Here is a 66,242-nt window from a genome sequence, read left to right as displayed (position 1 = left end):
GACTGGCATTTTATTTCCTTAACATTTACAGAAACTTCCAACACGTTTAGTTGCCCTATACATATGTATGTACATGAACAGCATTCAGGTCTCCCATTTTGTGTTTTTCCACAGTGTTTTCTCCATGTTTCTGGTAACAAAGACAATAAATATTTCAAACATTTCCGACTTGTTTATAGTTTATTTATCAGTTGACTGCAAAGAACAAACTACATCTCCTCAAAGAAGGAAACAGCAAAGGGGACACCAGGACTAGGACAGGTTTTAAGACAGTGTTTTTATATAAAATATGTATATATATATATAAAAAACCCTGTACTTTTCAATCATCTTTGGGCAAAAATCTGTGCTACCACTCATTCTGCAATAATACTTTTCTTGACAAAGGTGAGAAGAAAGTGATGAAAATAGAGGGAGAGGGAGAAACAAAACATTACAAAATGAGAATTTTGAGACAACACTAATATGCTGTGTGTCCTGTAGAGAAGTCCCACATACCACACATGTACGGCCTACAGTTGCCACGTTTTGCTGACAGCACAATTTGGCAAGGTAAAGATTATGTAAGGCTTCATACTGCACTGAGGGTAGTCTAAAGAAAGGACTATTTAACTTTCAGTGTTGCTGTTGGTGATGTTCTCATTTGAACAGTGATAACAGCAAGTAGGGAACATAACAGTATTTCAAATTATTCTTGCTGCAGGTTATCTGTCCAGCGGTCTCATATTTGCATGTGTTCTTTGACGTTACTGTCCTTTACTGCATAAAAGGTCCATTGTCAGATGTTATGCTTCCTCATAAGGAGCTCCTCACAGTGTAGACATAGTTGTGCGTCAGGCAGTTGCTCAGCACACCGCTGTGCGTACAGTTAACATGACCTTCACATTTGGCTGGAGAGGAACCTATGAGTAAAGATGACTTGCTGCGATAGAGAGGCAGACAGAAGCAGCAGGGGTCGTACAAGGAAAGAGATTTCAAGGAAAGAAACCAGATTTTACGGAAGGAAGTGCTTAATTTGATGTGATTGGTGTAATGAGTGAGCAAGCCTGCTCAGGACCCCTGTGGTGGCCTCACAGGGTACTTACACACAGACAAAGGCACATGCACACAGACATTTGTGGAAAGTGTTTCCCTGTGTCCAGTGACCCACAATGGCAACCCATACCAAGATCAGGTACAGTGTATGGTATGAGGGTCCTCTCAGTATGTGGCACAGGCTGGATTAAGGAGAAAAAAAACTGTGGCTCTACAAACTCTCTAAATCGATCATATTGGCTAGCCCTGATTTAAAAAGATCTCTAAAGTGGTTTAGTTATTCAATTTTGTCTCCTTGTGCAATCAGGAATCATTAATTGGATTCTTGTAACACTTTATAATACAGCTCAAAATTTATGATAAAATTTCATTTTATGAATCAGGCATCAATAAAATACTAACTAATTTTAGCTGGTACTTAAATGTAGGGACAATGGAAGAAAACAGAACTGTAGGGAACAAGGGGGTTCTGCTTTCATTTAAAATTTCTGTCTATGTGCCTCAGAAAACAATTATCAAGAGTGCAAGTGTCACCGCCCGGTGTTAGTTGGCGCATACAAATAACCGAATGAACATCAGAAAACCTGAATCTGTTTAATTCCTTTATCTTGACACCAGTGAGCACATATTTGTGTCTGTTTATGCAAGTGTGCCCAGGTGCAAGAATTCAAAGCAAAGGTGTTTTCCAATAAACACTGTCCCACATCAAACTTCTACAGCGCCACGCCAGAATCAAGATATCAAACACCATGACAGGAAGAATCAGAGGGATAGAAGCGGAATTGAGATGTCAAACCACAGAGGTGTATCTCGTTCTATATTACAGGGTATTTACAGCTGTGCAGATGTGTGTGTTTGTCAGGCATTGACAGTGAACTTCTGGGCCCGGGCGGAGACAGCAAAAAGTGTATGGGAGCTGTCGGGCTGGGTGGTATTGATGGCCGCCTGGGGGTAATGGAGGGCTAGAGGTATGTGTGTATGAGCTAGAAACAGTTGTTCCCTCAAAGTAATGACTACCTGTGCTCCCTCTGCCTGATTTATGGATGTTCACGATCTCTCCTCACTTCAGGATTTGTGGCAGGACAGGCAGGATGCAGTGAAAATTCTAAACACAGCCTGTAATAGATGTTTTCATTTGTTGTGCAAAGAGCTGCTTTGAAGATCCATCTAAATGAATCTGTTCTGAATGCCCCCTGTCCTGTCATTCCCCCTTACTGTGGAAAATGCTTTATACATGTGGCATGGGACTGTATAAAGATTCAAGTCCTCCTGCATTGACTTTAGGGTTGTCATTGCTGATATCAGGTGTCATTCAGTGTGGCGCATCAATGCACATCTGTTTTCACAGAGGTTTTGATCAGGCTCATGTTCTTCTCATTTGAGGTCAGTGGGTCACAAGAGAGGCTGAAAGGCTTAGAGGTCTCTGGTATCAAAGAGTTTAAGAAATACTCCTTTAGAGTTGATCAAAAGTACCCACAAGTTCAAAAATCCATGCAAGAGGCATACTGACTATACTTACAAGTGCCTTGAGTATAATCATATATAATGCAAATGAACATCTCAGTGACAGGTTAATGTAGTTTGTCTGGCCTGTGGTTGTAGAATTCAGTGTAGCCTTTTCCTACTGGGAAAAAGTTTATTATTTCATGCGGCATGGAAATGCCAGTCACACAAACCTTGTGAGACACTTCCAAACACAAGGAAAACTTTCTCATTACATAACCAGAAAGTTTTCTGTGGTCTGTAAATGCATTCATTGTCATAATACCACAACGGCTGCTTATGTGACTGTGTTGGTTACAGCTGTCTGTCTCAGTGAGACAATTCCTAATTACCTCAAGGATCAAGGCTCAAGGTTCACCCTCTAAACTATTTTATTATCTGTGATAGAATTAACATGATGATTGTTTTCTCTCCTAAAATCTGTAACCTGGTAGTGACACAGCTAGCCTACAGAAATGTTTAACTTGGGAGTGTTTGTGATATTTTATGCGTAGACTACAGAACTGTAAAGTGAAAGATATTGCTGTTACATCCAAAATATTTGGTTATGTGTTCATTTTGAAGGAAAACTATTCAACTATTTATAATTTCACCCCAGTTTTTTGTTTTTTTTGTTTTTTTGATGAAGCAAAACATGTGAAAATGATTATACAGGAGCATATGTCCACATGTAGTGATCAGATTTCCAGTAGATTTAATTAATCATAATAGAATTATGATTATAGAATGAAAGAGAGTTTGTAGAGCTGTATTTTTTGGCTTGTTTTACCTTTCAAGGGTAAAACAAGAGGTTAATTAAAAATGGGCTGCTATGTAACATCCAATCTCACATTATTGAATGTGGGAATGTGGTTTCTTTCCTTGTATCTGTTCATACTCAGCTTTATTCAATACTGTTGCAACGGGATTCTGAACAAACACTGGTCTCCAACAGTACCTCCACAAATCTAAATGGTCAAAGAAAGTATCATCTCACAGCACCTGGGTTTTGCTGAAAGGAGGTTCAACCTCTCAATAACATTCTTCTGGGATAGTGAGCTATGATACACAACAAAGATTTGACTGATAGGTGGGCAACGCTACTTTCATGCAAGGAGGAGCAAGTAGTCTTACACTTTGTTGCCTTGTAGTACCAGGTGGTCTGGTTTATACAAGGTCTGCTGGCTACCAATGTTCCACAGATGAACTTTGAACTTTCCTCAATAACCCTTTATGGCCTTCTCCTCTCCGCCTCTCTCCTCTCTTAGGTTTCTTGACTCCACAGTAACTTTGGTGTTTTACATGTGCCAGTATAGGGTGAACTCTCAGGAAAAGGAGTGTCATAAATGCTGTGGTTTTCCTAGGGAAGGGGCAAAGCCTAATGAGAGTTAAAAGAAAGTGAAATAGTAGAAAAGGGTAGCGAGAGAGGGTGGATAGAGTGCTGTGCATGACTGGCAACAACCTCACACCCACAACAACATGGCTGTCCTGTGTCTGCCCTTTATTGTGGAAACCCAAACCCACAAGAGAGTACCTTCAGCTATGAAGGTTAATGAGGTAAGTAAACATGGAAATCTTCCAGAACACTGTGGGACAGGGAGGATTTTCAGCTATTTTCCATGCCCGTGTGTGAAGAAAGCACTCAAATTTCAAGTTTGATTTTGTAGATTAACATACAAATGGCTCCTGTTATTTTCTCAAAATGTCCCGTTCAAATAGCTTCAGGTTAGCTCAGCTTCCAGGCAGGTTGTCAGTGTAATGAATTCAGCTCTGTTAAAATATAGACAGCGTGTGTTTATACAGCCTCAGATTCTTGGCAAATTTCACAGTAAGTACATTAACACATTCCTGCATTATGTTCAAGTGTACTTTAATGCTGTGTTGGCTTATCTTTGACCCGCAGTGTTCACGCTAAAGTGTGAAAATACTGAGGAATGAATAAGACTGAACGGTCATTTCATGCACCAACCTCCAAAATGTTGTTGGAATTTCATGGATCTTGGAGTGGATGAAGTATCATGTGGAGAAATCATTCCTCAGAGTGAGTGTTTTGTTTATTCAAGTATTAGTTTTCAGTTGTTTTTAAATACTTGAGGACATACTTGATCAAATATATACATATATATTGCCACAGCTAAGTAAAAAAATACCGCTGAATACAAGTTGAACAAATCTTTTGTCGACAAACCACTAAATATGTAAATCTTGTCACTGTATCACAGTTATTTGAAAGTGATTTCAATGATTGCTTGTTAAACTTTCCCCAATAAAGAAGAGTCTCTTCTGCCTCAACACACAGAATCTAAAATTTGCATCCTATTCTTACACAATGTGTATATTTTTGTACAATAGAATTTACATAATATATAATTAAAGACATGGAGTTCAGTCATTAACCCTTAAATGAATAGATTAGAAATCTCTTCAAAACTCATGATTGTATGCCAAACCTCAGTCAGACACTTAAAATTCCAATAAATACCATAAAGAATGATAAAACAATGATAGAACAAAGCGAACATGAATAATTAAGAAAATGCAAAGTAAAAACGTGGCGGACAGTTTATAATTTTCTTTTCACAGATTTATCAGTACAGGTTAATAGTTTGATTTCAAAGGTAAGACGCCTAAGTATCTCATTACACAATTAACTGACTAACTTTATTCGTACAAGTATGAGGACAGGGTTATATTTATTTAACACTTAACACAAATTAACATCATTTTGCGCTCTCTATCTCTTCACCTGCATCATACAATCAAACTCCCATGACAGTCACACACTTTAATTACAGTAATAAAGTAGTACTAAGAGTAATAATAGTTTTTATAAACTGTTGTGATTTACAGGTTGAGGGTTCACAGAGCTGAAATCTGCAGCTTACTATGCCACAACTATTAAATTTAAAAATAATAATGTGTACAGATCAGTATCAGAGGATCCAGTTTGGAGACTTTTGGGAAACATTGGAACAGGCTGATGGGGAGATTTTACTGTTGTTTCACATTTTAGATTCACCCTTTAAATGGAGCAGAACTGTAGGTAGAGCAACTGACTGATTCATGCTGTAGAGCTGCAGACAACACAGTTAATTTAATTGGAACATGAAGTTGAATGTGTGTGTCAGCATGAATATTATTGCATTAGGGATTACAGTGTGTTGATATAGTTCTGTGTGTGTGTGTGTGTGTGTGCGGGTGTATGCAGCACCAGAACAGACCACATTCCTAACTGAATGTGTTTCTGTATGTGTGTGTGTATTTGCATGTCTGTGTGCTTCTCATATTGCTGCTGGCATCCACAGATCCCACAGGCGAACACAGTGTGCATATCCATGAAATGGATACGGCTTTCAGCACAGTTTGATGCCACACCTCATTGACCTTTAGCCTTTCAATCGGTTTTTCCAATTGGTCACATATCTTTACGTTATCCTCGCTTTGCTCTGCAGCCACATGGACTACACTAATCTCATTTGGAAAATATTTCTCTGATTCATGTGATAGACATCAGCTGTAAGGAAAGGAGGTACAGACTGGCACTACTAGACATTGTTAGAAGCCCTGACACAGTTCAGCAACCGTAGAGAGATTAAACCGTCAGAGCATCCATCTGTCCCCCTATTTCTTAGCCCCCACTCCAATCAAATGGATAGTGATTTATAATGATAAATTCATTTTTAGGCAGCTGTCTGGCAGATGTAGGGACAAATAACAGTACAGTAGGACACCAAGATAGGGGGGCAGAAAAGGATGCGGAAATAAAGAGTGAAAGGCTTTCATCATATTGATCTTAGAGACTTGAGTAAGATACCCAGCACGCAGTCAGGGCTATCAGATGTTAGGGCAAGGAGAGGGAGAGGAAACAGGCAGACGTGCAGGACAGAGTGGTTACTATATACTTGAATGGGATCAGTATCCATCTACAGCCTGATGGCATGCTATGGCATCTCCTTCTTCAGTCATTCCACATCATACCACTGAGGATTCAGCAGCTGAAACCAAACACCCTGCAACGCTACCCTTAATTTTGACTCTCTCTGCTTGACTCCAAGGTGAGAAAAATTCATTGTCCTTTTGAAAACCATAACCAACAACAAGAAATATTGCTGTTTCCTGCCATGGACAGACCATCACCTGTTGAGATCACTAATGCAATTGCTCATTTAGGGACACTGACAGGAGGGACAGTGCACATGAGTGCTGAAGTCTGGCTTAGACCATGCAGTCTACCTTACTTGTGGGAGGATTTTCTCTTTCAGTGCAGCTTTTATTGTAATTCCTTCACTTCCTACACATGTTTTAATGTCACTATCTTTTAATGTCATGTTAAGCCACTCCTGTGCTTATCTGCAATACCAGTTTCCCTTTAAACAGCCTCAGATAAATCTGTTTTGTTTAACCTCCAGTTGTGGAGGTATCTCATTACCACTGTCATTACTGCACTTTATAGTTGTATAGTGCAGTAATGACAGTGGTAATGAGATAAAGAGATCTTTACATTTCTTCTTTCACAAGATGTAACAGAGCTCAAATGTTGGTGGCTGGCTCACAGAACAGGGACTTTAGCTCTTTAGCTCTGTAACCCAGGAAAGGTATCATAGTCCTGTTTGACACATTAACAAACAAGGTGATGTGGAGACTCATATGAGTGCTTTTAAGACTGTATGTGTGTAACCGTGTGTGTGCACGCTCGGCATGTTCTAAGTATTTTCCAAAGGTGTGAATGATGATTAGCTGCCAGCGTCGGGAGATCAAAAGCTTAGATGAAATGTTTCTCACTATAACAGCTGCAGAGCTGTGGATTTTCACTCGATACTGTTGAGAACAGCCATGACTGCAGACACCTTTACTCTTATGTCTGTGTTGAATGAAGAAGCATTTGCAGAGTCTGTTTCCTTTAACTCAAAACATTTGCAGGAGAAGTCGTTGAGGCATTTCTGCATGTTTACTGTGGTTCGTCACTTCCATTTTACAAGGTCCACACCGGCTGTTTCGAAAACAATCTGTTGTTATTTTGCAATAACACACACAATGTTCCTCTCTGTTTTACTGTGGATACGTTCCAATCAGAACAGTTTTACTGAGACCAAGGGGCATTCAATTTAAGTCCCCAGGTGCTTAGCCAAATTCACAACAACATTGCATAAGACAAAATCTGGATAAAGTTTAAGAGGAAGCAATGAGTGAAGTGAACTGAAGTCAGTTTTATTTATATAGGACCAAGTCATAACAGAGGTTATCTGTGGGCACTTTTCATATAGAGCAGGTTTACACTGTACTCTTTACAATATTATTTAAAGAGACCCAACATTCCCAAATGAGGAAGCACTTAGCGACAGTGAGAAGGAAAAAGCCCCTTTTAAGGTGAACCCCATGCTGGAAGGTGGTTTCACAGGAGAGGAGCCTGATAGCTGGAGACTCTGCATCCCACTCTACTTTTGTAGACTCTAGGAACCACAAGTAAGCCTGCATTCTGCAAGTGCATTGTTCTAGTGGGGTAATGGGGTACTATGAGCTCTTTAAGGTATGATGGTGCCTGACCATTGAGCGCTTTGTAGTTGAGAAGCAGGATTTTAAATTATATTCTGGATTTTACAGAGATGCAGAGAAGCTAACACAGGACAAACAGCTAATTTTGAATGAACTGGAGGCTTTTCACAGAGTTATTGGGAACTCCTAATAATAAGAAGTTTAGCAGCTGATTGGCTACATCTGACTGTTTCCTAATAACATTACCCAAAGGGAGCCTATAAGAGGTAAATGAAATTGATCCAAGCACAGAACTTTGCAGAACTCCATGTCTAACTTTTGCATATACGGAGAATTCATTGTTAACTTGTCCAAACTGAAATCAATCTGATCAATAGGACTCAAACCAGCTTAGTGCAGTTCCATTTAAATGTTCCAGTCTCTGAAATAGTGTGTGATGGTCCGTGGTATTAAATACAGCTCTAAGATCCAACAAGTGCAAAGACAAGTTCTTAATCCGATGCAATTAGAAGGTCAATAAAAGGGGAAACTACAGTAACAGGCTGAATAATAACAGAACTGAAACTATTAAACTCTGAAAGCAGATTTGTACTGACCTTAAGTGCTGCTAACCCCACTGCATGGAAAGTATCATCACCAGACTAAGATATATATAGACATCCTCTTGCCGTGTCACCTTTCTATTTACAATTGCTAACAAGATTCAGTGTTGGCACCTCAGCAACAACCGGAGGAGAAAGAGTCCAGTTTGCAAGGCCTGTTGTGTACAGTTGGAAATGAAAAATGACATCCATGATTCTACATCACATACATTGCTTCATCTTTCATAACACGGATGTGATGGCCCAGTGATCACAGCAGGTCTTCATATAACTTTGTTATATTTTGAACAGATTTGTATGACGGATGATTCAGTGCTTTTAATAAAGGAGAAGCTGCCTGACTTCAGCCGTCTGTGATAAGCGCCTGTCTCCTAGCATTTGGCTTAATGAGCTCATTCTACATTCATTGCTAGCTAATTACTTTCCTTAATCGTCACCAGACACATGGTGGGCTATTATGATGATTATTTATGGTAGACTGTATATGGCCTGTGTTTTTTTTAATATTTATGTAGTGCATTTCTTTCTTTCTTTCTTTCTTTCTTTCTTTCTTTCTTTATTCTTTCTTTCTCTTTCTTTCTTTCTTCCTTCCTTCCTTCCTTCCTTCCTCCCTCCCCGTGGTTTTGGTAACCTTACCCATATGGCTTGGTCTTTGATGTCTTTCCCAAATCCACCTGCATGTTGATTGTCATGTTGCTTCATGGCAGGCACATGTCTGTCTTCCAGTGTGAGGGTCTCCCCACACGCAAATGCACTCAACCAAGCTGAGAGTCTGAAATCAAAATGGAAATATTCTTTGGCAAATGTCACTTACACATGGTGCACTATCATGTCTTCATAAGATGAGTGACATTTGCAAAAAAATATGACATCCTACTATGTATATTAAAGTTACAGCTATCTCAGTCCAGCGCCAGTTACTGTGTTTTCACTCCTCATGATGAAATCAGACAGCAGCGTCTAACTCCCATCTTATTGCTTATCCTGATGCTAACCTCATTTTCACAACTGTATTTAATGAAATGCAGGATTGCAGGAGAAGTGCTTGCATAGCGAGAGGTACAAAGGCACCAGTTTTGGCAAGCATGAAGGGCACCGCGATCGTCAGGGCAGAGGATGTTCGGTAGCCTTCTGCGAGTGACAGATGACTGCACTGGCTGCCATTTTATGGCTCCTTCAGCCATGCTTAAAGTTGAAATATGTGAAAGAGTAAGCAGAGAATATATTTCACACCAGACATGGAGGTCACATCCAACCTGCTATGAATTTTATGGAGGCTCAGATTCCTACTCACTAGATATGTGTGCGTGTGTGCCTGTGTGTGTGTGTGTGTGCCTGTGTGTCTATGTGTATGTGTTTTACCTCGAGAGAAAGGGAGAGAGTGTGAGTTGAAATAAAAGTCACAATCAACTTGATAAATGGTATAACATTCTCAGTGGAAAGTGTCATTTCATAAGATTCATGAGTCTCAGTCCTTCCAGCTGTTCAAGTCTGCTCACTGGATTCAAGGCTCAACTATTGCTGTCAGTGCTGTCTTATGTCTATCTAGGGAGTCCTAGACTGTTTAAAAGACTATGAACTTGAACTTCATTCAACTGTACTTTTTTGCCTCGTTAACAGCATAGCATTTACAACTGTTTGCGCATCACTGTAGACACTTGTGAATTCTCAACGATTTTGCCTTGTTCAACAACGAAATCCAAATGCTGTGGGCTTTTGTCATCGACAGTGTAAGATAAATGCCAGTGACATTAACATGTTACATGAAAGACAAACTATTTAATGGTGGAGGGATAATTTTTAACAACTACTAATTTGGCATTTACATGCACAAATGTCCTCAGTACCCCTTTTTGCTTGCTTCATTTATGCAAAGTGTATGCTAACGGTCATTTGTTCTTGTGTGAGATTGTGAGTTTGTGAATGTGTGTGTGTGTGTGTGTGTGTGTGTATGAAAAACTGCAAGAGAGAGATAAAGAGAGGGAGATTGATCACAGAGAGGTATTACTCCCTTGTGGGTGTTGTGAGGGAAGCTCTATTATGCAGATGAGCAGGTTAAATGTAGTTGGACACCACCCAGCACGTCATTAAATCTATAATGGCAGTGGGACCTTAATGTTAGGCTGCTTTTGTAATGCGCTCCGTCTTTCCCCCTGTTGTACACTGAACAACTCTGAACCACCATTAACCACCTGGCAGAGCCTCTTAGTTGCTGTCAGTTATTTATTTATTTTTGTATCTCTCATTCTGCTTTTTGTGTTGAGCTCTTTTTATTTTTTGCTTTTTTTCTCCATAATCTGGTTTTGTCTTTGTCTGACTTAGGGTGCTTTCTCTTTGTCTTACATTCTAACCCAAAATAAAAAATACAACCAGCAGCCAATTACCTGAGGCTCATCCTATTATGCTATTGGACAGCTAGCGTAGATGGCATAAATATAGCAATCCATACCTGTTTGTAATGATGAGCTCAGAGGACCACAGTGAAACCCATTAGCCCAATTACCCAATTATCTCAAATGATGGATGATTATCAGACATCGTCACCAATACTGCTGTAGAACCACCTCCAGAGTAGCTGTTTTGCTGGTCTGAATATAGCTATTCATGTCTCCATTTTCTTAGTGTCAACAGTGGCACACATGCAACACACACACACACACACACACACACACACACACACACACACACACACACACACACACACACGCACACACACACACATGCATTTAGTCCTTGGCCTTCTGTCATTTGCCTATTTTGACAGGTCATTCAGTGCAGTGTTTCCTTTTCTGAGCCATTCAGGGATCCTGGATGAAGCTCTCATATTCAGTGCCAAAGGAAACAGAGCTGTTGGTAGAGGGTCGCAACCTCTCACCTGTCATGTGAGAAGACTGTTTGTGTGTATGTGTGACATATGAGTAGCACATGCCATGCTGTTCAACATCCACTGATATGTTGTTTTTGTAGCTCCCGTGTCTCTCTCTGTCTATCCATCTGTCCTCAAATCCAGGCTCTACAAAACCCAGTAAATAGAGCTCTGTTAGGCTGTCACAGAAATAAAAATCCTTTTGAAATGACAGCAGTAACCAAACAGTAATACAGATTGCATCTGTCTCCTTTAATCAGTGATAATAGCCCTAGGTCTTCATGAATCTAAAGTCAAGAATGTGCCTAAGCGCTCTGGCAATCCTACTTCCTGATGATTATCCATCTCCTCCTCCTCCTCCTGTTCCCTCCTCCTGCCGTCTGCTCTTCCCCTCCTCCTGCTCTTCATCTTCTCCTCCCATCTCCTACAATTCATGGCATCACACCCAGCGATGATGGACATCTCAAGCACAGACCACTGTTTACTCAGTCTAAAAATAAGAGGTTAGGCTCCAAACGCCATTGCCTGTGAATGCCTGACATGTAAGATGCAGCAGTGGTGTGTGTGTGCGCATGCTTTGCCTTGAGAGGGTGGAGGGGTCATTGGTAAGGTCATGTGTATATATCTATGCCAGGTAAAAGAGATGTCCAATGAAGGACGAAGGCTCCTGTGTCTACTCGTTATCTCCCATGTGGCATGGTGTCACTTGCTCCCCCCCTTCTTGCTTTTTCACCCCACTCACCCCCTCTTTCCCCCCAACTGGTGGTAATACAGCCAGGGCTATTCTTAGCTTCTGTGTCAAGCCTGTCTCTGGGGAGCAGTCAAGGGGTCTCTGTTACACACACACACAGACACACACTCATGCACACAGGTGTCTTGAGACATCTCTATTTGATCTTTATTAAGCACTGTAACTCTGAAACCAATTTGAAGAACAGCCCTCTAAGTACCAGATCAAGTGAAAACTCAATTAACTGAGTGGTATGCAGATTGGGTTGCTGCAGCAGGCCTCCTGCAGTTGGCATGTTACTGGTGACAGCCTAATCCCTGTCAAGAGAAGCAGTATTTACTCACTGTATTTTAAATATCATAGGTGTGATTTTCTATGAAGGACGCTGACAATCATGATCAACTACAGTCAGATTTTATTAGCATTATCTTTATCATTTAATAAATCCTGAAAACTGCTCTGTAGTGTTGAGAGGAGGTAACTGTCCCTGAGTTACTCTGACTCATTAACATAAAACTTATGTGACTGCTCTTGTTTTCAACCCTGGTAATTTTAGCCTTGATATCTTGCTGCTTGTAATTCAATCGTTCTTTCAGACAGGATATGTGTGGCTCTAATCTACTTTACAAAAGACAAATTTATTACTCCCATCACAAACTACGTGAGAATAAGCCTGCCTGTGTTGGTTAGTCAGACAGTTGGCGGTTGTGGTGGCAGTTGTGAGAGTGTGTGTGCGGGTACGCATGTCTGGATCAGGAGAACAGTTGAGACTTCCCTCTCATGTAAATCCTGAGGTAAGCGTCTCGAGCACGTAGCACTTCATAACAAGGGCATTGCCTTACAGACCACACGCAAGATCGGCACCCAGCTAAAGCCTCGCAGAGGGTAGAAAATCCCGTCAATGTGTCTCTGTGTGTGGCAGAGGAAGGGACATGAGGGGGAAGTTCTGGTTTAGTTCTCAGTGCAGTTGTCCTCACTGGGGTGAGGGCCGAGCAGTTCTGTATTCATCCAGGCAACTTCACACACCCTGACACAAATACAGGACTTTCTGTAAAATACTGGATGTTTTGTTATTCAACTTCTGTATTTCACTGTCTGGTTACAAAAATGCAAAATTTGTGAAAATTTCACCCTTAAAATTGTAATTTCCATTTATGGGTTTGCTATTAACTTTCCAGCAGAACTGCAGATGGAGCAATTTGGCCTCATTGCCAAATTGGATTTACCAAAGATAATGACCTTTTGCTGATGATTTTATCTCTTAAAATTCCTAGTGATGATTTATTTGACTTTCTCTGGCCTTGAGGAATTTGTTAATTACCTAAGCTTTTGGCAATAAATCTGTGCAACAGACTCACATTTGCGGTAATCCAGTGGTATGCTTTAAAGCTCTTAATTCAAAGTTTATGTCACAGCACCAAAAAAGGCCATGCTTACGCAGTTCCCTGGGTGTTTAGTAATGTAGGATGTCCTGGATCACAAGATCAGGAGCTGTGATTGTCTGCCTATCTGCAGTACTGTAATCAGTACTGTAGTGTATTTGATCAGTTGCTGACCACTGTTCACAGTGTATAGCTGCAGGGCCAGAAGTCCCATTTGTTGCACACTGCTGCTCTACCATACTTGGTTCAGCGCATGTGCAGTCTGCAGTCGTTTGCTCTGCAGCAGAGCTCTAATGCCACGTTTCTGGTGGTTAATGGCCTCCCATGAGCCCGCTCCTGTTTTACTGCCCAGCCTGTGGGAGGCAGGGAGGGAAAGAGTGATGGCGCCTGGAGGGAAAAAGAAGTACAGGAGCCCAGAGAGAGAGAGAAAGATAAAACAGAAGTTAGGAAAGGGAAAGTGTTAGCAGGTTGAAAGGAGGGAGGAATGATGCATTGGTCAAAGATGGAGAAGGAATAAGTTGACAAGGGTAAAAAGGTAGAGAGGTGCAGGGATTGTGGTCTGGGACATGGTGTAAGGTGACCCAGAGCGCTGCAGCCAGTCTGACTCCTGCTGATGGATGGGCTGTTCAACAGAAGATGTCTGACTATTGGACATTTATCCACACAACATGTAGTAATGTGAAAACTACACAGGAATTGCCCCAAATACCAAAACTAAACTGAATAGGTGATAAGTAATGTTCTAGCAATATGGTCCTCAGTTCTTCCAACACAGCCTGTAAACACTCACCACCATCACACATGAGCTATTCATTTCAGACTGTGTTTTTTTTATATGTGGTGTGTGTGCTTTACTGGTTTCTGTATGTGGCCTCCAGTGTATAAAGGTCCACCATCAAGTTCAGGGTCACATTCACACCCATTCATCACAGACAAGGCTTCAGATTGAAGTACTGCCTCAGCTTCTCTTCCACTAACCCTCATTCGGTTGAGCTGAGGTTGCGTTTCAACCTTCAAGGTTCAAAATCTATTTCTAATCACCTACTCTGACTGGTGATCACTAAAGCACAGGCATAAAATATATTTGTAAAATGATGCACGACGCACAAGAAGTTTCAATTTAATGTAAAAGTGCAGAAGTATTACATAACGTTTGGACTTGAATGTTTTACGCCATATGATGGACTTTTACTGTAGTGCTGGATGTCATACATTTGAGCAGATTGGAAAAAACAGAATTTTAGGTATCTATTTTTTTTTTTTTTGAATGAGTCGGAAAAGAGACTGAAGCTTTCTTTCTCTGTTTAGGTTAGCCTTTAATGAAAGCTAACGGGAAGCTGTGGCTGTACTTTAGTGCCTCTGTCGTCGATAGAGTTGGAGTCAGTTATAGGGCAGGGAGATGAGTAGCCACACCAAAGCACCCTCACTGCAGTTATATATAGAGCCTGTTCACCCCCGCCCTGCTCTGGAGGTGAATGGGCTGTATGCAAACACGTTCTACAGCTAACATGACCTGTTTTCACACCCACCTCCTCAGTTCTGCTTTTCTTTCCCCTGCCCATTTTCACAGCTCGTACATCGATTGTTTTTAGTTTGTGGTTTGGCAGAGTAGAGCAGTATGTGGTTCAAGATAAAACAAAAAGCACAAAGCAGTCTGGTGGGATAGCTATTAGTGTAACATATCAGTCCACTCCCTGTCATGTTTGTTGCCTCAGTTTGTATTTATGTATGCACAAATATACAATTTCCTTTGCACTGTTTCAGCAGAAACTTCCAAATGCACACCCTGGCTGCATTTGAAATTGTTCCCTCACATATGTGCTACAGGGACATTCTGTGGTATGTAAGCAGAAATTGTGATGTTGACAGTTTAAAAAAAAAGAGTCTGCAATAGTACAGAGGTTGTAGTGCGTTTAGTATATATCTCTGAATCCATAAAGCAAGATCTGCCGTGGTGGACAAAGACGGATACTTGGGATTAATTTTTCCTGGGATGTTTTTTTTTTTTTTGTGCTGACTTGTTCGTGATGGTGGGTTAAGTAATTGTAGGTTCAGGGAGAAAGAAAAAGATAAACACTGGGAAAAAATAGATTGAGGGTGAGAGAGACAGAGAGAGAGACAACAACAGGATGCATGGACAGTGTCACAGAGGCCAGTGTACTGTGCAACTGGTTGAGGCCCATGGCGTTGTGGGTGTTCTCTGTGTTCTGGCTGAGTGTGTGAGAGGTCAGAGCTAGATGGTCACTGTGGCCATTGCCCTGAGATGGCTGACAGCTTATTTCCTCTTACCCACCAGGTGCTGAGGCTGGACAAATGACCTGAGAGGAGGAGGAGGAGTCAGCGTGACCTGCAATGAGTCTGTTTGAGTGAGATTCTCACTGAGTGCCCCACCAAGTCCTGGGAAAATGTTTACATTATTTAACTTTCCATCTTTATTGAGTTCATGCCCTTCCCCTTCTCTTCCTCTCACTTTCTCTACAGAGCAAACTCACAAGATGTTTTTATTGCTCTTTCTTGGTTGGTCCAGGTTACCATGTGGAGCTTCTGTTGTGTGTGTAAATCAACACCTTGTCACAGTTAGACCATTGCCACCTGTGACAAAATGCCTAGAGAAAAGAAGTTGGTGGAGCAGATTGAAAATTGTAAAGACAGCAAGAGACAGAGAAAGAAAGGCAGAGAGAGACCGTAGAGGTCTGTGAATGTCCCCTGTTGTTGTTCAGTCATCAAGTGACTCATCAGTGACTGAATTACAAGAGCAGCACCACGAGACACTCACCAGTCACACACTTTCCATATGTCTGAGATCTACTGACAAATGCACACTTGCAGACACTAGTTTCCCGTGTCACAAACAGCTGCTTCACCATCACCCTCAACTTGAAACAAAACAAGGGGAAGAAGGTTTAAAAAACTTAAGGGTGGGAAAGATGGAAGACCAGCGTTCTCAGATTATGCACCCTGGAAGGTTTTAGAGAAGCTCAGGTTTGGGGTTCAGTGTGACTGGAAGAGCTAAACAAGGAGAGAATTTTTTTGGCCAGATTTGACAGGCTTGGTGTGGATATGACCTTGGTATCACTGTGACAAATCAAAGACACACTCTCTCTCACACTCTTTCTGTGGTCCAGCTGCTTTTTCCATCATGTCCATCATTTCAACCAGCCACACACACTCACCTGATCAATCACCTCTAGCCTTTTGGGATCACAAACATGACACGTCAGCTACCCTCTCTACACAAAATGACACCAACCTGTACACTAAATGGGGGGAAAACCCTTTTTGATTCAGGGGATCCTGATTAATTTTAGCCCTGCATGAAAAAACACTGCCACTCTGTTGATGCAGCAGGGGTTGCTAAAGCAGACGGCTCTGGTGAGAAAATGAAGGTTGGTCCACATTCCTTCAATATTACTTTGATTAAATAAACGCCATAATTTCCACTGCAATAACTATCCAGTGTTGTAAGAGAGTGACACTTTACAATGTTTTGGCCTTTGATGAGCGTTCAAACTCATGGATCAGTTTCTCACATTTCATTTCTCACCAGTAGCTGAACCAACATGCCCCTATCATCACAGAGCTGGTTTTGGTCTGAATGTCTACTCAGGGTCCAAAATTTGCCATTTTCAAGGGATTCTTGATTGCTAGCAGTGTTTCTGGACACACCTACCTAAAGCTCCTCATCGTCTACAGTCAGCCACACAGTCCATCTAGCCATCAGTCCAGTGCAGATCCAGTTACCAAACATTTCCGTCTCAGGTTGAAATAATAAATAGTCAGAGCTGGGCAGGTCAGATTAGAGAGACCGGTGTGTATTTTCATACAGCTGAAGACAAGGGCTGCATGCTAAAGCTCTAATGCCCTACAGATGGTTCCACTCACTTTAGTCAACTACAGGACATGCCCTCTCTCCATCCTGGCTATTTGATATGCTAAAGCTTGACCAGACCTCTGATATGTCTGTGTAGACTTGGTGGGAGTAGATAGGGAGAAGATAGTTTCTATATAGGAATTCGTCAGGGATTTACCATGTCAGATAATAATCTGCCTGTCATACTCTATAGCGTGCAATCTACATTTCTCACTGATTCAGGCTGTTGAGAAAAATACAGGAATTATTGAACAGTGACCCTTGTTGGGGTAGATTCAAGGAAATGCTGAGAGTAAAGCAAACCCTCTTAAAAAAAAGGTATTAAGATGCTTCCAGCCAACAAAACCCTCACAGGAGAAAACAATCGTTATTACGAGCGAATGTCACAAGAAAATGATTTTCTTTCCAGACTGACTGTTGACACTCAACAGTCACAGAGACAGAAATCCATCCAGAATAAACATCCTCTCTTTCCATGAGTACAACCTGCGCTCTCTTGCTTCTGTAAAGCCAACAGCTGCAACCAGTCTGGGCAGGTTTCTTGTGGGATTTATCCAAAAAAAACTTTTGAAAATGTTGAAGATCATTAGGTGACATAAAGCAGAAGTGAATAAGGGAGGCTGATTGTTCAGCACTACACATATGGATACAAAGGACACAGCAAACAGATAACTCATAAAATGGCTAAAATGATTATATGAGGATAGACTGATCTCAGAATATAGTGAAGTATTGTTTGAAGCCCAGCCTTTTTGCAGCTGGTTTTCCATTTAAACAGGATGGCCTGGGATTGTGCGCACCCCAATCGCCAGCCTCTTTCTATCTTGGCTATCTGATATGCTTAAACCTGACCAGACTTCTGGTATTGGTCAGGTAGACATTCTTGGAGGAGATACTTTATACATCAATTCGTCAGGGATTTACTGTGTCAGATAATAACCTGCCTGTCATAGTCTACAATGTGCACAAAAGAAATCTCACTAGCTCAAGCTACTGGGAAGAAATCATCACTGAGTTTGATTGAACTGCCACCCACCTTGACAGAAGGTCTGCAGGTCAACTTAAAGGAAAAATCCACCCTAAAACATCTAAATACTGTTCTTAAAAAGCTGTTTCTTACAGTTTGTAGTGGTGTATATTGTATTTCTAACACCTATATCTAACATCCAGCCACGTGAGAAACCAAATGAAAACACTGACTTGGTTAGCAAGCAGAGCCAGGTTGAGAGCACAGGTTGAAGCACAGTTTGTCTCTATTCATATAATATTTTGCAGGTGTACCATGCCTTTTGAGTGCAGCTGGTGATTGAAAACATTTGACTTTCAGGAAATGAATAGAAAATGTCCAAAACCTATCCAAGTATTCCAGCTACAACTGTCAGTCATCTCTCCAAAACAGTATACAATGAAACCCAAGTATAAGGAACAGGATTCAGTTCAATTCAATTTTATTTATACAGCACCTTCCACAATCAAAACTGTCTCAAAGTGCTTTACAGAGACCCAGAGCCTGACCCCAGAGCAAGCACTTAAGGCGACAGTGGCAAGAAAAAAACTCCCTTTTAACAGGAAGAAATCTTGAGCAGAACCTGGCTCATATGGGGGGACCCTCCTGCCGATGGCCAGGCTGGGTGAAAGGAGAAAGATAGGACAGCTGGAAATAGAGGAGAGGGGGAGAAGGACATGCAGCATGTAAAACATGATACAAACAGGGTTGGAAGTGTTCAATGTTCCACTATTAAAAAGTTCAATAAAGGTTCTAAAAGATTCTAAAACTTCTTAGATATATATCACCAACAAACTTGGTAGTAAAGGTAAATTAAGAGCAGCTTCCTATAGATATAAGTTAGAAAAAAAGATAATATTTCTTTGGCCAAAGGGCCACATTTGAATAAAATCAGCTGAATTTACTCTAAATATATGCAAAACATCTACTTTAGCAATTAAGTTTAAACTTAGTGGTTCACTGCAGCGAAATGTAAAGGTCGATTAGGGTGGTGGATGGATGTAGACGAATTTTAATCCCATTATCCCATTCTAAATGTTGATTTACATTTTTACATGTTTTACATTTCTTCGTTTCTTTCTTTTTCTTTGTTTATTTTTTCTTTCCTTATTCCGCTTTGTTTAAATCTAGGACAAGGCTGGAGGTTTTGTCATCAGACTTTTATTCCCTCTTTTTTAATATCTGTCTGGTCACATTCATTTCTATCTTCACTTCTGCATTACCATGGTGCAGCTAGGTAAAGGGCATCTGGAGCGTCTTCATTGCGCAGACCTCTATACAATGGAGGTCAGAGAAATGTCACGTATCTGAAATGGCTGAACGCTTGATTACTGGTGAAAGGTCTGTCATGGTCCAAGAATGTGGATACCACAGAGTACATCAAAGTTCACATTTACATGTACATCGTCTCTTCTTGTATTGAACAGAACACTCTATTCGTTTAGTCAAATCTGACTTTCTAAAAGTTTTAGTTCTTTAGTCTGGCTTCAATGAGTTTTAATGAAAAACTGTCCTTATAACTTTGATTGCTCAACAGTATCCAATTTAGGCTATTAAGTTTAATTTCAAGCTTGTAAATAGTGCAACTTGGTCTACTGCTCTTCTGTTGTTAAGCCACTAATCACACTGGGGCCATGAATAACTGTTGTTTACCAAGTTCACCAACAGTATGTTAATCTGTACAGACACATAATTATCTCTAAAGACTTCTTACTGTCTCTTGGCTCTTCTGTTATTTGAATTTCATTAGACTCACAACTTTTTGGTCAGGCTAAATTGTCTTGTCATTTGGACTAATTTAATTTAAATGAGATTTTGCTGATGGAACGGGTCATGCCTCAGTTGAACCATTCATCATGTACTTTATTCTATTATAATAAAAAAAAAAATCACTTTCATAACAGACAAATTATTCATCCATTTTGTTTTATGTAATGCTATTAAATTGGGCCAGTCTGTCTGGCTCCTTCCCCATAGGAAGACAGGTCAGAGAGACAGTAGAACACATTGTAAAGGTAACCAGGAACACACGTGCACACATGCATGCATCCATGTGCATACACACACATGCTTTCTAGCATCACGGCGGCAGGCAGTCCCACTCCATTAGGGGTAAAAACACAGAAATTAAACACTGCGTGCTTGTGGTTTTTAATTTAGCGTGCTGACAGCCATCCAATAGTCCTGTGGTGACACTGGATAACTTTACGACCCTGGTGAGCACAGCCTGGGACAGGGACCAGGACAGACACCCACTTCAGCTTCACCCCCCTCTACACACACACACACACACACACACACACACACACACACACACACACACACACACACTTTAATCTGTTTTAAATCTTTTAGATTTAATCTGAAAGAAGTGAATTACTACTACAGATGTTCGCCATGTTTGATCAGTCATTTCACACAGTTATTGTGGGGATATAATAGAGCTATTGATCGTGTAGTAAAAACATTTCTGTGGTGAAATAATAATAATATTGTCAAAAATAAAAATTAAAACAGTTACTCAGACAAAATATGCCAAGTCTATATGGGTGCTGTGGTTTCTGTAATTGCCTATTTTAGAACCAAAAACCAACTTCCCTGTACAATTTTAATGCCAGCCACACTCAAGCATGTTGTGTGTGTATGTGTGGTTGTGTGTGGGACTTCACCATTGTACTGCCAGTTAAGTAATGCTGACTGCATAGTAATTGAAATGTGTACGCTGCAATTGTTAGCTTGTTGTTATCCATTTCCATTTTCCAAATGTGATGAAAGGAAGATGTGTTTGTGAAGTATTTATGGTTAAGAAAGCATCTCATGTATCAGATTACCACAGTTCCATTACAGCTGTTGAGTGATGAAAAGAGATCTGACTCTGTCTTTGCTCAGTGGAAGCTTGTGGCTGGGTGTCTTTACTATTGATTGGCTAAACCTTGTCCTTAGTTGACGTTATTGACATGCTGTCAAGCATCTGACTGCCATTTGGCTGTACTCAGTATGACCTTGGTAGTGTGAGCTAAACAACATGGCTCCCGACAAAAGTTGGATGAGCCAGCTTGCTCAATGTTCAGGTCTACACAAAACAAATCTGGGAGGTTTGTGCATCGACGCCTTGGTGGGCCTTTGAGACCTATGACACCCTTCTCCGCATAGAGATATTCTGTATCTTCGCAGGATCATGATTCCAGTTTAAGGCTATGTTAAGAGTGACATTGGCAGAGCTTAAAAAAAATCCAGCCTCCTCATTCATATCAATTATACCACTTAATGAGCACAACAGAGGTGTCAACACGGGGGCCCTGCCAAAAAATGTAGGGCCATCCACCTGTTGAATGTGACTGTGTACCCTGATAGCAACAATCATATGGCCCAGATTGAGCCTGGAGCTTCCATAAATTCTGGCCCAGATCTGTAAAATGGACCCAGGCCAGTGTAATTTGGCACAACGGGCTAATACAAGTGCAGTTTTGGATGTGGAAATGGATGTGGACTATATTGTAGTTGTTCCCATGAGCTTGGCCCACATTTATTTTGATTCTGCTGGCTAACTGTGAGGTTCAAAATGACACTGCACAGCCTGTACCCATGTCTGCAAAATGAATGCAACACGAATCTGCCAATGTGGAGGTGGATCTGGGCCAGAGTCAGCTGCTATCGGGGTTGGGTCACATTAAGGTAATGTGAGCAGCATATTTCTACTTAGGTTGCTACTGTCGGGACCAAGGAGAAAACAATCCCTGTTGTGATAGCTTTCCAGAGTTATGAAATCCCATCTCTAAGTAATATAAACTGCTGTGCGGAATTTTTGCATCTGATTAGTCTATAGAATAACAGCTGTTTTATTTAAACTGAGCGCTTTACCTTTATGGCCTGAAAGAAATCAAAAACAGTATGTTGAGTCAATCTTGAATGATAAGATCAGCTTTTATTGCAACTCATCTCGAGTTGATGAAGCCACATGTATCTGTACTTCCTTTTCTACAAATAACAATTTTGGTTTTTGCATGTATTGCAGTCTGCACATAGAGCTGCTAACAGAGGCCCAGATGCATTAACAGTCAGGCACACACAAATACACACCGAGGCACAGAAACGTACACATGCAAAAATTGCATACGGGTTGACAGAAACTCCACACACACAGTGTGGTCCACGTGTTTTGCTTTATGACTCCGAATATGCATGTGAAAATAAATGAATGGGAGGAAACATGGCTTCAGAGGTGGCCTTGTGGGGACATGTATGTAATTTTGAAAGTGCTTGCTCTGTAGGTGCTGGATATGTGGCTGTTCCATTGCCGCATAGTGGTGACAGTGTGTGTTGATGAAAACCACATGCAATGCCATGACTGTATGTGGCTCCATTTCACAGTGTGTGCCTGTGTGTGTGTGAGACTATTTTTATTGAAGCTAAGTGGATTGTGGTGTGGACTGTGGTCAGTGGCTATCACATTAATAGGCTCTGACAGTGAACTGCATTAATTTGACATGGTGACACGTGTCTCCAAATTAATAATCGCTGATATGTTTGTATCTGTGTGTGAATGAGGACATACATAGAACGGATCATATGAAGTCATGTGTTGGACTGTGGTAAAGGAAAGATTTGCTGCTCCTCTGGAATATCCTGAATGGTTACCAGGCAGGCTGTTCTACTGTACTGTACTTTGGAGAGTTGTAAATCTTTGTCATTTGGGACCCATAGGCTGTGCATACTGTTGCCTTTTTATGTGTCTGTGGCATCTGGAACACACAGTCAGTCACACAGTCTCCATGAATGAGTCATGGATGAGTCTTTCTTCATTAGCTGGATCTCTGAGGTATGATATTTGTATCCCGGCACATCCTTTCTCCACTGGGAGACATTCATAGCTGTGATTCTCCACCTTCACTCTTCATTCATTCTGTATACTGGCCTACCTGACTCTCTCTCTCTCTCTCTCTCTCTCTCTCTCTCTCTCTCTCTCGTGCTCACTTCACTCTTTTCCAAATACTGTGCACTCCCAGGTTCCCCACAGAGGCAGGCATCAGGCGGGCATGCCCATTGCCAGCCCCCGTCCTCCTCTGAGGACGACTGACATCACCGCTCTTGTCCCAGGTGATTCTGTTCAGACACATCAACACTTTCACACACCAGTATGGTTTTTTCACATCAGACCAGTTACTAAGGAAGGAACTATGTGTTTACGGATGCACACACAAACACAACTGTGTTTATGTTTGAAAGACAGACGGAGAAAGAGATACAGAAAGAGAGATGCTAATGATCAGTAGTTGGCAGATGGTAGAGGGATGTAAAGAGGACTGTTATTACTGCCCACTTAAACTCATCTGCTGTTACTCCAACCCCCAACACTACTCCAAGGCTGGACTCAACGCACACTCATCCACATGCTCTCTCACTCTCACGCACCCAAAGGCGCTCACTCTCATACACACTCTTTCAGATACACAGGTCTCTGAACAAACATCGATCTGGATTAATAACTGTAAGTGTACACCCTTTTGTTTGTTTCAACAGCATTCTTCCAGGGTTATTACAGGAGATTTGATATGTCTGTGTTGGGTAAGAGACAGGAGAGTTTTTGTTAGTTATCCATAGAGAGGTCTATTGTCTTGTCATCGCTGATATCACGCTGTCAGGGTAAGCAGTTCAGTGATCGCATCTTTCGTCATGGCAATAAAATGAGTCTCATTTACAGTTTGTTGGTGTTGTTGGGATGAATAACAGATACGGAGACTCAACCTGAAAATTCACCCTGGGGGAAGCAAACATGCCATGTGATCCCATAACGCAACCTGGTGTTTTGTATGTGTGTACATCACATCGGTGTAGTAACCAGGAGAGCGACCCGGTGTGTGTGCTTGTGTGTGATTTATGATGGCAACCCAATTTATAGAATCATGAAGTCTTCAGTGTTCAACAATAAACTCAAGGCTTTTATGGAGTCTGTAGAGTCTCATAATTGGCATATTGGTCTGGAGTTAGAGAAAGATTTTCAGCAGATGAAAATGCTCCCAGCTCTTGTATTTCATTTGGGTGTGAAGCTTGAGGAAATCTCTTCAGTATGGCAGTTTTTTTTACACACGTCATATGTCATTTGCTCAACTTTGCAGAATTTATTTTGGAACTTTAAGCAATAATAATGCCATCAGATATTACGTGATAGATTATGCTATTGTATACTATAGAAGGCACAGGTCATGACTAACACACTCCCCACCTACTGTATCTCTTCAGTGGCTGAGGGTCTTTGATCAGATATCCTGCTTCTGTAACCTGATGATGCATTAAGAATACCTCCAGCATGACTCAGTGCAGTTTATCTTCACACAGCCATCAGCCCCCAGGGAACAGGTTACCCAGGCTCCTAAATATTTTCTTCTATTAAGCACAGAAATTATGATATGCAATTACAAAACTACTTAAAATCAGCCCTTAGGGTGCAATGTTGATGATGTAAACTGTCAAAAGTTAGTCACGGGAATTAAATGTACCACAGAAAGCTACAAATAATTTGTGCAAAGCGTTGTAATTCCTCATGTCGGTATGTGTTTACACTGATCTTTTAAGTCTCTAATTAAATGCTATGTACAGGGATGTGTTCTCCTAAGTGAGTGGCTGAAAGGCACGAAGGCTTATTTACTGCCATACTGCACTGTGGGGACTAGTTAAAGGTGCTGACAGTGGCTCATGCTGGTCCAAATACTGTAACACATACACACACACCGATGCATAAACCATTAGGGAGGGATAGATCGTGCACAGCTGCCCTGTCTCAGGAGAGAGAGAGAGAGGGGGGGGGGGGGGGGGGGTAAGACTCTACTCTCTACAACAGGACCACTCCCTACCTACCTTACACACAATCACAAACTAACAGCAAGAATGAAAGAAAAAATGAAAAGAGGAATTGACAGATTTTGCTGTTACATCATTAAATCAAAGTCCTGTGCATTCACAAACTGAAATGTCACTATCAGTGTCCCAGCTCCTGCAAAGTTGCAGCCTGCTTTCTGGGATACGCAAAGTGCTGAATCTCTGTTGAGGCATTATATTTGGGCCAGCTTGAACTGAAAATGCATTGTCTCCTGGCATTTAGTCTAAATTTTCCCCCTCACATGGTCAGCTGTTGGAAAGCCAGAACCATGCGCATGGTTTTTGTTTCTCTGGGCACAATTCAACAGAATACCTCTCATTAAGTGTAGCTGACCGTTACCACATGGAGGAGAGGTTAAGAGGGGTTAGCATAACTCTTCTGCTACTGCTCAACCAGATCCCGTAAAATCTCTATGGTTTCTAGGAAAAAGGAGCTGAATGTTTCAATATGAAATATGCAAAAACACAACTGTGGCAAGACAAAACAGCTCATGCTTTTACAAGCTCAGAAGGAACTGAGAGAAATTAGTTCAGTCAAGGAAGTTATGTTGTGCTTTCTCTGGCCACACTGTGAAATGGTTATTAGAAGTTTAAAGAGCACAGTCTGAATGACTCCAACTGCTAACAACACCTCAGTTGAAAACAAGGGCTCCCCCAGTGTCTGTTGTCATCGCATAGAGTGGCAGAAAGCATGGACTCACTTATGCTATTTCCTCTCATTACACCCTCTTCACACAGTGTTAGGGTCAGTGAGCAGAGGACTAATTGAGCCTTAAGATAGCTCAGACAAAATGTGTTAGTAGTTTACTCCCACCACAGTCTGTCACTGGCATGAACAGTAAATCTTAAGTGGTTGTTATGGTTTCATTGTGAAACAGGAATTCCTGTTGAATGTTAAATATTTCTCTCACCAGAGACACTTTGTTAAGAATGAGTTCCCTGTCAATAGTTTTTATAAAAGAAGTAAACAGAGGAATTCCAAAAGAGTGCTTTGGGGTTTTCCTATTCTGTAAATACAATATCTTAAGCTCTGAATAGCTGAAGGTTTTCTTTGGCATGAGTAGTGTTGCCATTGATAATTTCCAGAGTTTGGAAAATGACCCAGATATGATTAAATTACCACGGCAATGAAATGCTTTCTGCATTTCATTATTGTGGATTTTAGCACGTGTCATAGCCAGGGGATAGTAGGAGGGAGTCAGCATCGTTCATAATTAAAAAGTCATAAGGATCCTATTCCAGCAGGAATAGGATTAGGATCAAATACAGTTTTAATATTGATGCTTTTTGTACCAGTCTGTCAAACAAGAAGCGCGGACACCACACATGTATTCTATGTCTTTGTGTCATTTAATGTTGATTATAGCCTTTATTCAAATACAACACAGGTGTTTTGTTGTGATAGCTGACTGATAGATCTCATAGTCATAGTTGAAACAGGATCCTCCGTTTAGCTGACATCAAAGTGATAATGTATGCTAACTGTGTCTAAATCTCTGACCCACTGTCACTTACTATCTCCAAGGTTATCTTGGAAAAACTACCCCCTTCACAACAGCTCAGATTTCCTCCATTCCCCAACTAATGCATTAGCATTCCCCAGCTAATGGATCTGCTTTAAATTGTAGCCGACATAATAATTCTTTTTTACAACAGCCTTTCATCTTGAAAATAAGAGAAGTTTGATTTAGTGCAAACACGTGCCTGTGCAACTGTATTAACTAAACTGGAGTTTGCTCAGAGCTCCTACTGTGCATTTTTTCCCCCTTTACTTCCATCTATTCATTTCCGCCATCTATCCACCTCCCCTCCGGTTTTTTTATTATTATTTGCCCCCTGTTTCTATCCAGACACTCTTTTCTAAATTCCTCCATCAAACCTCCCTCTCTTGTTCCAGCACTCAACTCCTTTCATCTCAGCCACATACAATCATCCCCACCCGAAGCCCTCCTGGTGCTGACACAGATGGGTGCTCCGCCAGTTCATGGCAGCTGACCCATTAGGTGAACCCCTGTGCTCCACCGGACGCTTCTGTTTGCAAACTGTGACAAAGTATCAGATTTACCCTTTTCTGTAGGTGCAGGCAGCGTGGAGGAACAGGGGATCTGGGCATGTTCCTCCATATTACCTATCACACCCCCACCCCACCCCCACTGGTGCACACATTCACTGACACATGTAGACATGCCTGCGCGTGCTCTCACACACACCAGGCACACATGCCAAACACACATTCCAGGAAAACCGGGTGAGTGAAACCCTTTGTGGTTAGATTGCTGTTCTGAATAAAAGTCAGTCTATGTCATTGAAGGACAAAGCCTTATTAAATTAACTTAAGTGATTATTTGGCATTTGCTTAAGTTGCTCCAAGGCACAGAATTATAAAACAAAGTCTGTTCTAGTCACACACAGATATCCTAATTAGCTAAATGAGTCATTAATTTTAGCGGAGCGTTATTAAGATAAAGTTAATGAAGGTAAGACTAATTAAGACATGATGAATCGACATGTCTGTAACACCCATTAACGCATTATCTACTGTTTCTCTGTTATCACACTTATCTGCCTTTACTGCAGAATGCTGCCTGGAAATTACAGACATTAAAGTGTCATCCAACCGGTTTATCTCTGAGATTGACATTAGCAGGGACTTAGAGAGAAGTTAGTTTACTTTAGCTTACCTCAGTACTTTTATAGATTATCATCCTTATTTTTTCACTGTAACTATGTCTTACAGGCCTGCAGAAATAATAGTGTGCAGCTTGTTGCTTTCACAGCATAATGTGCCTAAAAAGATATGAAGTGGATGCCTGGAACTACTTTTGCCAGAGCAAACAATGAGATACACTGAGGACTCCTATTTCAGTCACACTTTTACAACTTATACTTACTAAGCAGCGTATATAGCTGCAATGGGTACAGCACAAGACCGTGTTCAAACCAAACAACACTGAAAAACACAAGCCTTCTCGTTCATTTCATTGAGAATATGATATGGTCAAATGCTAAAATTTATGGGCCTGTGTGACATTGTCAAGATGCCTTATGTAAAGGTATCTGCAGATACCAGAGCCTTAGGGATGTTTCTCTTCCCTCTATCTTGTTTAGGAAGGGGGCGTGACAGACTTCGTTGAGCAGAGTGTTATAATGACCCTGATATCCTGAGGTGAGTTTCACTTTGTTTTGAGAAGACTCTTTAAGTGTGTCATTAATTCTTGCACCTCCCCCTTCTGGTGCTGACCTTCCTCTCTGTGGAGTGCAGGGTGAAGATGATGATAAGTCTGTCCATGCAGGTGTGAGAGACAGCAGTCAAAAGGTCACTCATGTCTCCAAAAAGTCTGTGATACTTCAGTGTCAGGAAAGATAAAAGGAATAGAAATCTTATGGGAAGGCTGTGGGAAAATATTGCAAATCATAAATATAAACCATAAATTAGCTTGTGCTTTGAGTTTGTTCATAATGTTATTATTGTTCTGTGGTATGATATGGTCTTATGTATCCCATGAGAAGGACTTCAGATATAATACTGAGTTGATGTTGAGTCACTTTTTTTCCTTTACTGCTAACTCCAGCACAACACAATATATTATGCAGAAGCATGGCAGACCACATACCAGAGAGAGAGAGGGAGCCAAACATGATAAAACAGTGCTGTCGGCTTGGTTAATTACTTAATTTAACTATGTAGCTAACATTATGTTCTCAATTATGCTTTGTTACATATTTAGAATGGGGAAGTTCAGTGTGTCCACTCAATTTGATTGCTTTCAACAAACAAGGGAAAATATTCACTTCATGATAGGAGGTGTCATACTGGGCTACTTCTTAATACTGCTCCAAAAGAAGACATATTATATTATTATTGTTTTATTAAGTTTGTTGGTGAGTGGTTATTCACATGCACAAGGCTTTATAGCTACAGTATGTAGCAGAAATGTGAGACAGTGAATGCTGTATGGAACTAGATTAGGAAACTAATCCCTCATTAACAACCATTTAAACCCATGTTTACAACACTCATACTGAATGGATCCGCCATAATGATGAAAACAAAATGAAAACATTCATTTTCCCAAAAGGGTGAATGCATGAAAGATGCAGGGCATGGTGGTATGATTGGGGATGACAGGTTGGGCTCTCCAACCCTCGGTGATCACAGGCAGCGGGGCAGAGCCATTGAACACAGAGGCCAAAGGGGCGCAGGCAGAAATAGAATGACTGTGCATGTTGGGATGGCTTGCTAAGTCCCTTTGTTTGTGTTTGTATGAAATCAGCAGCATTACCAGAATGTGCCCTGCTGACTGTAACAGTGGTTGCCTTCATCTTCATTCACCCATAGGTCACTTAAGAGTATACATCCATGATGAGGCACCCAAGAAGAACAGGAGGGTTGGATGAGAATGAAATAAAGGGATTAGGGACAGGAAGGGTGGAAAAATGAGATTTTTAAGACTTGGAGAGTAGTGGCAGTGCTGTGTTTGATGCCTTGGCAGAGGCTGGTGTCTGACTAATGTGACGTGATACATCGGGTACTGAAAGCAGGGCCAAGGGTTGGAGCTTCTGTGTAATTGGACAGCTGGACTCTTTTCCTCTCATATTTTTCACAAAAGACCATGCTGTAATCGTCTCTTCTCTTCTCTTCTCTAATGATTCCCGCACTCCTCTTCACCCTTTTCCCAGTCTGTTTGGCAGAGTAGTGAGAGTGCTTGCTATCAGCGCTGTAATCAGAGATTGAGAGATGGATATGTGTTGTTTCTCTCTTCCCTCGGGTAACAGTCTTTCTCACTCAACCATGACAAACCCAGCAGTTATTGATACTTTAGCTAAGGGGGTCACACAATAATACCCCCTTCTCTTTCTGTAGGTTGTAGGGGTTCTTCCTACCTAATTTGGAGCAGAAACTCTGGGTTGTCAGTGAGTGCCCTGTATTACCTTACAGGAATGCAGGCTTTCTACTTAGAAGTGAAACTAAACACACTATCCTTTCATGATGACTTGTTTTTGTCTGCAGGGTACTCATTCTGATAAATGCTTTTTTTATCTGACATGAAATTTTATCTGTTAAAAAAATGTTTGTATGTAGTGTTTACATCAGTTAAATATTAGGGTCATTGATTAGGGTGGCGAGCCATTATACAAATGGAACATTAAACCTAAATGCTTCTTGCCACATCATAAATATTATTTATGAGTGGGATGTTAAAAATCTTGTTAAAATTATATAGCTGCACCTGGCAGACAGCAGCAGAAGTTCAGGCATGTGCGCATAAAACCATACCTGTGGATGAGAGTAAATATAGGAAGGTAGAGGAGAAATGAAGGGTGGGGCTGTAAAAGAAAAACAAATCAATTGTAGGGACAAATACTAATTTTTGTTTGTTCTAAACAACAAAAAAATATATGGGAGACTGCATCATGCTAGATTTAGAGTCAACACCTGGGTTGATGGCAGGATGAAAGACATGCTGTGTCACATTTCTGCTACGTGTCCAGCAATAAGCTAAAATGAGGTGCAATTTCCTCTGACTAATTAGTGTGGAATTGCTGCTGTTTTATCAACCTCCCCAGGGCCACAGCAAAGTGAGCTTCTGTACAGAACACTGGAAGTTGTCTGGATGAGTATAGGCAGACAGAGACAAGACAGGAGCAGAGACGTGTGAACAAGAGAGGGAGGAGTGACAGAAGACATCAGCCAGAGGTTTCTGTTGGTCTTATGTGGGGTAATGTGGGCAGAATCACCAACCCCCCTTTTTTTTTTGGTCTCATCTCTGTCAAAGCAGCCGCTCAAAAATGGCTTGATACGGATGCTTCTCACTTCAGGAGAGTCTTCAAGCCGTGCAGCAGGGACATAATGACCCCTCTCTGAGATGTTTTTTGCGCCATATAAGGGTGAACTCAGTGCTGATTGATGTTCACCTGTGGAGACCAATTATTCTCTCGCTTCAAAAATATCAAGCAATCATCCTGTTCTCTGCTCCTCTCTTATCAACTGAATTGTTTGATCTTGTATTAAATCTTTTTTTCTCATTTTTTACACTTTTCCTTCAGTTTTGTAGCTGTCCATGTTTTGCCCTCCTTTCGTGCTTCTCCCTCCTGTCGTCTTTGGTGGCTCTCAATGATTTAGAGTAGGCAGACTGTGTTCACTGAGGACAGAATAGTCCAAGGCTGAATGAGGATTATTGGGTTTAAGTCAGAGTCAAGGTTCAGACTGAAGGTATAAATCTGGGTGGAAGGATGCAGGCTCATGGATCCCTTCTGTTTGACCTCAGCTTAACACCAGAAGCCCCATTAAAAGAGACGCCCCAGATCGATCGATCAAGCCCCTCCTTCCCACCAGACTCCTCTGCTATTGACAAGGTCAGTTAATCCATCGTTAAATGTCAGAACACACAATGTTTATGGGCTCAACTGACACTGCTGATGTGCACATTCAGGGGTCAGCTGTGGCAAGTAAAGTGACTTGATTAAAATTCACAATGGACCATCACAAGGACATTCAACATATATAGTCTTTGAGAAGAACAATAAGCAAGGTAAACATTAGCACTGATGTCCAACTAAGAATAAAATGCCTCCTGCTTTTGCTGGCGATTTTCACAACTTTTTCTTCTTCTGTTCATTTTTTTCACTTTAATGATGAGATATATTGTCTTCAGACTACTTGAGCTAAATGCTTTGAGGTTAGGCTTAACCCATAGTGACACTGGCTCTTAGCTGACGCCCCCTGTTTTCTGATCAAAGACTCAGCAGGGGTGTAATCCCAAGACTTCTGTATTGATTTTTAATGAAGTCTAACCTTTAACCCTCAATAAACCCTGGCATATCATGACACAAGCCACTGAGTGGCAATTGAATTAGACTGTAACATTGGCTTTTTGTGAAAGATTACAGTCAGAAAGTGAATGTACCTCCATTTTAACAGTCACATTTTTGTTGCTCATGGAGCAAAACCATTAGAAAATATTGAATGTTGATTATTATTTCAAGACTCTGCCAAGTTGGCAGAGTTGAGCAAGTAGGGAAAGATGCCTCTGTCCTAAGAATAGTGTATCAGTAGGTTGGAACTTTTTGAAAAGGGAAAAACAGTAGCCCCTGTGTGTCTTGCTAACCACTTTGCCACTGGCACTGCCCGCAATGAGGGGAAAAAAAGATGTCTGAGTCAGTCACATGTTTGCTTAGAAGAAGTTATTGTTATGTCTACTTCCAGAAGGTATACCATTACATGCTGGGCTATGGTTTAGCGCTTTATGGTTCTTTCTCTCCTTGACTCTTTCCAAATCTTTTCCTCTTCACACCTCGAGCTACAAAGGGCTTGCTGTGTTAACCACCAGGAGCATGACAGACAGACAGAAAGTGAAGTGTATAGTCATGTCAATTCAGTTTGTTACAGCGTGAACGAAGGGAGCTGTATGAAGTCTAGACTGCTGTCACTCTGAGCTGAGTCAATAAACAGCATCAGTGATGAGTTTCAGCTTGTCTGTCTCCACCATACACACACACACACACACACACACACACACACACACACACACACACACACACACACACAAACACACACACAAACGCGCACACGCAGTATTACGAGTGACCAAAGCACATTGCAACTCATTCTCCTTATCGCTCTTTTTCTCTCATTATACCCTCTCACAGAAGCAAAGTGAAAAGCAGGACTCTGTTCTGACACATCAGCTTTGCAAACGTAGGTGTTTTATTCCCAAGTGATTTATTACTTTTGTACAGTAGATTTGCAAAACTCCAGCAGTTTTACAAACCTTGTAAAATACACAGTTTATGTGGTAGGTGTTGGATTTAATTCTGGAGTAAAATAGCCTAAATAACGTTTCCAGAAAGTTCAGACTGCGTTTCAGTCAGTTGGTTGTTCACTTTGTTATTCAGGTCTCAAATATGGGGCTTGGTTTGCTGTGATAACACTACATTTCTGAATATTTTGAGACAGAATCACAAAGTCACGCAAATGTCTAAAATGTGTCTGCATTTGTGTGTCTGTGTTTTTTGTGTAATGGAAATATTTTTGTGTGCTGTCTGGATCAGTGCAGATAATCATCAGCAAGACATTCAGTAAGAGGAACAGTTTACAGTTTCCAAACTCAGTTTATGAAAGGATATTTGGAAAGGTCCGAGAGGATCATAGAGCAAGTGTGATGGTTTCTCTCTAAGGGGGCAATAGCACTAATATTATTCTCAAGTTAATGCATTAATAGATAGCTAAGACAGAAATGGTGCATGACTTACACTGTGCTGTATGTCTGGTTTGTATCTGCCAACCATAAAAGCTCAGTTGGGACAAATACAGTTTAGAACAGAAGCTGATTCACCATGATAGCAGACCTCTATAAAGGGAACACCTAGAAGCCCAAGCATGGAAAAGACTGTTAAGGAATGTGTCTGGCAAGTGGTGCTGTACAACTTCACCAAGGAACTTGGAACCACAAATGGAAAGGTGGTTCCAAGCTCCTTGCTTCCTGCTTATCTCCAGATATCATCATCTGTGTATCTGAGAAAAGGTGAAACATTAGGTACCAGGTGCTTTAGGACATCCTGCAATTAGTTCACACTGCTGAAATATTGAGCAAAACCCTGACACACTACCAGCTCCAGGGGCAGTGTACTGCAGCTGACCCTGCATTCTAGCCTCCAAGAGGGAAGGCAAACAAAAAGTTTCAGGTTACCTTAACACTGCGTGGCTTTTAGGTTTTTCATGAAGTCATCAAAAGTTCTGCTTGCAAATGTCAAAAGGCTCACTGCTATTCATATATCGCCCACTCTACTTTCTGCTAGCCTGCACTGTTTTCCACATCGTATTGTATCTAATAAAATCACATGGTGAAAAGATGTCTTATTATATACACCAGTATATCTTAACTGACTTGAAGAATTTTCCATCTGGTGTAACTGACCCATAAACTGGGACCAGTTTACGGGCACTGGTGCTGTCACAGCTACATGTGAGTCAGACAGAGACTGTGTGTTTTTGTTGTTCCCTGTGGAGGCGAGAAGCAGGTAGCCTGAAGGTTGAAATATTGATGGATGATGATAAATTCATGTGGCTGGTGAAAAAGTGAAGCGCATCCAAACACACGCTGTATCTTCTGATCCTAGCGTTAATGCTCATCAGTGGCCAACTGGTATTGTCCTCTAGATAAGCAGTGGAGTGAATGAAATGGAGTTTGCATTATCAACAATTTGCAGTGAAATTTCCATTTGTAATATGACTATGCTTCAAATTTTTGGTATGCTTACAGAAAGAATATTTTTGATCATATGAACTCGCAAAATGCAGACACTCAGTTTTGCCGTAGTGGACCCGTGGTTGCCACAATAAGGGTGTGGTTGCTTCGGTGCTGAAGACGATACACTGTTCCCAGTAATTTATTCATAGCTCTGAGGTTTTTGCTGTATTTTTCATCCATTTTTCATTAAGAAAGAGTAAATCACCAACAGCATGTGTTTTATTCAGTCATTAATAGTGCATGGCATACTCTGTCTATTTATGCCATACTCTCAAGGGTCTGCTTACATAGAAGAGTCAGAGTGGAAAAGAGTTTTTGTTTGATGACAGCAATGACTGATATGCTAGAGTACTAGTCTCTCCCAATTAGTGTTCTAAGTAGTGCTACTAGTGTTCAGCAGTGGTCAGATTAGATGTGTTTTACTTGTACATTGTCTCCCAGAGACCCCTGGGTTAAGCTGTAGAGGACTTGGGCTGATGCCAGTTGCTCCAGAGGTAAAGAAAGGCCTTCCTTTTTTGCTACATACCTAGACCTGGTGGCTCACACAGCTGGCTTCCATCACTGCATGTTTGTGTGTTTGTGCTTTGTGTATGTGTGTGTTTCATGCCCATAATAACCACAATGCCAGTGCACCCAGTTCTGTCACAGGCAGCAACCTAATATCCATGGCAGTGGGGCAAACTGCGTCACTGCATCATATATTGCATCTCATACTACAGTATATTAAATCTCTTATAGTAATTTATTCCACTTGGAGGAACTGAAAAGCAGTGGGATTATGAATGCCTTGACAAATCTTTTTAAAAAACATTCTCAACAGGCTGTTTGATACTTGAACCTGTAATTTTGTACTTTTTGTGGATGTGAGCCTTGTTTTGTTTTATATTTTAATTTTTTTCTTATATGCTGCCTGTTCTAATCACTCACTGCTGCCTGTCATGAAACTAATCTTAACTACGGCTGGGTGGGTGGATGCATGGGTGAACTATGCAGGCTGGTATTGTAAAGGGTAGGTGGGCGGCAAATGTGGTTAATTTGCTTGTCTTGGGCTTGAGGTTCATTTTGCTGAGCCAAATCCTCTCATTTAGGGGATTATGTTCCCAGGCTTGTGGAGAGTAGGCGGAGGTCAGAGAGGATGAAACAGAGAGAAGGAGGAATGGACAGAGGAATGGAGAAAGTGATGGAAAGAGTTTTTCGGTGGGGGGTATAGGTGCAGAGAGAAAGGGAGACATGGAAACAGATGGGGGTTAATGTATTTACTTGTGTGGAGTGGGGGGAGGTGATGCTCAGAGAAAGGAAGAAGAGGAAAGCTGCTTGTATGTGGAGAGATCTGAGGGTTGGGGGTGTACTTCTGTGGGTAGGAGTTGTGATGAGGTGGGGAGAGCATTGTTTGAGGAAGCCTGAGTGAACTCTGAAGGGGGGGCTCCAGCTCTCAGTGGGTATCGACAGATCTCCACTGCTGTCCCTACTCCACAGCCCTCATCAACCCTGTTTCCAAACATACCATGGCTCTCCAGAAGTTAAAGAAGTACCCCACACACACACACACACCAACCCCCTTTCCTACTGCACTCACACATATGAGCTGATGGACCCTGAAATGGTCAGAGTACTTCAGGGCCTCTGTCTTGGTGAATAGAAGAGTTTAGACCATGAGGCTGAATTGGTGCTTCAAAAAGGGGCATTCTCCTTGAAACACACAACTCCCTTTGGGCTCTGTAAAAACCCACACATGGTCAAGGACGTGTCCCTCTTTTTATTGGACCAATGTTATTTGGTATATTTTTGAACCATAGCTTTGCTTAGAGGTGAGAGGCAAAGGAGGATAAGATTCAACAATTTTACTAGGCTGTAAAGAAAGTTTTGAATTTGCAAGGTGACATGCATAGAAAATCTGTCTCCAGGCCATTCAGAAACAACAAAAATTTTGAGGGTTAGTACAGAGCAAGGCTGAAGTAGAGAAATGAAAAAGATCAAGAGGAACGGTTCAGGGAAGGCACATAGAATGGATGAGTTAGGATAGGATGTGAATTCAAAGGGTTCAGTGGGATTCAGTGGAGAAGTGGAGAACTCTTGAGTTGGAAGCTCTGAATACCTCCCCTGTGTCAAGAACTGGGACATTCTCACCACTGTCCTTTTTTTTCTTTGAGGAAGGGCCAGGAGGACTTAACAGCCAATTTTCAAGTCTGCATATGCATTTTTGATAAGAATCAAACCGAATCACAAGTGACAGTGCTTCAACTAAGAGCGTAGATGGCATTGTTGATGTGACACGTAGTACAAGAAGCTATGGTTTCTGTCATCCACTTAACACTTGAACGTCAAACGCATGAAAAAAAAAAAAAACATTTTGCTGTTATCAACATGCGAAGAGTGTGGCCAGAAGAAGTATGGAGTAACATTCTCAAGTGGGCCATTCACTTCTAAGTCACCTCAAACAATCACTCTGTCTGGCCCTAGTTATGGCAGATTGTGTTACATGATCCTTGGAATAATGAACTGGTACGTCAACACTGCCAATCCCACATTGCAAAGAAAAGGATCTGTCTGTTCCAGCCCCTAATCCAGTCTGTTTGGGAAGCAGAGACTGTGGCGTGACACTTGTTCCCCTTAGTCTCCAGTGTTCTCCCTGGAACCTCCGAGCGCCAGTTTACATTAGCATAACCGTGAGGCCCATCCACTCACTACAGGATTAGTTCAGCTCTCCTCCCACTGTCTGATGGCTCTTTATCCAGATGGATACAGCCAGTTAGAGGTCTTAACCACACCATTGCCACTAAAGTCATTATCATTCACAACGAGACGAAATCAGCTCACTGAGGGTCTGCTGTTTAGAGTGAGATTGACATCTCATTTGGGATGGTTTAAGAGAAAAGACAGGGAACTCCCCTTCAGACTATGATGGAGTAGCCAATAAATGCCCAATCAATCTATCTTTATGTTAAAGTGACAATTTAATAGTGTTAACCTGGTCTTAACGTTTTAGGGAACACTGTATTTATGTAAAACGCAGATTATTTTTGCAGGACACGTACGTTTTTTTCTCTAAGATCAGCTGAATCTGTTCTCGGAGAGACTGATTGTTGCTACTAGAGATTTGATCATGGTGTAAGAGTTTTTACACTTGTTCATGTAGGTGCCCAAATTTGGTAAAAGGTACTGTATGTCATTCTAGGAATGATGTTCTTTTTGCTCAGTACAAAAACGTTCTTGTTGTTCCACAGAATGACATTTGTCACACTTTAACCCGTAGGACAGACTGTTTAGCTTGAAAATGAAGTTATGCTTGAAAATAACTTAGTTCTAGGAACTTCTGTGTTCACCCATGAGTTAAAACTTAAGTGGCGCCATCACCAGACAGATGGGTCTGACAAGATGTATTTGTCTGTTGTCCAGATAGTTCTATATAAGCCATGAGCTACAACACTGTAATGGCAGCTTTGCCACTAATCCATCAGACTCAGGTAAGATGGATTGCTGATGTTTTACATTGCGAGGGAGCCACTTAAACAGCATGCAACTGGAATAGTCGCTTTGCAGCCTCACTGTCTGGCTTCTTCATCCAGCAGAGAAAAACTATATCTACTGTAATTTGTAATTGGATTGCTGATATTCTTACCTGACACACTAAATAGCAGACAGCTAAAAGGCAGTGGACTTTTAACCACATAACACACTGGCTCCCTTGACGTGACTTAAGAGCATTATACCTTCAAGATTACAAAGTAAGTATAAAGTAATTTATGATGCAATTCATAGATCATTATGAAATGGATGCTATGCGGTACTATGTAGGTCTGTGCAGGTTTTCAGAAAAAAAGGAAGAAACAGAACAATGCAAGATCAAAAACACAGTATAACATACCTGTATAATGTAAAAATGAATAAATATATATAGATCCATTAAAATGTGTGAAGCACAACTTGTGCAAAATGAAGAACTGAGTTAAAGAAAACCAAGAGGTGAAGAAGTCTGGAAACAGATAATGACATATTTGGTCAACAACATTAATTAAAAAGACATTAATTGGGTGCAAATTCAGTGTTTACCTTTTTTATTTTATATTTCTTTTCTGTTATTGTACTTGATGAATGTCATGTCATTATGTCATATCTTGTTAAATTTTTCAAAAACTATTAGCTGTATCTAAAAGTTTCATCTATATACATATAAAAAAAACCTTAAAATAACTGAGAATCCTCACTAAGAACGATTTTCCTCAAAATGCTCCTCTTTCATGTTCCGCTGTGTTTTCCTGTTTCCACACTCTTTCTAACCTCTTGCCTTGCCCTAACCTTTCCTCCCCTACTACTTTTGCTTTCACAGTTTTCTTTTCTCTCATGCTTTCTCCGCTCTCTCTCGCTCACCCGCCTACACTGCACTCTCTTCTTTTCTCAATCCTTCTCCCTCTCCCTCTCCCTCTCACGCTCTCTCTCTCTCTCTCTCTCTCTCTCTCTCTCTCTCTCTCACTCACTCTGACTATGCTGTCTGCCTCAGCTGTTCTCAGTTGCACTGTGTGCCTTGTGCTGTGGGGACAGGGCAGAGCTGCGCTGAGTGGGGCTTTACTAGTTCAGACCAGTGTTAAGTAGAGAAAGAGGCAGATAGAAAAACGGGGTGAAAGGGGGCGAGACACAGAGTCAGTGCAGATTGTGCTTACCAAGCACAGTGGAGTAACAGCTGAAACACACTGGACCAGTTTTTCTTTCTTTAGCTAAAGGTAGAGACTCAGCGATAATGTGGATCACTGTTCAGACAGAGCTTCTGGTTAGGTACCAGGACTAAACTATGGCAGATGTACCCAGACCCTCTCACTCTTCCTAGAATTTAGTATGGTGAAGAGCTCTTATTTGTGCTTAGTTTGGTTAAGTTTACCTTGGACTTGTGGACTAGTGTGGGAGGCTCACTTGCAGTGACATTGACCCATAACCCCCGACTCTGCTTTGCAGGTTCTGTGCCCCCTGGAGTTGGACTCTAATTTTGGCTTTTGACCCCTGGAACAGGAAAGGGTTATTCGACTTGGCAGGGGGTGAGCCCTGGTGAGAACCAGTCTGGACTGACTCACCAGCATTTATTCATAATCACTGGACAACAGGAACATTTCTGTTACCAGCATTTCTTCTGCTAAACCAGATCTGAGACTGACTGCACTGGAGTTGTATATTTAAAGGACCTGTCTGGCCACTCTTGCCCCCAAGACCATGGGCTCTCTCTGGGGCAGCCTTATGCTGCTGTTTGGGATGGCTCTGCTCAGGATGGAAGGCAGCGGAGCCCAACAGACCAAGATCAAGAACAACGTCCCGCGACTAAAACTCTCCTATAAAGGTGAGTTCCTTGCATTTTCATTGTGCTTCACAAATGATAAAAATAATTCCGCTCTTCACGATTTTATCTGAGGTATGTCATATGACCTTACCTCTTGATCATGTAGATTTAAATCCCCAATCCACATATGTTGGGCTGATGAAGTGATTGAAGTTGAGCTAATAGCAAGATCCTAAGTGTACCTATGAAGCTCTGTTGACTTGTAAAAATACCAACAAAGTAAACCGAGTTGAAACAAGTAAATTCTTTACAAGGCTTGTCGTGCTTCATGGCTTGTGAGGTGTATGCACTCTGGTTGCGTGACAGAGTAATGCGTATCTGTTGGATATGATTTCAGTCAGGTAGCTGAGGTCCACTTTTGAACATTAAAACTGTCATCTGCAGACCTCTCAAGCGAGTTCCCTTTTCATGTTTGTGCAGATGACTCCTCCAAATATAGCATCTATGTATCATTACATTCAATTTAGCTGGTTAAAAAAAAAGCAAAAAAATGTGTTGTTCTCACGGAAAGCTTGTGGCAGTGTTAAAAATAGTACTGTAAAGGTTTAGTAAAATGATCAACTGGGACTAATAAATACGAATTAACGGGAAGAATTTGTTTCACATACTGTTATGCCAGGAGGAGAGCAGTTTAGTGGGATTTAGGAAAGTGACTTCACTTGCCAAATCAGAGGAAGTGCTCCTGTCTAATGCATCTCTATGGCACAACTGAACTATTTATTACAGAAGTCTGTCACTTATACACTCTCTCTTCCTGTCTCTTTGTCCCTCTTTTGATCAAGTGCTGTTGTCAGTTTTGCAATGAAAAGTGGTGCCAGACATAGACTCCCTGGCAGTTTAGTGTCATTTATCCCTCTCTCCCTTTCTTTTTTCCTGGATGTCATTTTTCCGCTCCGTTCTTTCCTGCTTGGTAGGCCTAATTATACTCAGAATGAATGGTGCAGGTCTGTTTCAGCAGATGGCTTTCCCAAAGAGAAATGTTTCTCGCTCAGCACTGGGAGATCCATAATTATACACACAAGCATGCGCGTACCTCACGCTCACAGTCACACACACACACACATAAATACATGGCCATCTGTAGATAGCTAATGATACCTGTGAGCCTATCAGTCATTTAAAACCACATGCTGTCAGTTTGGGGAAACACGCCCATTCAATGATATCTCTATTACAAGCCTTCAGGTAGCAGCCTGGCCAGCCTGGTTATTTGGCTGCCTTCTCCACATTAATATTTCCTTTAGAGCTCATTCTTATTTTGGCTGGTGGGGACAATTTTTGGCACCATCCCTGGCTGAGGAGTTTTAGCCAGAGGATAGTGGGCAGGTATAATTTTCATGCCTGCAATGTGGTGGAAATATTATTCACATAATACTGTGGAATTTCATCCAACAATATCCACTGTAGGTCCCATTAGTCAAGTGACGTGGGATTATTGCATTATGAATCATTTATATCATGAGATAAATTATTTATTACCCCAGTGACAGGTGAAGCTGACTCAGATTTACCCACGGAGATGAAGAAATGAGATGATCTACTGTAGTGAATTACAGAACAATACATGCGTAGACAGCCTGAGAAGCTGTCCAGTCCTGAAGAAGTAACGTCTGATCAGTGACATGTGGGACTGTGAGGTGAAGGAACTCTGACCCCTACAGGTCACTGGGGATAGTGGGAAAATCTGTGTGTGTCTAGATTAATGTGCCTGTGTGGGTGCAGCTCTCCACACACTTGCACATGTTTTTAACTCTACTGAAGGCTTGACTCACACAAACACAGCAGGGAACTATTTATCTCGAAAGCGTGAACCTGAGCAGCAGCCTGCTCCTCCGCAGCATGAGCTCCACAATGAACACAGTTAGGTGCTCTGAATACATACATACCAACTTCCCTTATCAACCTCCACCACCACCACTACACACACACATACATCCCTAGCCTCCCTGCTCAGCCCCAGGAGATTCCAACACATCTTTGAAAGTGAGGGCTAAGAGGGCAGAAGGGCAGTGGAGCAAGGGGAAGGATAACAATGGTACCCCATGGCTACCTAAACATGAGCTAAGGTCCAACTGTATCAACAACAAAGTGACTGGGTGATGATGAGGTAGTAGGAGACCACAGATTTACAGCGCACTGCAGGACTATGAATGGAGTCATTTCACATATGTTATACTTTGACATAAATTGGTATGAGATTGATTCAGACCCTCGGGGTAAATGGATCCTTTGGGGAGTAAACAGAGATCCATATGGTTTGCAAGTTATGGGCCACAAGAAGTACAGCACATGTTGTTTACTGTCCAGGGAAGGAAAGAGAGGGTACTTTAGTTTTATAGGAGATGGGTGTTCTGCCAAAAGTACTCTTTCTCTCTGACCTGTCCACCCCTTTCCTGAGCAGAGCCAAGAGCTTGCACACAAGCGCATACACATTTCCACACACACACACACACACACACACAGGCAAATACATTCACAGCAACACAACTAAATTCTTACACTTGAATACCAAGAAAGAAAAAGACCCAATAACTGAAAAGTAAAGTAAAGCAAAATCTTGGGTTTTGCTTTTCACAAAATTCTTCTTCTAGCATTTATACATACAGCTGTTTTTGTTTTTGTGTTAATCTTGTTTTTATCATGGTGTGAAATGACTTTTAATCAGCGCTGGCGAATGTAGAAGCTCTCTTAAAGACCTTTAATCCATAAGCACGTTAAGAATCTTTGGAGCGGAGTTGGGTTTCTAGGGGTGTGTATAGTATAAACTCTGAAAGGCCCTGAATGGCCATGGGAAGATATCCTATACACTCAGAGGGCTAGATGTTCAGAGGCTTTCTCAGGTTCTGAATAGTCTGCTCCCATCCAACTGGAGGCATCTTCAGGACTGGTTTGATAGTGCTCCTCTCAGAGGAATCATTGTAGTCATTTGACTTAGTCATCATCTGTACCACATGCAAAATAAGGTACTCTAAAGAAGAAATTCACTTTGTTTAGTATGTCTGCTTACATAATCTCCACTGCTCACGGCTATTGGCTGACAAACAGGCGTAGTGTCATGCAGGGCTGGGAAAAATGGTAGAAGCCGATATCACAATATTATTATGTTTCCAGTATTTGTACATATCATATTATGCATGATGTATGCAAAATCGCATATGCAATTATCAAACTGGAGTAGAATGCATTGAAATTTGTTTCACAGTGATGCATACATCAGAGAGAACTTTATGAAGTCCAACAAATTTTTGCTGTGCTTTAAACCACTTTTTTTTAACGTAACTAAGAATTACTGATACTACCTAAGAAATGGCAAAAACAAAAAATCTGTTCGTACCCTTTTATTTACTGTAAAACCACAGGTTAATCAAAAGGCTAATTTGCAGAACAACTTGCAAGAAAGTCATAAGAGTCTTAAGAGGTGTTTGCCTGCATTTCTGCTTGACACTAAGCAAATTACTCGGCTTTGTGCTGTTTTCCCTCAGGCTTGGGTGAATCAATGACTGTATATACTTTAAGTGGCGCAATGATAGGTTGACTTTTGTCAGTGTGCAATCATACACTCAGCCATGTGAACGATGAATGTCAGTCAAGCTACTGAACCAGGGCTCCCAGATACAGTATGGGAACACATGGGTCATTGTTAAGATGTGTTTCTGCTTTTTCTTAGGCAGCACTTAGATAACACTCTCTGTGCCCTCCAGTTGAGAAAGAGAAAGAGAGAAAGACGGAGAGAATGTAGGGTAAAAGAGTTTATTTTTATCAGTCTCACAAGGGACTGTTGATTCTTTGCATCCATTCCATCTGCCCCCTTATCTCTCTCTCTCTCTCTCTGTCTCTTTCTCTCCCATTTCTACCTCTCACTATACTGCTCTCTGTCTCTCACTCACAAATTCATTGTAACAGAATATGAGAGAGGGAACAAAGCAGAGAATGGTACAAAAGGTGCAGAAGATCAAAGGAAGGGTTAGGTAGGAAAATGTTTTTTTTTTATTAAAACAACTGGGAGAGCGCAAACAAAAAGGACGTGAAGAGAGACAGTGAAAGTAGCCAAGAAAACAGCTGCTAAAAAGTGACATTTGCGGGATTCTTGCTTCAACAATTTAAGGGTAAGAGAGAAAATTTGTAAAATATAGCAGAGCAGCAGCTGACACCTGTTACAGGCCACACATTTGCCCATCCACCTGTCTGTCTTTCTGTCTGTGTGAAAGTGTCTGTATCTCCTGGACTCCAAATTCAAACAAACGTGTTCTGTGTAGTGCAGTATCACAACAGCCTTTGAACATTAGTATTGCTGTAAAACTTTGTCATGGAGCTCAGAGTGTATCAAAACAGTTTAACAGATTTTTCTGGGTTCTCGGTTTGAAGTTGCAGATTTAACAGGAGGAACAAAAATCCTTGCTCCATGCATACATGCCCACCTGTTACAGTTAACCAGAGGGGACACCAGTTCAGACATGTACAGGCCACCACCTCTGGCGTGGCTTGGAAACATCCATCCGCTTCTTTCCAATAACACACATCGCAACATGCTCCATAAATACACACACACACAAACACGCCCAAATTCACACACAATACCCACAGAGTATCTGTCTCTAAGTGATTAGCTTTTAATAACTTAGCAGTAGTCTCTGTTGAATGGTCTGTTGCCATGGACACTACTCCCATAGACAATTTTCATAAACCAGAGACGTGTGTGTATGTGTATGGTGGGTGGCTGTGGTGATGCTGTTCTCCATTCTCTCACACTGGGATGTAGTTTGAAAAGAAATGAAGTGCAGTCATCTTGTCTGTGCAGTTTCCCTACAGCTCTTTGACACCTTTCTGTTGCTAAAACAAGTGTATTATTCTGCCAGCAGTCATTTATTTCCTTTAGACAAACACATTTTATACAAATTACACAAACATAGTGTTTGTTATGTTGGTGGTTTATTTTTGGAACCAGGAGGGATATTTCCTATTTGCCTTTCCAGTGACTCATCAGCGTGCATCAATTATTGATGGATATCAGGTAGTGGGAAGGAATTTGCTTCAATATGTAGAACCAAACATATTTTGATTGTTCTATGGAGAAAAGTAAAGCATGTTACGTGTGGAGGATGGCTTCTCTCTCTCTCTCTGTCTTTCTCTCCCACACATAAACGCAGCCTTGGTGCAGGTGAAAAAGGGTCAGAGGTAGCAGGCGGGTGTTACTGTGCTGTCAGTGAAGGGCTTACAGTGGATCCACTAATGATTGATCACCATGGCTACAGAGGAACATAAATCTAGGACACAGCTTTGGACTGGGCTGAGCAATACTTTTACAACTTTTTTTTTCTTATGACCTTGAATTTCTTTCCATTCTTAAGACAGTGGTTGTGTTATGAGGAGCTCAATAATCCCTAAATGAAATAAAACGACTCATATTCCAAATTAATTTATCCAATAAAATACAAATGGACCTACCAACTATAACCGAAATTAAGCAAAACATAATTTACAGACATATAAAAACACTTGATTCAAGTTCATACTGTAACTATCTGGAAGCATTTCATGAATCATGAATCATATTTTAAATTGCTTAAACCATTTTGGCTTGCAATGCTACTGTATGTCTTCACCAGCTTTCTGGTTTGGAGGCACTCCCATTATGTATCTGAGTAGCTACACGCTAGATTTGTCCTTTACGACTTCAAGAATATGTTCAAATCCTTGTGGACTTATTAAGTCAGGTTAAGATATCAAGTTCTCAGAAGACTTTGTTGTTGGGAGTCAGGGAGCCTGAGGGCTGGGTCACACGGCGACGTGAGTTTATATTTAGGAGACTGTCTAAATCTCTCCTCATCAGCGGCGAGGCACAGGAAACCAGCTAAATCACCAAGACAATAACAATAAAGACAGCCTGTCAACTCATTGTATATGAGTAAATGTATATCACTGTCCTGTGTGTACAGTCATGTGAGTGTTTACACGTGTATACATTTATTTATATAAGTGAAAATTGTTATATTATGATGAGGAAGTTTGTAACCAGATCCAAGAGGTTCTCCATTTCTTCCTTTCTCTCCCTCAACTGTATTTCCTCAATTGTTAATATTTTCTTTTTACAAAACCAAACTAGTTTTTTTGAATTTCATTGATCTAATCACCCTTTCAATTTTTTGCTTCCTGTTAATGGCTCGTGTTACCATCACACTGGCCACATAAAGAGTATACCCATAAACTCAACTGTCACAAGCCCCTTAATTTAAGACAACTGACCTACATTATGATAAGTGAAATGAAAAACTATTTATGATTATGATTTACATGTAGGCAAAAATAATAATTCCATCCTAAGTATGCTTTTATCCTGTTCACCCATGATGTTTTTATGAATGATGCTTTTATAATAGGTAAACGGTAAACAGTGAATATCCAATACCGCCACTGCTGTTTCCCTTAAATGCAACAACTTTTCATTACACTTCTACTAGTTTTATCTGCTCTCTAGAATTACATTTGAACAAGAAATATAGCTTGATGTCAATAAAATAAGTTTATAAAAACACTTTTGAATTTTTAAACTTTCTGAGATTACAGCTACCAGATTTGTGTTGAACACTTTTCATGTCCCACGTTTTAACTGGGCAATTCTTATTAAAATTAGAAAGTTTATGAATGAGCTAAAGCAGTCAATATGATGCCCTCTCCTATCCAACTTTCTTTTCTTTTACACCAGCTTTGCTTTTGCTTGTCTTCTCACTCTCTCGGGTTCTGACACACTTTAGAGAGGGGGCATTTTCCCTGCTAAAACATTCATGAGCGTTTTTGTTATTTACTCCCCGAGAAAGAGAAAGAGAGAGATAGAAAGAGCGCTCCAATGGAACCAGTTCCACTCTGTTCCATAACTCTCCACCCTTTTGTGTGGGTGGTCAACAGGAGGGGGTCATATTGTAGTTAGACTTTGCGGGTGAGAACAAAATGTGAGAAAGACAGAGTATGAATGGGTGTGTACGTCTACACATGTAACACAAAAGGTGTTATGATGCCATAGCCATAATGCCACCTTTAGAGGTCGTTACGGTAATGAGATCTTCAGTGTCTGTTAGTGACAAGTTCGGCTTTCCGCTGTGAAAGCAAATGTCGCTTGTTGTGCCAGACTTGGCAGACGGTTGCATTACACTGCAAAACGTGAGCTGTAGCCCATAGTAACGTGTCCTAATAGCTGATGTGGTTTAGAGCCAGCCTGCAGTTTGGATAATGAAATATTAGAGTAATATGACTATATTTCTCCTAGTTTTCCACTGTGAGTGCACCAAGTTCTGCTTGGCTGCTCTGGTCAAGGTCACTTCCCCATGCTGACAGTTTGATCATTGGCTCCCAGTGCTGGCATTACCTGCCCAGTCCAATTTGGCTTGGCAGCGGCTCTTCACTATCTGTCATTGTCTTGCTTTGCCAAGCTGCACAATTTCCAGTGCTGAGAGCAATTTTTAATGGGAAGGCAAACAACAACATTTATACACAAATTTTAAAAAAAGGAAGCGGGAATGTGCAAAAATAAAAACATTACTGTATGGGGGCAAGACAACCCAGCGTGCATTCTTTCATGTCATTGTTTGAGGCACATTACAACTGAGCATGCAGATGAGTGAATGTAGAGAAATACTAGTTGGTTGGAAATGTTGAAAGGTTTCTCAAACTAAGGCTATGTATTTCAAACAGCCCCAAAAAATGTAATAAAATAATTTAAATAAATATTGACCTGATGGATTTTCTTCAGCTTTCATGTTGCCCACAGCTACTGTGATTTTCATGATGGAACCACTTTTCTCTCCATTTTTCTCTGCAGACATGTTGGAGTCTAACAACCTTGTGACGTTTGAAGGCCTGGCCAACAGTTCGGCTTACCACACCTTCCTGTTGGATGAGGAGAAAGGAAGACTCGTAGTGGGAGCCAAGGACCACATCTTCTCCTTCAACCTCCTGAATATCCGCAAAGACTATGCACAGGTATGCTGACTGATTTTCAGTCAGTCTGTCTGGCGGTTTCATCCATTCATGCCTGCAAGTCTCTTTGTGTTTCTGACCGACTTAATACCTGTCTTGAGTATGCGTCTCCATCCAGAATGCCATTCAGGGGCTCAGGTATCTTGGGACTCTCTTTTCTGTTTCTACAGAAAAGTGCCTCATGAATATTTCAGACCAGGGCTGTCGCACAGGATCACACGCTGTGCCAGGCATGTTAGTTGCTCTCTGCATGCCTGGATGAATAATGGAGTAAACTGAAACAAAGTGGATAACAAATCGTATTGTGACCCCTTCAGCCCTCATATCTACACATGCATGCACACAAGCTGTAGCTGTATCGACTCTCTCTGTAAAACTGATTCTAGGATCAGGTGATTCTTTTCTAACATGAACAGGAATTGTGTTTGTGTTGCAGATCCCTTGGCCAGCTTCTCCCACCAGAAGAGACGAATGCAAGTGGGCAGGAAAAGATATCTCGGTAAGAGCTAAAAACATCCATCTTGCAAGTGGGTGTTAGCATTTTGCCCCTCTACTCCCACAGATGTTTTTGAAAATCTTTGTTCTCTTGTATTGTGAACACTGTGCAACACTGCAGGTATCAAAGCAAATCTCACATTTTGCTCTTGTAGTTGGACTGGGATTACTTGGGATGTACACTCAACATACATACATGGCATTTTAATCATACACACTATACGATTTGTTTTAATCTTTCAGCTTGTTTATACCAATGCGTTGACATATCCAGTCTGTATGTAGCAAACCGCAGGTCTGATCATAATCTCAGAGCAAAGATTGAGACCATCCTGTGACCTTAATCACTTATCATGCCTCTGGTCTCTCCATTTAATTGAGTGAAGCCTGAGAAATAACTGTGCTTTCTGCCAGACCTACTGCTATAACAGCACTGCATGAATAAAAACTACTGTCATATATTCAGGGATCATAGGCATTAGTGTTCCCATGTTATTGGACTGTAATTTTCCAAGTTTCTCCCTTTGTGTTCATAAATCTAAAGATTCTCTGTTCTAAACTCCCCAAACCCCCCCTCCCTCCCATTCCACTATAAAAGTGTTCCTTTCAGACAAACTGGCTTGCAGTACTTCAAGTGGAAAAACGAAATTAACTCATTTGAATTAATCAAACTGGTGTTACCCAGTCACAGTACATTATTGCGTCCTGCCTGCCTATTAGGACTTCTGTCTTCAGTTTAACTAATAAAGTTAAACCTTTACCTGAACTAAATAATGAAGAGCATTAGTCCTGAGCCCTGCAGTAATGTAACTGAGAACAAATCGCAAACACTTAAGCATCTGGGATTTCTAAATTTGTGTAGTCCATTTATTTGTTTTGGAAAGGAATGTCTCATTGGATTCCATGAGCTGAAGTTAAACCTGGATCTGCAACATCTTATGCGGTGGCATGAAGAGCTAGGGCTTTTTCAGGCTCCTTACCTTACTCAACCCTTGCATGACAAGCCAAGCATCACATCTCCCTGTATCTGGCCAAGTGCAGTTTTAGAGCAGCTTGTGTGGTGTGGTGAAACTCTGTGTAAACACGCTGAAAGGTTGTCTTTTCTCCCCGCAAGCTGTGTTATGAATTCTATCTTCAATATAGCCTAAGGCAGAAGCTTGGAATGTAAAATCATGGCAATGCTGTTCATGCCTCAGTTCACTGCTTGGGCATTGGCCAGAACAGGGCAAGCTCTCCTGCCCTTCCACCCTTCTGTATGGCTGATTTGAAGCGCCATGAAGTCCTTTGTGTGTTTTCTGTAAACATTGTGGCATGGATGAATAAGGTGCCCTGAGCGGTGGTCTTTCTGTCATAGAGTTGGAGGAGAGTGAGAATTAAAGGGAGGTGGAGAGAGATGGAGAGCGAGTCCACTGATGCCCCCTGATGTACTGTAAGCAAACACTTTGGGAGATGGAGCAGAAAGGGAAAAAAAGCACTAGATGGGTGTGAAAGGTGTGAGAGTGCACCCACAAGACAGAGGAAAGCTGCTGCTTCTTTTGCATTTCCTAGTAATTAATAAACAGAAATGGAGGGGAGAAAAAGAAAAACAATGTAGGTTCAGTATTTTTAAAATTGCTGAATATTCAGAGGTGTTACAGGTACCATAGTGCAAAGAGAATATGTGGATAGTTACAGTACTGTGATACTGCTTCCAGTAATGTTTATTACGCACATCAACAAACATACAACAAAAATGTTGTAAATTCTTGGACGGACAGCTGCTTAAATGACTACAAAAGCTTACACAAATAGAGGCTACTCTCTGCTGATGACCTAGTAAGGCCAGATGAACTTAGTCATGCATAATTTGCAGTGCTATTCTTTTTCTCTGCATTTTTTTTTCTGTTGTGATTATGTGATGACATATTCAGTTTTTATTTGAGGTCAGGTTTGCTCAGGCACGTGCTGCCAGAGCACGGGGAAATGTGCCATATGGCATTGAGCAATGCATACAGCACACACACATGCCTGTTGTGCTTCACACATACACACACATATGTTTGTACATCTATCTTTGTGAGGACACTCAATGATATAATGCATTCTATAGCCCCTATACCCTAACCTTAACCATCAAAACTGAATGCCGAACCCTAACCAAAACCCAATTCTAACTTTAACCCTAAAACCAAGTCTTAACTGGGCAAACTGTCCTCACTTTCCCAAAATGTCCTCACTTCAGTGGTTTAAAATTCAAATCAGTCCTCACACTGTACCAGTACACACACACACACACACACACACAGAAATTATTAAATAAATTACATCGGCAACATTATAAGTAGTAAGTAAGTTGAGTCAAGAAAACTACTTGTGATAAATGTCCCTGTATGTCCAGTATAATGCAGAAAATAAGACTACATTATTCTGACTGTTATGGGACTATTATGGTAGAGTTTTGTCGGCTGCCTCTTTTGTTATTCTACAGTCTAATTCCCTCCTGTATGAATTTCACAATAATTCCATGGGAAATTATGCAGCTCATGAGCATAAAATCTGTTCCCTAAAAGCCAACAGTGAAAAATGTCACTGAGTTCAGAAAGAAAGACTTAAGCATTTATATATGTCATGATGGAGATGAAGCGGGGAGTTAAAAAAAATACAGAGTCATGGGTGATAATGCTCAGTCTGGACATAATATTATTTCCAGAATTATTACTCAGCCCATGACTAGGGTTTGCCATTTACTGGGGAATTACAGTAGATTACAGTAAGCTTTGTTTTCTGTTATTATTACAGATCTCTTTATTTAAGTAATGGATTTTCCTCTGTGACGTGTTCTTAGTGAGGTCTGACCTATTTATTTATCCAGAAGTTTCACCACGTTTTTACAGACTCAGATGTCCTGGGTGCTATCACACCATGCTTGTCGATAACCATGGCACCAATGGCCACTGTCAGAAAAGACTGTACAAATTGTGGTTTGAAAATGGTCTTGCATCAAGCATCAGTTACTCATCCCGATTCATCTATTCTCTGCCTCTGCTTCATCAGAGGGAGTGCTCCAATTTCGTCAAGGTGTTGCAGCCGTTCAACCAGACCCATATCTACGTGTGTGGGACAGGAGCCTTCCACCCCGTGTGTTCTTACCTGGAGGTGGGCAAGAAACCAGAGGTACAGGCACATGCTACATTTCTATTACTGCCTTCACTTGGTGTCTAACAAACTAATGCACATTTGCTTTGAGATATAAAAGCTAGACTGATTTTCAAATCATAGTAATGTTTAAGCATTTAAAGTTATGAGGGAGTATGTCTAGTTGGGTGCGAGTGCATTCTCTTCCTAATAAATGATTTGCTAAGTACATAAAAATGGTTTCATTTAGCAAAATGGGGTGGAAAATTAAACACAGGGTTTCATAGTCTGCAGGATTTCCAATTCATCACTCTAATATAGAACTGCTGTATGTGTATGTGTGTGTGTTCATTTGAGTATGAGAGAAGGAAATTGCTCTCTTCTCCTCCAAATGTCACTGAGTCAGACTTATAAATGTATGTTTCCTATTCATTAGATGGCTATTTACAGACAATTAGAGGCAGGAAATTTCTCTGAGAAAAGCTATTTACTGTATATAGATCATAACCTTAAAATGTATTTCATCTGATGGGTTTCCTATGTGTGTCGCGGTCACCAAGTGAGTGATGAGATTTATTGTTTTCATGACTGTCACAGTATGTGCTGGAGAAAACATGACTTTAAACATCTTCACCAGTCTTACAAGGTCTCTCAGATTCCTCTTTATGCTTGAGATATAAAAGTTATAAAACAAAAAAAAGAAGAAGAAAAAAGAAGAAGAAGAAAAAAGAAAAAAACTAAAATAACAATTTGTCTTTGTATCTGCCTGTTAAAAGAACTATTTGTCATTTGTTGATGGCTGCACTCATGCATTTTTTTTCATTATAACATTTTGCTACGTCATGGTTTGGACCAAAACTTTAAATACAACTCAGTGTAACAATACTGCAATTTTCTTACAACCTGAATGTCTCAAAGTGCTGACAGCAAAATGGGTATCTCAGAGAAAATTTCACTCATTCCACTGAAGCAACATTTTTTTCCCTGAGTAATTTCATCCTCCATGCCAGAAAATAATGTGTTTGATATTACACTACAACTCCTGAGGCTTTCTGTCTCTCTGCATTCAGGACAGTGTGTTCAGACTGGAGCCTCACATAGAAAACGGCCGGGGAAAGAGTCCCTATGATCCCAAGTTGCTTACTGCCTCCATGCTAATTGGTGAGTTTAAGACCGGATACACAGTGATGTGTGTTACAACAAGGTCATATAAAAGCCTGGGAGTCCTGAAAACACCCTCTGCCTTGCTCTTTCATTCCAGCAGATATATGGGGTCTAAAGTAAATGTGAATAACAGAACAGGGCATTCCTGTCATTCATTACAAGTGGGTCTGCTCTGTAGTTTGTGTTTACACACTGGGAACCCCTCATTGACAGCACTGTAAACTCTATTTCAATCTGGATATACCTCCTTTAAGTGTCGGGTGTGCATGGCAGATGAGAATTTATTGAGTTTTCTTCACACTGAATCCTCAATTTCTGCCAAATAAAGCAAGACTGTGTGAGCATGTCTTCCCTCTCTACCCCCAATCACTGCCAGTCACATTGTGTTATGTCACAGCGTTTAACCTAGCAGATGGCCATTTTCCAGCCCATCACTCCTCATCTCCTCTCCCCTTTCTTTCTCCCCTCGCACCAGCATTATTATGTACTCCCCCTGTCTCACACCTCTGTCCTGTCCCGCCTCATCTGTCCTTCCAGCCGTTCATTCCCCCCTCGCCTCCCTTCTCGGGCCCTGCCTACTGTGTTAATGTCAATTTCACACTCCTGATGTTCATCACGTCCGTCACTGTCTGTGTTCTCTCAGGACTCCAAGTCTACCTATACTGCTAAGCCCCTGGACAATTCCTCAGACGTTTACACCTGCATCACAGAGGAAAAATCACTACAGACTCTCATCCAGTTTTCTTATCCAGTGTCACTATGCTAACACAATTTATTCCCTGTACTCTCAGATGGGGAATTGTATGCTGGAACATCAGCTGACTTCATGGGACGGGACTTTGCCATTTTTCGCACTCTTGGCAAGCATCACCCAATCAGGACAGAGCAACATGACTCCCGGTGGCTAAATGGTGAGAGAGAAGAGGAGAATCACTGGCCTACTCTTCGATCATATTCATGAACTCAATATTCAGATCCTTATTATTAGCCACAGAGTGCACAAACTATATTATTGTCTTGATTTCATTTATCTCTTAATGTGTCTCTGCATTGCAGATCCCAGGTTTGTAGGCATACATCTGATTCCAGAGAGCGACAACCCAGAGGATGATAAAATCTACCTGTTCTTCAGAGAGAATGCTATAGATGGAGAGCATGCTGGGAAGGCCACACATGCTCGCATTGGACAGCTCTGCAAGGTACGCATGCACACATTAACACAGTCACACAAGCTGGCCCTCACAAAGGAACACACACAAAAGGAGAGCGACAATGACACACACTCTCACATCGACATTATGTGAAATAGCTTCTGTATCTGGAAAAACACTTGACGGGTGTCTGAGTGGCTTTCATAATGGCAGCTTTCAGGAGCTGTTATCTGTGATTATTTTTAGCCCGGAGAGGAGTGGGTTTTGTTGTGCTTGGTACAATCGCCCCTGAAGACAGAAACCTGAGAGAAACGTTAAATGTCACCAGAACCTGAGAGGAAAAGATGCTGTCAGTGGCTCCACTGTTATCCTAATGCCAGGCTTTGGCACTGATTGGGTCTCCTACACCCTCCAGCTCCAGGGGATGTTTGTTAAATCACTGGCCTTGTATCAGCTTTCACATTTTAATTCCCATTGAGCAGGAATTCACCAAGCTCACTGCAGATCAGTGAGTGATGTCCATTTAGTTGCATATCGTGTCTCCTTCACAACAGCCTGATTACTCAGAATGTCAGGAATCTGCTCTCATCATCACAAGACAAGCAATCCATTATGCAAGATGTGGTATTAATTTGGGCCTATGCCTCTTTGGACACATTCTAATTTGCTGTCATAAATCAACACACCAAGTGGGATAAGTTTCTATGAGCCAGCACTTTGTGCTTCTGTGTTTGTGTGCTATGTTCTGAGAAACAAACCCTATACTGTGAGGCACACAGACACATATTATTAGAAAGTGTAGTGGAACATACAGCACTTCAGAGTCTTCTTTCGTTACACCATCAAAAAATCCATCATTCGTCATGGGAAATGCATTTTAAAGCTTGGCTGATTGACAGGCTTGTTTAATAATTAAGAGAAAACACTTCCTGCTCTAAAATTTTCATATCACCATCAATGAAAGGTTTATGTTTCATATAGTCTGCTTAATGTGTTTCAAAAACACTTTCTGGAATTTATTTTGTTTATAAGACAGTTCACAGGTTTTGTCTGTAAATCCTGAGTAACAGAATCAACAAATGCAATAGCAGAGATTTTACCTCATGATCTGACAGTCTTAAAAGCTATCTACTGCAGCTTTGTAAAGAAAACATATGCTTATGTAACGTCAGAGGTATCCTGAGGTTCTTTGATAAACCATGGCTCTATGTGCACTACAAGTTCCAAGTTAGATGTGTTACCAGTTTAATCAGACTATGAAAAGCATTTTTTCCATATCTGTTTTCTTAAATTAGTGACAAAATTGTGTCTGTAGTATGCTTTAGGCACAGGGTAAGCAGCACTCATGCTTTATATCCAGCCAGCAAGGGAATGGCTCACCTCACTCAACTAAAGGCTAATGAGGCATATATTTTCATCTAAGCAGTAGCTTATGAAATAAGGCAGTGCAAGGTCCATTTTACAAGAAAGCGTGTACATGCTAAAAAATATAGAGGGAATGTAACCACAGAAAGTAAAACAGTAATTGTCTTTATTCAGCCAGTTAAGGAAAGAAAGTGTCTTCCAAAACTGAACATCCCTGCTGAACGTGTGCCTGTGATTTGCCCAACAGAATGACTTGGGAGGTCACAGGAGTCTGGTAAATAAGTGGACCACCTTTCTGAAAGCTCGACTTATTTGCTCTGTGCCTGGCAGTAATGGAATCGACACCCACTTTGATGAACTACGTGAGTGATTGCTCCAGCACCTTAAAACATATTGGACACAGTTTTTCATGAAGACAAAATGCTACCTTTTCAGTTGAGGATGTGTCTGTAATGTATAGTGCCTTCTTTTTGGTTTTCAGAGGATGTTTTTCTCATGAGCACAAAGGATCCCAAGAGCCCTATCATCTATGCAGTTTTTACCACTTCCAGGTACTGTGGCTGACTTTGGAGTTTTGGTCATAATTTCTGATTGCTTGGCCTGTGTTTTCAACAAGGACCTGACTTTTCCTCATCTCACTCATTCTTTCTGCCCATTAGCAACATCTTCAAAGGTTCAGCTGTGTGTATGTACAGCATGACAGACATCAGGAGAGTGTTTCTGGGTCCTTACGCTCATAGAGATGGACCAAACTATCAGTGGGTGCCCTTCCAGGGACGTGTTCCCTACCCACGGCCTGGCACAGTGAGTACAGTCTTAATTGGACTGACAATTTAGGACGAACGGGGATTTTCAGGACAATCTTAAAGCTAATTCTCCTTCATGTCCGACAGTATCACTGATACAATTCTCTTTCTCCACAGTGCCCAAGTAAGACATTTGGAGGATTTGATACAACTAAGGACCTTCCTGATGAAGTTGTGACCTTTGCCAGAAGCCATCCAGCCATGTTCAACGCGGTCTACCCCATTAACAATCGACCAATCATAGTCAAAACAGATGTGGACTACCAGTTCACACAGATAGTGGTGGATAAGGTAGAAGCAGAAGATGGCCAGTATGACGTTATGTTCATAGGCACAGGTATACAATTATATACATTTGCATACTGTAAACTGAAACACTATAATAGTAGATAATTGACAGAAATGTGTAGATGAGCATGCATGTGTAGATTTTAACTCAGGATGTGTCTTTCCATTGTGTGGTAGACATGGGGACTATTCTGAAAGTGGTATCCATCCCCAGAGGGTCATGGCATGACCTGGAGGAAGTCCTGCTGGAAGAAATGACTGTCTTTAGAGTAAGTTAGTTCTCTCATCCCCTGTATTACGGAGGTACGCGGTTTAAGGAAGACTGTAGAATCATTAAATGTTCTCTAATTATTCTTTTCTATTGTTTTTATTTCTAACAGGAGCCAACAGCAATTACAGCCATGGAACTTTCAACAAAACAGGTACTGACTGTAGCTCTTACTAAACAATTAAACATGAAATGAAGTCATATAAATCTATAAACTATAGCAACATGTTTAATAGAACAAAGAAGCAGGGTTATACTGCTAACATACCTGTATTCTACCTCAGTAAATCAGTAATAACCACTGTTTATGCATGTGTCTGAAAAACCTATATCTCAGAGAGTGAGAGCGTTTCCTCATAGGTGACACACCTTCCCGAAGAACAAAGACGCGCTTGTCTGCACATTTTAAACACTATGAGATGAACTGACGTGTTATCACACAAAGATCTCAATTGTCAGTTTTTCAGGCTAACAATTAGCTCATCAACTTAAAAGGCAGGGAGAGACAAAACGAGTCAGCTAATTGACAGGTAGGAGGGTACTGAGCACCTGTAGTAGGATGGTCTGTCCACATTCCTGGCTTGTACTTTTGCTTCACTGAAACTGAACATAAGCTGAGCCAAACAAAGGTGTATTACTCAGAGCACACCACCCGTCCAGACTTAAAACCTAAATTGTAGCTCTTAAGACTTAAAATATCTGATACTGAAAACTCTGCCTTTTTTTCTTCTACCTGCACAGCAACAACTATACCTGGGCTCAGACATTGGTGTGTCCCAAATGCCTTTGCATCGGTGTGAGGTTTATGGGAAGGCCTGTGCTGAATGCTGCCTGGCAAGGGACCCTTACTGTGCATGGGATGGTACAGAGTGCTCCAGATACTTTCCCATGGCTAAGAGGTACTAAATACATACACTACATTCATGCTCGTCATACTGCCATCCTGCCATTGTGCTTTACGAGATGCTTAATGCCTTGCACCCAGCAAATAATCAGCACTTCAAAACACTGTGAAGGTTTTGAAGTTTGCCCACAATGCAATATGATAAATCCAACTGCAAATATTTTAACACATCTGGCCAGAAATAGACACTGAATTCGATGCATGCTCACACTGTTGAAGTGAAACAAGTTGCTAGTAGCACAATTAGGATTTAAAAAAAAAAGGGTAAATTTCATCTGACACCCATTAACAGAAAAGCACATTTGTTTTGCGCAAGAGCAACCTGCTTTAGATTTAAACATGCCAAATATACAACACATGTTTGAGAAAACTGCTTTTGCTTAACATATAGACCATACTAAAATAGACTATGCTTCACTGACGCAAATCCAGATTATATAGAGGAGTTTTCATGTTCAGATTGAAGACATATGTAGTTAGACTGCAATTCAGGGCCGGAGCTAGGGCACACTTATAGTATATGCTTTATATTTGCCAAAAACCCCTAAAGGTAAGGGGTTGTATTTCTAACAGAAAGCTAGAAATATAACCTGCCTTATGTGTTTACTGTAAATGAGAACCAATGTCAGCAATGTCTGGAGGCTGTCTGGGTGAACCAGGGGTGAGGTAGGTGTTAGAGGTTCGGTGGTAGCGTGGTTGTAGTAGTGGACTGATCTGTATGTGTTCATGTGTGTGTATACTTGTGTGTGCAGCCTCCCACTCATAGCTCCATGGGGCTTATTGATTCGAAAGCTAGCTGCACAGTATCCTGTTCTCGCTGTTAGTTGGACTCCAGAGTCCTACATTCAAAAATAAGACAGCCAGAGCAAACTCTTACCTCCAATTACCAGCACACCAGTGCTGGGTTGGAACAATGAGAAGCAGAGGGGTGAAGTTACCAGTTTGCTTTGGTGTCTCCATAGTTTCTTCAGTTATTGTTTACAGAAAATATCCTGAGGGTTATGTTTGACTCTGTGCATTAAACTCCATCTCCTTTGCATCTGCAACCCAGAGAGATGACAGGCTGGAGTGATTGATTAGATCTGAATTCCTCTGTTGCGCACACCCTATAATTAAAACTTTTCTATGACACTATATGCGGCCCGCTGATAGTTTATCTATTTGCGTTGGCCTTCACTATTGCTGCACATCCAAACCACATTCAAATAAACACTTACATTCACACACACACACACAAACTCCCAGTAAGGGTGTATTCTCACAAACATACACATGCATACAAAGAAGCCGTTGTCTCTGCTGACTCATGAAGGTGTTTATATTTGTGTTTCTGCAGGAGAACAAGGAGACAAGATATCAGGAATGGAGACCCACTCACACAGTGCTCGGATCTACAACACCACGGTACATAAAAACAATATTTTCTAATATATTCATAGATATTTGTTTGTGAGAGTAAAAAAAAAGTATTTTACAATCTTTGAAAATAATCAGGCCAATGTGTAATAAACTGTCTTGATGTTGGTTATAATGCAGAAACTATCAATCCATAAATACCATAAATATTATTTTAATTTCCAAATCATATATTGAAGCAGATAACAAGCCCTGCATGTCAATTTTCCAACTGCACAACAAAAGGACCTTTTGTTTTGAGGATTTAAATTGTACTTTGAACATAGAAGTGGTCTCAAAGCAGCTGCTGGCCTTTCCTGGAGCAATCAAAAGAGGAGTGAATCCAGCTGAATGTGTGTGGCGTTGTGTCTGTGTGTTTTATATGTTTCTGGTGGTGAAGATTAGAGTCGGTCCATGTGAAGCTTATAATTAACATGGTCAGGATTCCTCCAAGCCTCCTCTGTGTCGCCAAGCCCTCCACTCTACTGCCCTGTTTGTGGGCTCAGTCCAAAACAAGAACTCTGACTGTAGGGGTCTGTCTTGCTTTCTTAATTATACATTTCTTTCATTTAAGTGGAAAAGAAAAACTGTTATCAAAATCAATTGGAAGTTGAGAAGTTGAGAGAGAGGAGTTCAAATAGGCACAAAAACTGTTACATGTTGCTACCCACTTTGTTGGCAGCAACACTTTTAATTGTACATTTTGGCCAAAAATCCCAGACTTAGTGCTCTCTAAAGAAAAGGACAAAAGAAAAAAAGTTTTTTTTTTTTAAATGATGAGGGGATAATTACATGAATATATTCAGTGGAATCTGAATGGTTGAATTTATAACAGGATGCAACAGGAGATCAATCAGAGGAACATTAACCTTACAGTGCAAAAAGTCCCTGACTCAATAAAACCCAGATTTTAGTTACAGTCCACTTCCTCCAGCGACTGTCTCTGTGGTGGGAGCTGCATATTCTGCACATGATTGAGTGTGATAAGAAAAGAGACAGGATAATGTGACAAAATAATGTAAAATGCAGTCATTGTTAAAAGAAATAACAGGCCCCTGACTCAGATAGTACTTGGAGAACAGTTTTCTACTTTTCAGTCACAGAAAAGCGAAAAAGCAGAGTTTTATACAGAATATCGTACAGAAACGTCACAAAAGCTGGTTTTAGAGACCTGCTTCCATTTTTTTCTTTTTCTTTTTTGCCTGTAAAAACAATACCACAGCCAGTAATATCCACAAAGAAATAACAGAAATAATTTAATTTAATAAACTTCAATTTCTTTTTTTATCTAGATGAACTAAGTGGGCAGACGACTCTCTTGGATAAAACTGTGTATGGTGTGGAGAACAGCAGCACTTTCCTTGAGTGCAGTCCCAAGTCTCAGAGAGCCCTGACATATTGGCAGTATCAGCATTCCACCGATGACCGCAAGCAAGAGGTTCGCAATACATACCTCAGCACACATTTAATCTATTTTGTTGAAATATACACAGATACAATCTGTTGGCAGATAAATAATGATAGATGGTACTTCATTATGAGGATTGTTTTAGATGATAAAGCCTCATATTTTATTAATATCTAATGGCATAGTTGATCTAAGTGAAATAAATTCAGTGTAATTAAAACAGCCATGAGGATAAGCTGATTAGAGTTTTGGGAAACATGATATCATAATAGCTTATTTTGAAATGCTGAATCTCATTTCTTTCGTGTCTTTAACTCCTTGTCCTTCACTCTGTCTCTATCACCTCCAATTTTCTGACTTGGTAGATCAAATCAGAGGACCGTTTCATCCGCACAGACCAGGGCCTGCTGATTCGCACACTTAACAAGAAGGATTCGGGCATCTATCTGTGCCAGGCGGTGGAGCATGGCTTCATGCAGACACTTCTGAAGGTGACCTTAGAGGTCATTGACACTGAGCGTCTGGAGGATCTGTTACATCGTGATGAAGAGGCCGTGGCCAGCTCCCATGCCCAGGACCTTCCTTCGCCTCGAGAAACTCCAAATCAAAAGCTGTGGTACAGAGACTTCCTATCTTTGGTGAATCACCCGACTCTTAACACCGTGGACGAGTTCTGTGAGCAGGTTTGGAAAAGGGAGAGGAAGCACAGGAAGCAGAAAGCTCACCTGGTGCAGCAGGTACAAATACACCAACAGCAACAACAACAACAGCAGCAGCAGCAGCAGAAGGTTGTGATGAACCCTCACAACCACATGCATGCTCAAGGGCTGGCAGCCAAGTGGAAACACCTGCAAGAGAGGCAGAAGGGACGCAACCGCAGGACCCATGAACTGGAGAGGGCCCCCCGCAGCGTCTGACCTATTAACCATAACTTTTAACACCCAAACCTGAAACCATACCCAGTTCTCATTCTGTAACCCTGATTAACTCAACCAATTTTCTTCTTCATACTGAGATACAGACCACTTCCACAATGACTGGATAGAAAAGTTAAACTGGAAAAAAAGGTAATACTTCCCTGATCTGCCGGCTAGTGTGTTCTGTGCGTGGGCAGCCATGTTTACATGTACGCCAGTACAGAGGACTGCAGGAAACAGGATGTTGTATCACGCCAGACCATTGGAGCATGTTATCTCAGCTGGCCTCTGTGGCCTGAGCACTGCAGAGGGACAGTGTCAACCAGCACAAGAACCGGATACATATATCCACCTTAGCCACGACTGACTCCATGTTGAGAAGGCTGTGTCAAAGGCATTGTCTCATGGCATGCTAGTTAGGTGTCTTTGTCAGTGTGAAACTAAATAGATACCTAAAAATACCTGATAATTACTTTTCTACTACACAAATATGAAAGAAAAGGAGGTGGAATTGTATTAAAAAAACTGTCTGGACAGTAAATGGACTTGCAATGGAATTACAAGCAGTGAAGCTCACTGAAAACACAAAATGGGATATTTGGTCATACTTGGTATTATAGATGGTTGAATTGGTCAACGTGAGAGAGAAAAATGCCCGAGCACTGCACGAAACTGGGAGCAACAGTTGGAATTTGTCTACAAACATTATTATGTAGCTAAAATGTGTAAATACTGTATTCTATGACATCTCCTCAAACTAAAGGGAATGGCTTGCAGTTGTCGAGTTGCTTTATGTTGTTTCCCCCAGATAGAAAATTATTTAAGAAAAAGTCTTTTCGAAAGCAGTTGCAAACAGGGAGATTTTGTACTAGACTGTGTGTCTATACCTGAGATAAGCTTCACAAACAAGGACAGGTTTTATAATTCTCTTCTGTTTATCTTTTTCTGACTCATGAGATTCCTTTCAGTGTCAACAGTCATTAAGTTGACAGCCGTTGACTGTCATTTTAGAGGGACGTCTGCCAACTGCATCATCTCATGTCATACTGAGTTCTTCCATGTAGATTTAATTATGCTTTGTATCCACTATGTTTCCACTACATGTGTATTTATTAATATACAGTTATGTACATTGTGAAAATATTTTTCAGTGTGCAGGTTTTTTTTGTTTTTTCTTTTTGCAGTTTATTATTTTATTTGATTTAAAGGACCAATCTCTTAAAATAACTGTATTATCACAAATACTGTAGTGAGACTGGAAGCTATTTATCAATATTGGTCAATATTACATGGATTACATATCAAATGCACTGAGCAATAACCCAGTATCCATACTGTATTTTTCTTCCATGTTTATTGCCTCATATCCATATTCTTCACAGGCTGCGCAGTGTAACAACTTCATTTCACTGCATGTAACATAAAAAAAAGAAATCATTTTCTGGATATAACAATCCACTATTATACAATGCACACACACAAACCTGGAATGTAGCTATGAACATTATGTAAATATAAAATACTATGGTCTATGTTTAACAAGTATGACACTGTGTACTAGTGCATGTGAATACTATAGTAGTGTTCCTGTTTTGCTATAGCAATGATATACTAGTCTGATGTTGTCACCGTTATTCTGTTGTTTGCTGATGCAGTACACAATATTAGCTATTTCAAAGATGTACATACTATTTCTGTTAGGACTCTAAACTGTATGATAGATAACTCCTGAAGTAGGTATTCACAAAATATGTAAACAAGATCTAAACAGGATCTCACTGTGGACTGTGACAACTACAGACCGGTTAACAACAATGAACAATGTCAGTGGAGCATTGCAACACATCAGTGTGTCACATGACCTTGTCTAGTGAGTGTTTGCAAGCTTCATCTGCTTTTGGAAGCCATGACAGAGGAAAATGAGAAACAGCTGGAGCCAGGAAGAGATTTTAGGCTTCAACAAGACAAGTTGAACACCAGAGTTGTGGAACTTTCAGTGGAGATGGGCATATGATAAAATCATCATTATTAAGAAAAAATATAGGGTGCCTCATTGCATCTGTCTTGGACATAAGGCGGAGGTGAGGAAATGAAGTGCTGCTGCTGCTGCTTCTTGGCATGATGATGATGATGGTGGTGATGTATTCTACTGATCTAATAAATGTCTCTTCATAAAGTGCTGGTTTCATTAAATCTATTTTTAATGCACTATGTCCTGCTGCTATCATGGTATGTGGTAAATGAAAAGAAAAGTTTCCTTTAGCAGAGATGATCAGATTAGATATTGGAGCATCTTGCTGCTCACCTCTACATATTGATGAGGAAAACTTTTATAAACTTGTATAACTTAGCGTTAGTATTGGTATTCATTTAAAGCTGTACCTGTCTGCTATGTCCAGATCAGTACCGTATACTGACATAAAAAAAATGGGCTCATTATTAATGATTGAATTAGTTGAAGAAATTAACATATTTAATTCCATAAAAATTAGAGTGTCTTAGCAAGAATATCAGTCAGTTCAAGTGCCTCTTATTTTATAATGTGTATTGAAAAGTGAAGCTGTGTACTGTAGTGTGCCTCAGGCAGCAGAGAAATTACTGTAAGTTGTTATTAGGACCTTGATGTGAGATATGATGTGAATAATGCATGAGGTCCCCTACAGTTTTCAACTGAAACCCAGCTGTTCTATTTGCATAACCAACAGGAGCTGGTGGTTAAAGATACAGTATAACAAGTAGAACCTATAAAAAAAACAGGAAAACCAACATTTTGCAATCAAAAATTAGTTTTGAAGGGCTTAAACATGAATTGTGTTCTACTACTGCCCTCTAGTGGTTATAACAGAAAAGCACATATTCATTCGTAAACTTAAAGAAAATATTTAAAGATTTCCATCACTTTGTAAAGCATATAGTGATCACCATAGTGGCTGATATGGACACGGCAATCCTGAAACTGCAAAACACAGTGAATTTATTGTATCACAATTGAGCTTTTGTTGACACTTTTGGTCACCTTTGATCCAAGGTCAAAAGGTCAGTCAGCATATGTCTCATCTGGGCTTTGAGCTTGACCTCTGCAGTCAATTCAACTGCTGCTGTGGGAGCTCATGAGTTTCAGTCCAAATTGCCTAAGGCGCTTCAAAGAGAAGAGTAGTGAAAGGTTCTAGTGTGTGCAGTGTCAGCAGGGAGAACACACTACGGCTGCCCACGATCAGAGGTTTTCCTAGTTGTTATTTCAAGCCCTTAGCTGACTAGTTGTTGCATGTTATTAATTTTATATATATATTTTTTGAGGTTGGGGGGGGGGGGCATCAGAAAATGGTTTCAGGACTAAGAAACAATGTTTTGAGTGGCATTGTTAACACTACTATGTTACAGAGAAGTACAAAACCATAATAATAACCCTTCAAAATATACGTTATATATACAATCGCATACACAAAGTGAGTGATTTGTTAATGACACCGGCTAAAGCAGCAATGATTGTGAATGTGTCAGAACAACAAGTTAGGCTACATGTTTCCTATGATAAGCCATATTTGAGGTCGGTGACTCATTGGCAAATGTTTTCCTGCAGAATTTGCATGTCAACTTCTTGGGGTTGTCCTCTACCGTTTTTGAAATGCTCCCCCTGTCCTACATATGTAATTACTATGTAATTACTACTACAGCAACATTTGAAATGAATGATTTGAAACAAAATAAACTCAAGTTAGTTGTCGGTCAGGGTCATGACCTTGCTTTGTGATCCTGCTGTTGATCATGGTCTGATGTTGCTAAAGTTTGGAATGAAAGGGTGAACAGAAGTGTATTTGCAAAAGCATAACATATCATACTATAGAAGTATAGAATAGGATTAACATGACATTAATTTAGTAATTTAGCTCTGTAAACCACAAAGACTCAAAATTCCAGCATCCAGTACATATTTTGATCATGTCATCACCGGGTCTCAGCGAAGTAGACGAGACAGCTCTTTCCTACATTTTCTGCCATTTTCCCATCTACCTCCATACACAAAGGTCCTTGCAAAGACTCAAAGCTCTTTGGTATTGCAGTCATACCTGTAACACAGAGCGTGACTGCCCTCCAGTGGCTGAGGGGACCTCTTTCATTACGGTTCAGCTCCAACATCCTACTCACCCTGATGGAAAATAGCAGCTCCCCCACCCCCCGACTCCCAGCCAAGGCCATGGATGAATGAGAAGCACCGCCCTGACACTCACACAAAGGACGACTACACTCAATGGAAAAACTGACATGAGTGAGAGAGGGAGAGAGAGAGAGTGAAGATGCAGAGATTAGGAGAGAAGTTAACGACCTTCTTGCTGCTGTGTTTATTGCATCGAAACTGCACCCTTTGAGACAGAGTAAAGCAGCTTCAGTTATGTATCAGAACTTCTGGTTACAAGAGCTACTTTCACTACAAATATATCTTCACACTTTCAGTAATTACCCTTAAATTCAATTCAAAGAGCGTACATTTTCTTTTTGGAGCTAAATGAGGAGGTGACACATAATACACCTAAAAACACAAAAAGTTTGAAACATCTAAACATAGAACACTCTAATTCTATGAAAAAATAATTCAAAAGAACAGGGTGACACTGTAAACATGTAATCTAATGAACTAAATCCTGTAATGTTAAAATGGAAAAACGTAATAATTGGAGACAGTTTCAAAGAAACTTGAGAGTGTCACCTTGTCTGTTTCATCATGTGAAACTCATCTTGCTCGTAGAGAGACTCTTGACAAGAAAGGTGTGGATTACGAGTCATCTGGCACGCAAGTGAATGTGTCAGAGCACAAGTTTGTATGCACTGTGCATTGGGCTCTTTTCCTCAGACACTCATCATCTTTCACTGCAGCTGCATCCTTTACTGCAGCAGTGGGGAAGCGGCATCAGTGTATTCCTTCCTATTAGGAGGCTTGGAAAAAGTGAAATGGAGCAGAGATAGAGTCATTTATTTTACACAATACACTGGGTTGATGCTTCACTAGTCCCAGTGGGGTTCTGCTGGAGACATGTGCACACAAGCACAGATCACTGTTGCGTGCTAGCTGGTCTGTTCTGG

General features: G+C 40.9%; 1 protein-coding gene across 3 annotated transcripts; it reads left to right on the top strand.

Moving 5' to 3' along the window:
* Positions 1-6,501: 6,501 nt before the first annotated feature.
* sema3ab (sema domain, immunoglobulin domain (Ig), short basic domain, secreted, (semaphorin) 3Ab) lies at positions 6,502-63,339 on the top strand. 3 transcript variants are annotated; one of them, XM_041038176.1, is made up of 18 exons: positions 6,502-6,572; positions 39,542-39,917; positions 47,731-47,891; positions 48,325-48,387; positions 51,417-51,536; positions 52,568-52,658; positions 53,453-53,572; positions 53,718-53,860; positions 55,425-55,539; positions 55,659-55,728; positions 55,837-55,981; positions 56,101-56,320; positions 56,449-56,540; positions 56,652-56,693; positions 57,281-57,438; positions 58,780-58,847; positions 60,131-60,276; positions 60,612-63,339. In XM_041038176.1, exons 2-18 carry the CDS (start codon positions 39,794-39,796, stop codon positions 61,161-61,163), a joined length of 2,430 nt encoding a protein of 809 aa, XP_040894110.1. In that variant the 5' UTR covers positions 6,502-6,572; positions 39,542-39,793; the 3' UTR covers positions 61,164-63,339. The 3 variants fall into 3 exon arrangements, with proteins under 3 accessions (XP_040894110.1, XP_040894112.1, XP_040894109.1); XM_041038178.1 differs by lacking the exons at positions 6,502-6,572; positions 39,542-39,917 and adding an exon at positions 12,943-13,002; XM_041038175.1 differs by lacking the exon at positions 6,502-6,572 and having other exon boundaries at positions 39,163-39,917.
* The last annotated feature ends 2,903 nt before the right edge of the window (positions 63,340-66,242 follow it).

Source organism: Toxotes jaculatrix, chromosome 5 (assembly GCF_017976425.1).
Source record: "Toxotes jaculatrix isolate fToxJac2 chromosome 5, fToxJac2.pri, whole genome shotgun sequence".
Classification (NCBI taxonomy): domain Eukaryota; kingdom Metazoa; phylum Chordata; class Actinopteri; family Toxotidae; genus Toxotes; species Toxotes jaculatrix.
Note: the sequence above shows the minus strand (reverse complement) of the source record. Positions and strands in the feature narration are given on the sequence as shown.

Bases quoted from the DNA above. Each gene is read 5' to 3' on its own strand.
- sema3ab (XM_041038176.1), top strand. From the start codon at position 39,794: ATGGGCTCTCTCTGGGGCAGCCTTATGCTGCTGTTTGGGATGGCTCTG. The intron at 53,573-53,717 runs GTGAGAGAGAAG...TCTGCATTGCAG, and splicing joins TGACTCCCGGTGGCTAAATG to ATCCCAGGTTTGTAGGCATA. The intron at 57,439-58,779 runs GTACTAAATACA...GTGTTTCTGCAG, and splicing joins TACTTTCCCATGGCTAAGAG to GAGAACAAGGAGACAAGATA.